Here is a 63,157-nt window from a genome sequence, read left to right on the forward strand (position 1 = left end):
AGTTAAGACAACCGAGGTATGCAACGACGCATACGCAGGTAAATTAGTAAGCACTCCACTGTCCCTGTACACTACATGCACATTCAACACATCTTAAAGATTTAACGCTCTGTGGTTCTGATCACTACCATCATCATCATCGTCATCATCATCGAGAGCAACAACGGGGGAAAGTACTAAGGACCCACTGCCGTACAAGCATCATAAATTATTTGTGGTGTGAAAAGAAAGGATAATAGGATAATATTAATAATAGGATAATATAACCTAGGGCTAGCCTACGGCATACACACAAGATTCCTGCGCATCCGAGACCAAGTCAGGGAATCTGGATAGAAGATGACAGCATGAAAGCCATTGGCATATTGATTCATTTCGCAGACGTATTGAGACGAAGGCGTTCAGAAGATGTACCAGCATGATAATCATGGTTATCGACATCAGCATCATTATCATCATCAGCATCATCATCATCAACATCATCACTGTCAACATCCGTATTAAACATTGACCCTCCCCTGCGTACATTCAATATCCATTCAAAGCCCTACAAAGAAGAAAGGAAACAAAATATATTGGAGAAATACTTGATGTTGGCCTACAACAACCATTCCTGTGCGCCATAGCTCCGGAAAATTAAACAGGCGATCTGAACGGAAAATGATAACCAGAACTCCAATAACATCGATTCAGGGACAGTCACAGTGCGAATCAGGCGGTTTTCATCGTAGAGTGTGAATTCCACTGACAGAACCCAGACTTCGGCAGGTCAATTTCACATCCCTCTGCAAGACCAGAGGCAAACATGATTGGGAGGTTAGTGAGAAATTTGGGACATGCAGTGCGTGAATTGCCATGAATGCACTTCATGATTGAAAGCAAAAATATAAATGGTTTTGAGAATCAAATGTACTACCACTGGTTGCTGAATATTACCGGATTACCCATCCACAACTGACAGGCTTATCTGCAACAGTTCTGTTAAAACTTACGAATTCCGAATCTAAAACCCAGGCATACGAGTATTCGTTCGCTAGACAAACATCGATTTCCTTGTCAAAACAAAAAATGCCGAAGGATTGTTCATTTTTCTTGGCTGACGTTGTCACGTAGACTGCAGGTTCAGGGGTTCAGACATCGGAACAGATAGTATGGGTCAACTTCAAAGATGTGTGAAACAGTGGGGTAAATTATCGACGAACGGATCCTGCGACTCACAGAAAAAATGAAGCTACAAGACGTCCAGAACTAACACATTACTCAGAAGGTCACAGACATTTCCTTGACAGAATATAATAGTTTTCATGCCTCTTGCGGCGAATCAGGTAGACGCAGTACTTGACTTTCGCGAAAACATAATTAAGACCTGAACCCCTTACTGGGCGGAACTTGCCAAACACTCTCGTAGACGAGACATTTATCTGGGATTGCCTGTCGCAGCCCGTCGAAAGCAAATAAGTGTGTGCATATATATTCTGTATTTTGGGATAAAATCATCTGAAAAAAGACCACTGAAGAGAACGGTCAAGGATTGATGCGCAAGAAGAATTAAACGTGTTTTTTGTGGGTTGAAGTGTACTTTTTACAAAAGAACCTCGATCCATTTAAAATTTACAATGAAGTTGGTGGTTGCTGCAATGGGACACCAAAACATCACAGGGGTTGTACCGGGTACACTATAATTTTCACCACCCATATAAAATGGTTCAGCACGCGGAATCTGTGAAGGCCAGATTTTGTGCTATCATCGGCTAAACGCTTATTGCGTAGAGTCATGGGCACTTTCCACACTAAAATCGCAAAGTGGACAATAAAGTACTAAGCTGGTTACCAAGCTTGATACCCAAGCTTTTTTCTACTTCACTGGTCAAAGCCGCTATTCCACAGGATCCATGAAACTATTTGCCAGAAATTTACGCTACTTACTTTCCATATTTGAAGGGGGAACATCTTCAAACATAGAGCCAAGTAGCTTGCATCAACATACAGAGCCAATTTGTTGAATATTTTTGTGAATGCATGTAGGCGAGGTTATTGTTCTACTACATCGCAAGAGAAAAAGAAATATTCACGTCAGCTCGAGATGAGTCAATCGATGAAACAGTCACCAGTGATGTGGATCACTTAGTTGACGAATGAACCACGTTATTGCGGATAAACCACACTGTGTTGGTCGCTCTTGGCCGATCGGATACTCGTTGCGTCTATCGAGCGCACCACCGATGATTCCGAAATGTGTGGAACAGTTGTACATTGCTTCTTGGCTTTTCATCACAGACTGGTTTCTCATACAGATATACGGATGCATGCTACTAAATATTCGCGCTGGCCATCTAGAAGCACAATGCTGCGTGTGGATCCCTTGAGTGGAGATTGGGTTGCGTTATGTTCTGGCTTAGTGCGCATAAATTAGGCTGTTGGTTGGTCGCCCGTGGCCGAACGGTTACACGTTCCATTTATCATGCGCACCACTGATGTTTTTCACTTAGGATGGAACAGTTGAACATTGCCTCTCGGCTTTTCATCACAGACTGGTTTCGCATACATAAATACAAATACTTCATACTATTAAAGTTTCGTGGTGTCTCTCTCTAAGCGAAAAGCAGTATGTTGTCTTGTCAGGAGAGATAAGTCTGACACGTTCTTCATCATCTACGCCTCATGAGTGACCGTACAGACCAGCTTCTCTGTTTATTTTTACCCATACGTTTTTACCCATATCATTGCACCAACATGTTTTCGGAAGCGTTTTCAATCCGTTCACTATTTAGCTTTCAATTAAAAAGCTACGTGCTAAAACCGTGGTTACCAAAATTAACTAAACTTACATATTCTTATAGGAAAGCAATCTAGGAAGTCCCACCATGGCCATGGTAGAAGATGAACACGTCGTCATTAGGACCGCCGTTAATGGGCAGAAAGATTTAGGGTGGTCTTGAAGAGTATCTCATTGGCTGGCGCTCCCGCAGATAGGAAAGCACATCAAACAACCCGCGGAAATGGAAGCATTGCGAACACGTAGTTCAGAATATTGTTCTGTACACGCTGCTGGATATAATCGGTAGCTGAATGAAATTCCACTAGTCTGCTCTTTGCTTGGCCACGTGAATACGGGGATGAACATTCGATTCTTCGGACATCTGTTTGTTGATTCCATGGCCTTCAATGCATAGAGATTGTTGGAAGCAGTTTTCCACTTTAGCTAGTCTTATCTTGTTGCCGTGGAAACGTCCACACTCAGCTCTTCGGAAAAGACGCTATTGTTAGGATGATTACATGTTTAATGAAATATGTACACAATATATACAGTACTGAGGAAGAACATTGTAACCAAGGTGATCCTGCATTTTGAACATGGATATTCCAAAATGCCCTATGTTTTATCTAAAACTGATCTGGAAATGTTCCGTCTGTTGGTCGTTGATCAAGAGGGTGTTCATCTGTTCTCTGACCGTAGTGACTAGCTTGCGAGTGAGTGGTTGGGCTGAAAGTTACTCCATACCTGTCTGATATTATACGGCTGTGACAGGCTGAGGAGAGCGTTCAATTCTCGGTGTCCAAATGGTCAATTTCGAACTGTGCTGCGTTGTGACTGGCATCCCATGTATTCGTTTGCTGCTTTAGGTATTTCCTGTCTGAAGACCTTTTGTTCCTGGCCTGATTGACCGGTCACCGATTTCTAATGCGTTCAATTCTGGCTTTCCATATTCCACGGGTTTGTGTAGTACAATTTGGTTTTGTTTTCTGAATTGCTGTTGTGCTGTAGCCTGAGTTTTGGCGTTTGGAGTTTGTTTTGGTGAATGCCCTTCCAGTTAATAAAAATTGTTTATTGTGCAGATGAGGTCATCTCCTTTGAGCAACTATTCTGTAGACCACCTTACTTTCGTTCTCTTTCTCATCTAACTACAGGCGGGATCGGAAAATTTGGATTTGTTCAATTTAGTAATGGAAATGCTTTTTACCAACTTACGTTTTATTTAGTTATTAAATCTGTTAACGAAAAGCCAACCAAATAAGATCAAGCTCACTTAAGATAAAGTTTTTTTCAACGCTTGACGAATTTCAAAATACAAACGTTTAGACTCACTTGGCTGGCGCTCCCGCAGATAGGAAAGCACATCAAACAACCCGCGGAAATGGAAGCATTGCGAACACGTAGTTCAGAATATTGTTCTGTACACGCTGCTGGATATAATCGGTAGCTGAATGAAATTCCACTAGTCTGCTCTTTGCTTGGCCACGTGAATACGGGGATGAACATTCGATTCTTCGGACATCTGTTTGTTGATTCCATGGCCTTCAATGCATAGAGATTGTTGGAAGCAGTTTTCCACTTTAGCTAGTCTTATCTTGTTGCCGTGGAAACGTCCACACTCAGCTCTTCTGAAAAGACTCTATTGTTAGGATGATTGCATGTTTAATGAAATATGTACACAATATATACAGTACTGAGGAAGAACATTATAACCAAGGTGATCCTGCATTTTGAACATGGATATTCCAAAATGCCCTATGTTTTATCTAAAACTGATCTGGAAATGTTCCGTCTGTTGGTCGTTGATCAAGAGGGTGTTCATCTGTTCTCTGACCGTAGTGACTAGCTTGCGAGTGAGTGGTTGGGCTGGAAGTTACTCCATACCTTTCTGATATTATACGGCTGTGACAGGCTGAGGAGAGCGTTCAATTCTCGGTGTCCAAATGGTCAATTTCGAACTGTGCTGCGTTGTGACTGGCATCCCATGTATTCGTTTGCTGCTTTAGGTATTTCCTGTCTGAAGACCTTTTGTTCCTGGCCTGATTGACCGGTCACCGATTTCTAATGCGTTCAATTCTGGCTTTCCATATTCCACGGGTTTGTGTAGTACAATTTGGTTTTGTTTTCTGAATTGCTGTTGTGCTGTAGCCTGAGTTTTGGCGTTTGGAGTTTGTTTTGGTGAATGCCCTTCCAGTTAATAAAAATTGTTTATTGTGCAGATGAGGTCATCTCCTTTGATCAACTATTCTATAGACCACCTTACTTTCGTTCTCTTTCTCAACTAACTACAGGCGGGATCGAAAATTTGGTTGCATTTGGTATTGGAAATGCTTTTTACCAACTTTCGTTTTATTTAGTTATTAAATCTGTTAACGAAAAGCCAACCAAATAAGATCAAGCTCACTTAAGATAAAGTTTTTTTCAACGCTTGACGAATTTCAAAATACAAACGTTTAGACTCACAATATGTCCAGTAACAAAAATATCTCTTTTAAATATGCTTAACAAAATGTTTTGTCTGAAAATGTAGTTTCGCAGAAAACTAGCTTGCTGCAACAGGAAATAATGTCCGCGACAGACCGCGGAAACTTCATACTCTAGGCCACAGCACATGAAGTGCTACAGGTCTGTTACCACTTAGCAGGTGAGTTCAGAAATTAGTATTTGTTAAACTGAGTGCTTCGCAAGGGTGAATGCTGGAACTCTCCACCCTAAGCTGTTGTGAGGACTGGCGAAACTTCAGAAAAATTCTATATGAACACCTACCAAACCACTGCCTTGGAATGGTGACCGAACAGACCACGAGGCACTATGTTCCCGGAAGCAACTCTGAATGACGGCAGAGTAGCAACTAACACGATGCTCTTGAAGAAGGCCCAACAATCAGTGTTCACAAAATCTTCTAAAGCAAGGGGGTTTTTGTCAAACTGCGAACGAAAGAGATCGGTTCACTAGAGCTGGGAATATGTACGGAAACGTCCATTGCAGGTCCCTGTACAAAAAAAACCGGTTATTGAGGAACCACGCACAAAGAGCGGGTGGTCACCGTTTAATCGCAATTGCAACTCCAATCTGTGTGTCATTTACCGGATGGGATACTTATGGTTTGCGGATGAATAACCATTGGCCCCGTTTTAATGGCTTGTCTCTGTATGCCGACGCTTCACATCTCGTCAAGTGCGGGTCAAGAAGGCGTGGGAGGAATTTCGTAAGAACCACTTTGACGCTACTAAACCACACTGAACCTAAGTTGAAACAGGTATTCTAAAAGCTGAGAATATCATCGGTGAATTTTTATACAGATTTGGGGGACAGCCATAAATCGAGATGGCTGCTAGTGGACGTGCATTTAGCTTATTCAACCGGCAGTGTTCATTTGCGTTGTTCAACACCGTGAGTTGAAAAAAACCTGAATCCGAGCAAACCAAATCGACCGCCCCAACGTTGTACAAGGCCAAGCAGATATTTGGCCACTCACAAATGCGCATATCTGAATATTTCCGAAACTTCTTAACAGCGGCGATTGATGCCTATGATTTAATAGGAACCAAAAGTCAGAAGTGGATAAACCGGGTTTCCCGTGGAGTGAAGCTTACTCGAACAGATTATGTACCAAGATACTTACGAGAATACAAAACACGCGTTTTGATAATCCGAACACGGTGACCTGCAAAACTAGTATTCTGGCTGTTATCAGCAAGTGCATCAAAAATATTCATTTCGGCACCAACTCAACCTTTCACCACCTTCTTCTTGTTGGCTTCAATTTTCCTATCGCCTTTGAGTACTTTCAAGAAGTTATCCCGTGTGACATTCTAAAACGGATGAACATGCGTGACCATCTATTCCAGTAACAATGGTGTTCCACACATTCACTCTTTTCAATGCAAACATCCACCTTCACCCCAAGAAATAATTCAAATCTAAGATCTCCCTCCATCTTCGTAGATCAAAATCTATGTAACGGTGTCATTTAAAGCAACTTGGCGATATCTATCCAACTTGAATTCCTGGGGATGCCAATCTTCAGAGTGACGTACGAACATCGTAGCTTGTTTTCCGTTTTCTGGTTGGTGTGTAGAACAGCTTGAATATGAACTCCATTTTATAGAGTATTACCGCTGTCATTGCACCAACATGTTTACGTAAGCTTTTTCAATCCATTCACTATTTAGCTTCCAACTAAAAAACTGCGTGCTGAAGCCGTGGTTACCTAAATTAACTAAAGTTACATATTCATTTAGGAAGGTAATAAAGGAAATCCCGCCAAGGCCAGAGTAGGAGATGAACACATTTTCATTAGGACCGCTATTAGTGGGCAGAAAGGTTAGGGTGGTCTTGAAGAGTAACTTATTGGCTGGCGCTCCCACACATAGGAGAGCACGACAAACATCACTAGGAAATGAAAGCATAGCAAACTCGCATTTCAGAATACACGCCACTGGATTAAATCCGTGGCCAAAGTAACTGTTGCGGGACCACGTGAATAAGTGGATGACAATACGATTATTGTACGTCTGTTGGTGGATTTTCGTATCACGGATTATTGCAGCCCCGATGGTTTCCAAAGCATGAAGATGGAAGCATTTTTTCACTTTAGCTAGTTTTATCATCATCGACACACTCAGCTCTTTCGAGAAGACTCTCTTGTTAGCATGATTACGTCTATCTAATGAAATACCTACATAATACATACACTACTCAAGAAAAATTTTATAACCAAGGTAATGCAATCCTACATTTGGTAACTTATTATTTGAGAAGCCACATGTTTTCGGTAAAACTAATCTGGAAATGTTCCTTTTGTTGGTCGTTGATCAAGAGGGTTTTCATGCGTTCTCAGATCTTAGTGATCAGTTTGCGATTGACCCATCATCAAACGAAGTGACATCATGTGTGAGTGGTTGACTTGGAAGTTACCCATACTTGTCTGATATTATACGGCTGTGACTGGCCGAACGGAGCATACACTTCTTGGGGACCAAATGGTCGATTTCGAACTGTGCTGCGTTGTGACTGGTAACTCCTGAATTCAATTGCTAATTTAAGTAGTTACTGTCTGAAAACCTTTTGTTCATTTTATGATTGATCGGTTGCCGACTTTTAATGTGTTGCATTCTGGCTTTTCACCTTTGATGGTCTCTCACTCCAACTTCTAGCTTCTGAACCACATTTTGATTGACAGCAGACCAACTAGAACGAAGCTCTTGAAGAAGGCCCAACAATCAGTGTTCGCAAAAACTTTTAAATCAAGGGGTTTCTTCCCAACTGCGAACGAAAAAGATCAGTTCACGAGAACTGGGATTATGTACGGATACATCCATCGCAGGCCTCTGTGCGAAACACCGGTTAATCAGAAAACGCGCAAAAAGTGTAAAATTGAACGGATCATATACTTAAATTTTGCGAGTGAATAAACATTTGCCTCGTTTCCTGGCTTGTCTCTGTATGTCGACGCATCCCATCTGGTCATGTGCGGATCAAGAAGGCGTGGGAGGAATTTCGAAAGAACAACTTTGACGTTACTAAATCACACAGAACATAAGTTGAAACAGGTATTCTAAAAGCTAAGGGATTTTCCTTGAATGGCGGTACAAGAAGAACTCCAAGACCGGCCGACTCAAAGTTGTACACGACCAAGCTGACATTTGAAACCACACGCGTATTGCAATATTTCCGAAACTTCTTAACAGTGGCGATTGGTGCCTATGATTTAATAATAACCAAAAGTCAGAAATGGATAAACCGGTTTTCCCGTGGAATGAATCTTACTCGAAAAGATTACGTGCCAAGTTACTTACGAGAATACTAAACACGCGTTTCGTAAATCCGAAGACGGTTACCTGCAAAACTAGAATTCCGGTTGTGATCAACAAATGCATAAACAATATCCATTTCCGCGCAAACTCAACTGTTCAGCACCTTCTTAGTGTTGGCTTCAACTTGCATATCGCCTTTCAATACTTCCAAGAAGTTATTTCGTGTGACATCCCAAAACGGATGGCCATATTTCCTGTGACAATGGCGTTCTTCACACTCACTCTATTCACAGCAACCATCGTTTGGCAATCTAACAAATAATTGAAATGTACGTTCTGCCCTCCGTCTTCACTATTATTTTATTCACGATGATCGATGTGTGCTGAAAACTGAATAATTCGATTGTCGCTCTGTTTATCAAACATGGCATTTGAATTTACTCCCCAAGCCTGGGTTTTCTAGTTGAGTTGAACACGGACAACCTGGAAGCACTAACAAGTAGCCCTCATCTACCTAAGTAGCTAAGAAATTCAGCAGACGTTAGAAATAGCCGTTATCTTGCAATGAGTATCACTCACCGGAACACGGACTTACTTTTCCAGGGTAGTCAATCATCACACCCTTGTAGACGCCCTCGTGCTAGCAGTCATGTGACACTGCATTCACACGGGTTTCTGAAATAAACGAGTGCAAGGTAGCGGGCAGTCTTGTGCCTCCCGAACACATAAGTCCAGGCTTGGGAAACCTGGCAGTATTTTAGACCTCGGGCATACTTCGTGTGTCATGGCAGCTAGGCACCTTAAAAATGCTACAGCCGAACGAACGATTGGGCAATGGAAGACATACGAGTGATACAGATTACACACAGGACCCAAATTTTAATGCTTTAGGAAGCTCTTTTCTCCTGTACGGCTGCATTAAATATTGTTTAGCCTACTAGATTCTCTGCTTACTCTTTGCTCCAAACCATCAGCCGGCTGATGCACTGAAACGACGTCCATATATCAATGTGTTATATTTCACGCTACGGAAACCAGTACTCAGAAGAATACATATCGGTATCATCCTCCTCCCCCTCATCATCATCATCAGGATGTGCCGCTTGCTTCAGGGTTCTATGGTGTCTACACGCAAGAAAAGGCCTCAACCGAAAGAAAATCTAATAAGACATCTGAAGAGACACATGAAACACCATGATTGTCTGCAACTCAAATTCCTCAATAATATACATGATAAATACGGAACAACAGTGTGACGTGTTGAGGCCAAGAAACGAAGTGCGTTTTCCATACTCTATTCATTAGCAGATGACAAAAATTGTACGCGACATTTATCGCAGGTGAAGATGATTATATTCTTCGCTGGAACTTTATGTTTGCGCACGACTTGATACGCGTGGTAAACGTTCGCATGAATGAGAAAATAAATGACACGTGAATAAAAGATAACAGGCAGATTGAGGCATCGAGACCAAGGCAATCATAATGTGTAAAATAATCCAATCTTGGTGGAGAATCAGTTATCCCAACAGTATTTGGATGGGTCATCCCAAGTACAGGAAGCATGATTCTACTCTGGTAGGGCTTCTGTGGAGCAAGTTCCACAATCAGTCAAATGTCGGAACAACGACGCGCTCACAGGAGCTGTGCAATCTCGATATCCCTTGACTTCGAAAACACATCCGAATGTGTCGTTCGCTTGTGTACTAGCTAAATAGTCACATTACGGCGAAACTTAGATGCAATAAATTATTACGCGCTGAATCTTAATAATGTATGCAGCCGCACTCATTAGATGCGGCTCTGTAAATAACATTTTTAATACGATAAACTAGCGGACGAACGAATTTGACCAAGTTGGATTTCTTTACGTTTATTCCAAATACAAGCTACTTGATCTCACTAAGTAGTCTTGATTCATCCGCTTACATTGCCATGCAATTCCGGTACTTTCGCCGTAACAACCAATGCTGTTGGTACGTCAGTGTTCTTTATTGAGGTTTCTGAGACCTCGTTTATACAACAAGTCACTGTAGGAGTCCGGGAGGGTTTCTCTAATATAATGGGTAAACAATGTCAGGTCAAATGATTAGTAGTGGCTGGGGAGCCATCGAATTTGTGTTTTATACAAAACCATACCTTTCAATCACAGGTAGTGATTTTTCGTAACATAACACAAAAATAAGTGATTATGGGTGACGAAATTCGGATTCAGATTAACGTGAATCAGACTATGCACATCAGTAACATCAGAGTTTATTAGGACCGTATAATCGACCCCACCCAAAACACAAGGAGCTACTGACGAAAACGAATACAAGCCACGAAAATATGCGTCCATTAGTGTGTCCGTTAGTGTGTCCATTAGTTGCGGCTTCTATCCACCGCCTATCCGAGGGACATATCACAGCCCCGGAGAAAACTATGTAGAACTCCACTGTTTGTGGACCATTATTGCAAACTTTCAAAACGATTTCTTATAGAATTTTGATGAACGTTGTAGTCCCAAACAAATAAAAAACCAACGGAAACCTACTTGATGTTCCCAGGTGTTGGGACCAGCGACCAGGACAACCGAGTACTTCGACGGATTATTGTTAAATAATGATGACAAACTGTGGACAACGACGGCCTCCAACCATGCAACGTGGTCGATGCAGAACAAGAACGCAATAAGGAGCGAACACCGAAGCATCATATTCGGGTTTATTTGAAGCTACATGTGCCTGGAGTTTTATACTGTGCTCCTCCTGTGAATCGAACTTTGCCCTACAAATGTATGGCAACAATGTAAAAAAAGGTATCCACCAGAAATCTAATGGGTCTGCGGTACAAAGTTTATGTTAATCAGGGTATGACCTAACATTTTGATCAGCTTGCTCAATGACTGACCATTTGCGCAAACCTTTATCAACGATGTGTGCTCATTGGTGATTTGTGGTGTTTTCTAGGAATTTGTTGAGCAATAATGCGCTACAGAGAGTACTAAGCAGCAACCTGTGTCTGCAAAATTGTCTACACGTATCTGCTGGCCTTATGAGTACCTTTACAAATTTTGGTCCGTGGGGATATTAATACGGCTTTTTGTATTAAAACGTCATAGTAAAAATATGTATCCCAATGTGAACTGTTCTAAACTCTTCATAAAATCAGTGACAGGATCGGGGCCCTCCCTGCATAGTAGTTTATTACAAAAAGCCCACTGACCCGTTATATGACTATTGGACAGGAAATCATTCCTCTCATTTGCGTCTTAATTACAAAAAATAAAATTTCATCTTCACTTGAACGCATCTTGCTGAACGCTCCGTGATATTCATTGAACGTTGCTCAAGTTCAAACAAATGGTAAAAATTGAGTAAACAACCTCCGCAAAGATCTCCCTTTCCCGTAGTATACTGCTCGTCCAAGAAACTGTTGTAGAAAACACTTTGAATTGAAAACAGCACATTCCTTGATGTTTGCCATTTTTTAGCATTGAGCTAAATTTTTCGTGACCCAATTATGACCCAGCGGTGTCACCGAACTTCGCGCGAGCTGTGTCTTGGCTTCATCTATTCGCAAATTAGCATCACCCCAGAGCTTGGATAACCGTCAAGATTGATTGCGCCCTACCCTGTCACCAGGGCGATCGGCCGGCGTGTCGAACTCCGCTCAAAGGACGCCCTTCGCGAAGGCCCAGTCCAGCTTCCAAAGATCTTTTCTTGCCGCATCCAGTGTCGCCGCTGATTAGGATATTCAGCGCCGCGAACTTACTCCGGTAGTTCTCCAGTCCGGCGGCCTCCGCGAACTCCTCAGCAACCTCCGGGGAGGTTCAAACATGCCCATCCTCAAAGGGTCATGACCACGAAAACTTTGATGCTTATCTTTTTCACGGCACCAACTAAAAGGAAGAATGCCTTCCCTGCGGAGTAACTTGTTGCTAAATGCCAACTGACCGGTTTAATACTATTGGGCAGGAAGGCGAACATCTCATACGCAACGTACTTAGAAATACTAAACATCCATCTCCACCTAAACGCGTCATGCTCATCGTTTCTGGATATGCATTGAGTGTTGCTCAAGTCCAAGCAAATAATTTAAAGCGAGTCCACAAATTCCGCAGAGATCTCCCTTTTCAAGCGAATTTACTGGAAGAGAACATATTACACTCATGGCTGCCCCATTTGTTGTTTCACCGTTACATCAGCAATCCATGAGTAAATCAGAGAAAGAATGGTTTGATAAGATGACTGAAACTTTCTTTTGATAAGTCGTCATCCGAGGAAACCGTCAACAAAATGTGAATATGTGTTTGCTTTTTGTGATGACGATTGGCGCTATATCCACTCCAACTGAGAGCCAATAGCACTACCGATCAGCAGTTCTTGGCCCAACGTTTACCCGGTTGTGTTGTGGGCGAGTTATGAAACGACAGCCAAACTGATCTGGTGGAGGTTTCCTCTAATAAAATGCGACAGATTATTCAAAAGAGCTGTGAAATTTTTCACACCCGTTCTAAGTATTGGGGCATAAAGGCATTCTTTGGAAGCTTCGAAACATCAGAATTCTCGGCATGCATAACGTCCCTGATTCGGTACACCATAATGTCGAGTATGAAATGGGTCTTGGAGTTCCCATCTTCCGGATTCCAACAGCCAGTTCACTTCGGGTATTTTCGGCATGTACCAGCATACTATGAGTTATACTAGTAAAAAATTGATCACCTCAATACCAACTCGGTTGGATTGCCTGAGCTGCCTGAATGTTTGTATATCTAAGTTTTACAGGGTAGATCACTTCGATACGTAACACATGTCGAAGGTGGGCCATTGGACCCGATGGTCAACGGTCGTACGACTAAGGGTTCACTCATCCACATGCGACGGCAACGACTGGGAAACTGCATTCTCCACGAGAAATCCAGACTCGTTGGCCTGATATTATGTCCAAAATCAGGTGGAATTATCACAGAACTGTGAATAAAAGAACCACTGAATATCTGGAACTCCAAGTTACGTATTGAGTGGCCACCGAAAATTCTTGCTAGTTCGTGCATCGTTGAATCTTTGGGCTTCCCGACGCGCCGCAAGGTCGAATTTCTATTTTAGCACCAGCAAAACTTGTGATTCCCTGGCTATTCTAGTGGCACGTCATGGTGTGGTCCACTAACATCGGTGAGGATTAAACCTTATTTCAGCGTTTACTCGCTGGATTTAGGTCAAACATAGTTCGCACTAGCAACCCAGTTCCGCGAATTAACGAATAACCAAACGTCGGTGACCACCTTCGAGGAACAGTACTCAATATAACCACCGTTCTGCAGAAACTCATAGCTTGTGCACAGTGCGCTTTGGATACGCCTAACCAAGGACCCAACGAAATGAAGAATGAGAAGATTGCTCTGTCTGACAGTTAGTTTAATGGCGTTTCACTGTCATCGCCTTAGAAAGGATCATCGCAGCGGAAGGCCAATACATACTGCAATCCAACATTTTGGCTTGCCTGAAAGATAAGGAACCAGAGGACCAAAAAATGTAAGGTCACACTAGTTGGCACTGTCTCCACATTCTTTCAGTGCTTGTACCGGTCAACCAAATGCATTTCACAGGTGACGTAGTGATATTTGTGCTCTGTCCAATTGCTTTGAAAAGTTTAATTTTGCGCAGCGTTATTCACTTAAGTTCACCTGCCTGATCCTCACAGCACTACAGTTGAACATAATCTGCTGAAAGTCAATGTGATGAAATAGGAGTTTTAACATTGCGAACATAATAATAACAGTAATACTTCAGCGGCAACACCGTTTTGGTGTGCAGCCGCAATAATGCCGGAGCGCAGCAGAAGGGCTGAGCAACCGCCGGGTAACCCAAGCCTGGACGTGACAAATCGGAAAGTCGAGGCTGGCTTCAAAACACGTTTAGTAAGTTATGGGCTTAAGCAGTGAATTATTCTGATCTCCTAAGCCAAGCTGAGCTTCCCGAAGCACGCTTCTACGGCGGAGAGAAAGTTTAACCTTGTTGTATGAGAGCGACTGAAAAGAGGATCACGAGTGACATCGGTTACCTACCATATATTGCAGCATCTACAACTTGGATTATTTTCAAAGAAGATTTGCAAAATTCTTTGACCGTTGCGAGAGATTTTGGGGCTACGATTTAATACAGTCAATTTTTGTTACTTTACGCCAAGGTTTTCTATGCTCATGAAATGCTGGATGTGTAACCACGGGTCGGTCGTGTTTATTGCTCACCTAGATATCGGCTCATTGTTAGTATTAATGCGTCTAATTTTGTCACCTTTCTAGAAGAGACTGTAGGTTAATATGAGAGAGCCTTGTCTCGTACGGGAATTTCATAAGAAGTTGTGTTTGTTGCGCGGAGCATCGAAACATCAAATAAATCATTGCAAATTACTCGCAATGCTTGAGCAGGTGAAACTTGGATGAATTCGGGTATTGAGTTTTGCATGTCATCTAGTTTTCGAAAATTTCCGTAACTGCGGCGAGGTAGCTCATCACAATGACATTTATGTGATAACATTTTTCTATAGCATTGGATTGGTACCGCACCCCTGAAGATGTGCTCCCGCTAACGTTTTTGTGGCAGTTAATTTGGAAAACATTATGCTGCAACGTTGCAACGTATCGAAAACAAGCTTACTTGTGAAACCACACTATTTATTCGTACGTCTAACTCCCCATAAATCGACGTCAGCTTTGCACAATTTGACGTCATCCTCTCTCCTACCCCATATATTATACAGTGCTTCGACACACACAGTGAAACGGTACAAAAAGTTCAGTGACTTTATAAACTTCGTTGATGAAGTGAATTACGAATCTTTGTGAATATGGACAAGTTTTTGTTTGCTGACATTACTTGTTGCAACCAAAATCCAGATTTATGCTACCTGTAAAAAACGGCATATTTGTCATTTTTGCTCCAACACTCACCCGCTTAGAAAATTCAAGATTGAAAAGCTTATCCATTAAACTATACTCAGTCATTTTTGCTCCAAAACACACCCGCTTAGAAAATTCAAGATTGAAAAGCTTATCCATTAAAACTATACTCAGTCAATCGATAATTAATTCATTTGTTTACTTCTCAGAAGACACTGCATTCTACGCTGAGATGGTATGAAACAGCACCAACGTTAACACTATCCGGGATAAGGAAGATCGTACACGTTTCGGAAGGGCTTGATAAACAATCAGTAGTTTTTAGTTTGACAACGTTTCGCCTTTGACAGAAAAGCTTCCTCAGGCCATGTGAGCAGGTCACCAAATCGGTCAAGTTATAAAACATGCGAAGAAACAATCAGTGAGCCCCCTTCTCATAGTCAAACTGGATTAGGGTTGAGTGTGAATAATAGCTAGTGCCGCTTACTGTGGTTTTCAAATTCTTAATTTGGTGGATTGGAAGAGTTTCAAATAAATTATAATCGGGTGTGTATCGTTAGTGTTCCACTTCAAGGTGCCACTGGCAGATTTTCTTTCGTTTTTGTAGGGTTGTGCGTGCTCCGAAATTTTAGTTTGAGCGGGTGCCTTGAGGTCAAGTGGAATTCAAACGATGACTTCTCTACCTTCTGGTGACCGCAAACCAATACGTATAAATTCGACCGATCCAAAAACGTTTGCCACATGCTTGCCAGTTCCACGCCTCTCTCTGTTGAAATTCTTCCATAAATATATTGTCAAAAACGGGGAGTATTTGAGATTTCATTGTTAAACCTTGTTCTTGAGTATAAACCACTTAGTCAAAAAACGAAGTAGATGAGATGCAGACATGCTTTATACCTTCCACTACTTCCTTAACCTTAAGCTGAGTCGGTTCGCTACTTTGATGACGACGTTGTGTGAATTCTAAATGTATGCACTAGATTTCCCGTTGAGGGGCTTTAGAACACCGGCCGAGAATCTGGCCAGTTCATGCGGTGAAGACGTTATTCCGTTTAATATCTGTCTCACCGGTAAATTTGGTTTATGGATTTTTGGAAGGCCAAAATGTCGGAAGAAGCTCAACCACTTCTTTCAATCACTCAATGGAGGAAGCCTCGATGATCGATGTGTGAATCGGCAGTACACTTTGACACTTTCATCCCATTTGCTACAACCCTGCATCTAGGTAAACCCACGGATTGCCAGATTCGGAGGAAGTTGCTTCTTACGAGGCGGTATCTAGTCATTTTCAAGCACACTGCATTACGGTCCCACTGGCTATTTCAATGGAATTTTAACCACGATATTGTCATAATGGTTCACAGTCATTCCCTTTAACATATTAGGGGATTTTGGACAGCTTTTCAAAAATCAGTCACACATGTAAAGCCGATGTAACGACCAATAGTAAACATTCGGTACGACTGGACCTGCGCGTTATGGGAGTATTTGTCATCGATCGAGCATCTAGGCAGCATTCGCCGAAATGCCGTTCGCTTGATCATTTTCAGGCAATCGGTCTATCATTTGACACAATCGATGTTGTTCTATACGGGCTACCTTATTGAATTTGGCTATAACATGATTAATCAATCAATTACATGATGAGAATTTCACCTCAGTATAGGTAAGCATCGGATTAAATTACCCAGAAATGCCCCAAATCAACGGGTTAGATGGTATTTCTATTCATATGAGGTGTTAAATTGCTCGCGTGTTCCACAACAAAACTAGAGAAAAGTTTAATCCCTGGGTGTTGATGGTGTAAAATATATTAGGAACTTTTTGTGAAGATTTCTTCGTGTAAGTGAACCCATTTTATGCCCATAAGCTGAGAAGTACCTTACTGGGAATCATCAGCAATACGCAACTTATGAAAATCCAGGTAGTTTCTAACTGAAACCTTGAAGGAAATCCAAACCGAAAATTTGACAATTACTGTAAGGCAGTTTCATTTTTATTTGGAACTCGACAACTAGTTTCGACGGGAGCCCAAAGAGGGCGAAACCTGTTATGGGATGACAAGCGTTTTTAGCAAATGTACCAGTAATATATGACGCCTAAACAACAGCGTATTGCGTACCTGGAATAGCCTACCAACTAGAATACTAAGGAGGCTTGTCTAATATATGACGCCTAAACAACAGCGTATTTCGTACCTGGAATATCCTACCAACTAGAGTACTAAGCAGGCTTGTCCACCACATTTGGTTGAAGCGGACCATCACAAACAGGGAATTAAACTGAAGTCATCTGAGTCTCCTGTCAAAACCGAATTAATGTGCAAATGAGCGAAGTTCTTAAAATCTGTCCAATTGCGGTTCAAGTAGAACATGGTGTAGATGGAAACTCGGGGACAGATAATGGAGAATGGCGAAACCGGTGGTGATCTTTCGAAGGATTTTCAGCGAACTTATAAGTAGTGTAACTTCCAGAATGAACATGGTCAACGTGCACGCCCCAACAGCCTAGCTGGTAACCCGTGAATCATCAAAAATAATTTTCTTAGCTTGACAGTTCACGTGAACTTGACCGAGGTGATCAACATCTGGCTCATTGATTTCGGAGTGACTGAACTTTCTACTCGGTAACTCCATTCCTCTGCTTTGGTCTGCCCCTGACCGAGGTGATCAACATCTGGCTCATTGATTTCGGAGTGACTGAACTTTCTACTCGGTAACTCCATTCCTCTGCTTTAGGTCTGCCCCGATACCGCTATCACTAGCGTTCGTCTCAAAAGTGAATATCTTTGCGACACTGGTCGGCTTGTGGGTTAGTTGCTGATCCAGTATCCGCGTTTCGACACGTTCGAAAGCCTCATCTGCTTACCTGATCTACTCGGATATCCGATTTTGTCCGAGTGGTACAGTGGAGCAGCTATCAAATGAAAATCCTTGACGAACCGGCTGTGGTATACTGCTCATCCGCGAAGATGCAATAGAGACGTTTTGGAACTAGGAAAAGCACAGTTCTTGAGCTTTACCAGCTCTTCCGGCACTGAACCAACCACCCGTGGCCCACGTTATGCTATATTAGTTTCACCGAACTCCAAGCGGGCTTTGGCTGAATGAACGGGTTGTAGCTGTTCCTTCGGTTGTTGAGATTTTTGATTCCCTCGAGCACTTCCGATATTTAACGGTGTTGGGCTTGGGTTGCCAATGCTGGAAACTATCCGGGAAGGCAGATGATCGGGAGAATACTGTGCTCATGGTTGAGGATTTCTTATAATAATTTAAACGCATGCGTTTGTTTTATCTGGGGCACGATTCACATTATATTTTGCCCAGATTATTGTGGTCAATAATTTTTCCCATCTTAGATCAACCACGGCTTCTGCGCTCTTGACAGAATGTGATCAGAGTATCGTGCTGCACAGACCTGTCACATTGACGCATTCAATGCTTTTACAATCCGTCGAATTTCAGTAGGAATCCACCGCTGCTCTCATGGCTAGCGCACATTGTGTGCATTCAGCATGGCTCCCATCGCGTGTCAGCGATACACCTTCAACTGTATCAATCAATCACAGCATCCTCTTCTTTCTATCTCGTTTTGTGTATGGTGGTCGGTGTCACTGCGCATATCGCAACTTACTCGGGAATAAAGCAGTAATACTATGTTCATTATATACAAGTGTTCGAATAGGAGGACATTGATTATTTCGATGACGAGGCATGCAATATTTGTAGCACCGGCCGGTTAGTGCATGCATATGTAACTCCGTCTTTATGGGTGCAAGCTAGTCGTCGAGTTATTCCACTTTGTCCTCCAGGTCTTCCACTGTTGAATCATCCCTGTTCTACTGCGAATGCAACGTGGTCACTGTTGCCTGAGCCGATCCCCATGCAAGATGCAGCATGTGTTCAGCACTCAACTGGCCAGTTGCCGTTGCTAACAGCTCGAACCGGCCCGTCTCTCCTGTTAGACACTGGAGATATCATCGATTCTTCCTCCTGTCGGCTTGTGCGTTACGGGGCATCAGAAGAAGGATGGGTTCCCGGGAGCGCCGGGATAATTGCAAATGTGACTGAGATAATGAAATGATGAAGGAGAACAAGTACCGGATGGCTTCATAGTGCTCTCAGTTGCCGTGTATCGCTTGAACCGGCCAACGCACTTAACACATCATGCAATTCAGCGCGAAGAAGAAGAGCGGAAAGAGTAAGTTGAAGGAAGGTAGCAAACAACCGTCAACCAGACCCAATTGGGGATATAAATTGACAAACCTTCGACCGAACCTGAACTTACCGTTATTAATATCAACATCTGAATATCCTTCTACGTTCAAGAAAGAGGATGGTGAGGGGAAAAGAGGACTCTGCTGACTGGGGTACTCTGATGAAATAGCCTTACCCAGGTCTACACAAAGGCGCTATAGAGCCAATTGCGGACTCTCATCCTCTGATGAACATGATTGATATATATTCATTGCTCTACTCATTATTCCCTTGTTTTAGTATTGGAGATGCTGTACACATTCGTCAGTTGGAAAACATTCGTGTTACTTGTTACGCTGTGCTGAACTGTGAATTTCTAGTTCGTCGGATTATACCGATATACCCGCTGAACATAGTTCTCACATTTTAGCACCGGTGTTCCAACAGTTCATCATGCCTTCCGAAACGGCAACCATTAAATGTTATTGAGCTGCGCGAAACGCAGACGATTACTCAGAACGGTTCGACATATGAAGCCTTAAGATTTCTCACCTCAACCACTGAGTTATCTCGAGCTCTCTAGAAAAAATGCCCTCGCTTCAATAGTGAGCATCTGCTAATTGTACCATGACTTTCGTTGTAAATCTAAAAACTTGGGAGGGGCTGGACGGAGGTGCGTGATTCGCTTCTGCCGTTTTCTTACAACGACCAGTCCATGCAAAACATGATACGATAATTTTCACGCGACGTGCTGAATCTTATGTGTTCAATTTTGTGAAGCAAAACACGTCATTTACGTTAGTAAACCTGCACCTGGGAACCCAAAATGCGATTTCAAATTTAGCTTGTCCTGAGAATTTCCATTGGGTCAAATATCATGCCCCTGCATACGGTGTTCTACTAAGCCTCGGGAGCGGCAACGATCAGGTGATTTATCCTTGTGACGCATATGATATCACGAACAATTCGCGCACCGAGATTAATGAACCAACTGATTTCGTCATTGAGCAAAATTCTGAAACCAAGTAAAGTTTACACTCCAGCTGAAATTGACCAGTAAATACGAAAGACTACTTTGGGTTCTGTTAAGTCTCCCGATGAGACGTACTTAATGTGAGAGTGAGAGTATTTTATCTCTCAGAGAGATCGGAATCCTGGAGTTAACTGTTACACGGTCGCCATGACTTTCGTTGTAAATCTAAAAACTTGGGAGGGGCTGGACGGAGGTGCGTGATTCGCTTCTGCCGTTTTCTTACAACGACCAGTCCATGCAAAACATGATACGATAATTTTCACGCGACGTGCTGAATCTTATGTGTTCAATTTTGTGAAGCAAAACACGTCATTTACGTTAGTAAACCTGCAGCCTGGGAACCAAAATGCGATTTCAAATTTAGCTTGTCCTGAGAATTTCCATTGGGTCAAATATCATGCCCCTGCATACGGTGTTCTACTAAGCCTCGGGAGCGGCAACGATCAGGTGATTTATCCTTGTGACGCATATGATATTACGAACAATTCGCGCACCGAGATTAATGAACCAACTGATTTCGTCATTGAGCAAAATTCTGAAACCAAGTAAAGTTTACACTCCAGCTGAAATTGACCAGTAAATACGAAAGACTACTTTGGGTTCTGTTAAGTCTCCCGATGAGACGTAGTTAATGTGCGAGTGAGAGTATTTTATCTATCAGAGAGATCGGAATCCTGGAGTTAACTGTTATACGGTCGGAATCTACTGAGGCCCAAAATATCCACCAAAATTTGAATAGGGAAGCCGGCATGCATCCAGCCAAGTCAATCATTCAATCAATTTAGCAAAAACCGACGAGCGTTTATGCACGCCACAGAAGGACGACCAATTGTGTTTAGCGTTAAGGCATCCCTTGGAAACACGATCGTTAATGGGTGTACATTGAACGCCTATCAGACTGCCTGCATTAATGCCAGAAAACGCTCTTGATATAACGCGGAGCCGTTGTAACTTTTCCGCTGGCACGCACTCGCTTGTTTGGAATAAAGCTGTTGTGTACCCATTCTGGCACTCGGCACAGGAGGGGGAAAAGCAGTAACAGTAACATTCCTTTTATTTTACTCTGAAATTTATCCAAAGACGAGGTGTAGCTGAAGAGTTCCAAAATTTGGCGGCAAAAACCTGCTTTAATCAATAGCCAAATTCTGCGTGTAACCGATTTAACACGATTGCCGTCTGAGTTGGTGTTTTGGCTCGATGCCAGCCTCCGATGTTTTGCGTGCCGTAGGGCACCAGTACGTTTGTCCCAGGATGGATTTCCGTGGAACCGCGATACTGCGCATCCGGTGTAACTTGGGAATGATTCTAGACTAGACACCTCTGGCTTGGAGTTGATCCCTTCACGTCCCATGCGCATGAACATCAACCAGTTGATGAATCTGACACAACATCATGAGGTTTAAATTGTATTAAGAGAAAAACCGCCCAAAACAGAAAACTCCAGAAGACTCCTTACCAGGAGTTTAGACTAACTAAGGCCTTGCCAACGACCTTGCTTGTCTAAATGTACGATTGAGTTTCAAAGAGTTGTATGACAGCATGTTCAAAGTCGAAGGGGCCTAGTTTCAGGATGTGTCCCTATCACGGCTAAAGTGATCACGAGGAACATTGAAATTTGAGCAGTGTTTTTGAGTCGACAGACGACACAAAACTGTTCTACCTACGTTGGCCGACTGGCCTATTTATGTTCGTCCTGTGCGCCTATCATGCACTGGTGCGCCAGATATGTGGTGGCCTCTTGACGAGTACAGAAGGCCTGAGAATCCCGACGGTATTACCTAAATGCTTTTGGGTTTTACCGAACGCACGTTGGACGGCTGGCTTGATTGAAAACACAACCCATGTTTCGCGACGATGGCAAAACACGGTAATCAACAGCTGCAATTCATTTTATTTTGGCAAAATCAGGCAACAAGCGGTGGGTCCGTTAGGAGCAGATGTTGTGGACACAGTCGATGAGGGCTTCGACCTCGTATCCGGCTTTGCACAGCTCCATTAAATGGGATGTTTGCTGGGCTACCTCAAGGATCTGAAGACAGATAGATAACAAGTTCTCAGCTAGTAAATCAGTCCAATCATGAAAGCGAATGATTTGCCGCGCATGAGAAAGACTTAGGAACCGACATTTTGGGCATAAGTTTGTACTAGTGACTAAGAATGCTTTCAAACGAGCAGCAAGGTGTTTTCACACAATATTCGTCCTAACGTCCACCAACGGGCATCAGCATTCTCGTAAACACTGAAAATAATTCTAAACAGTGGGATGTTTCTTTGTGAGGCACTATGAATTTCAAGCGAATATTGGGTCCGCGATTAAAACTAGTATTTGCGAGAGGATATTTCGAAGCGTTACGATATAAATCCGCGCGAAGTAAACTCTAAATTTTTCAGCTACGTAGCAGATGAGCGAAACTGTAGGAACACTACGAAACAAAACACAAAGCAAAACAATGTCCAGTTTCGCCCTTTTAGAGGATCATCAAATGGTCGCAGTCCACGAGTTTCCGTACAACGGCATATTTTACTTGAACCCGGCAGATTTTCTCAAATGATCCCGCTTGTAAACAAATTTGGTTTCGATAGGGGGCACAAGTGCACCGCAAATTTCGGTTAGCTTCCACTGAATGACCATCTAGAACACGCGATTGATGGGAGCCTACCTGAGCCTACATGGTGGGCCCAAAAAAGGCAAATCAGGTGGTCAGCTGTCCAGTTTATGTAGCTAATCCTGCTGTGCCAATAATGAGGTATTTGAAAAGGTAACAAATGTCCATTATAAGATAGGATTCTGGTTGCAATGTCCAACGATCATGAATCTGGAGCAAGATAAACCGATCGAGACTGTTTTAGGAATTTTGAAATCAGTCAGGCAACACGGTACGTTGATAATCCACCGAAGATATATAAGTTAGGCATCCGTACAGGGAAGGTTCTTGGTTGTTTTTGGTTAACCATTCTCCGCCGTTACATCAAATCGTATGAAAACAGATGAACCAGTAGAAGGCCTGTGCTTATCTTTGGACTTCCTCTGTACAGATCGGTTTTGTGGGTTCCAGAAATATTGGAGGATTCTTGGAATCAACAGTGGTATGCTATGCTTTTCGGACAGATGTGACACTGATGAGGCGTTTGTGCGTGTTGGTCCTTGATCAATTCTGGAGAGTAAAATTACTTGCATAGTTTCTCCTCAACGGAAACAGTGTTGAAGTGCAGAGTACGAATAGTCCAAAAGGTTGAGCAATAGCGAGTCACTCGGCGCAATATCTGGGCAACCGTCGCCTTTCAATCAAATACTTGCAGGTAGAATCGATGGAATTTTGGGAAAAAGGACTGGTTTCGTTGATCAAAAAGAGGGATATACACCACCCTATAACGGATAACCAGAGGTTCAATCGACAGAGGTTTGAAAGTGGTTGTCAAAACATTGAACCCAAGGTACACGCTCAGAGTAGACAGAGGTTTTCATACAAACTGACCCGAGTTCACTAGTCATGGTTATCATCTTGGGCTTGTCGTTCTACAGCTTTATCGCACCAATTGTTCCAGCTTTCTGTCGGTTGGACATCGACTTGTTTGGTAAATTTTCCTCGAAATTGTGCGTTATTGTATAACAAACCTAACGATTCCAGCCAGATTTGCTGGCGAGATCATCCGTCACTCTATTTCTTCGCAGATTTGAACACAGGGACGATTTGTAAACAGAGGAACACCGTCAACGCAGTCCCGTATCGCGTCCGACATCAATCTGTCACCCTGTCGTGATGGTCGGATTATGCCGGCTGGAATTCAGTTCCCAGGGATTTTATGCATGCCAGCATTGGCAAGGTTGCAGCTCAAAAGTTTGAAAAACTGAACTCAGTTGAACTGAACTGAACTGAACTGGAATGAACTGAAATGAACTCAACTGGGCTGAAATGAACTGAACTCAACTCAACCGAAATCTACCGAACTTAACTGAATTGTATTAAGCCAGCTTCATCCAGCTAATGCCAATCTTGGTATTTCCATATGCTCATACAATGACCCTTTGCATTGTTTAAAATTCCGCTTTATCTACATCACCTTCCACTTCAGATCGGTCGCTCTAGTGGTAACGGGTTATGGGAGAAATAGCTTGCAACACGTGGAACTGATGAACGTCATGTTGAACGTCCAATTTTAGGAAAAGAACTAAGGTGCTAGTGATGTGGGTCCCAGATTTCGCCCTAAAGTTGATTTGCTGGACGGTTAACTCACAGTAATTTTTAGCCTGTGGCGTTTTTGAATAACAAACCTAACGATTCCAGCCTGATTTTCTGGTCAACTCATGCTTCGGTATATTTCTTTGCAGTCTTGAACACAGGGACCACTTACAAACAATGGACTTTCTCTCCATGACTGTCCTCTGTCATTTCTAACATCAATCCATCAACATTTCATGGTGGTTGTATTTTGCTGGTTAGAACTCAGTTCACAATGGTTTCAAAGTTATCAAAACTAAGCTAAACTAAAGTGAAATTGAACTGACGGGAACTGAACTAAAGTGAAGTGAACTGAATTGAACACCGGTCGCTTCATCCAGAGGCTCTCAGCCTTACAATTCCCATGTACCTACACCATAACACTTCAGATTGTTTAAAATTCCGATTTACCTACAGCACATTCCACCTTCCATCACTCGCTTCGTGATTAAACTAAAGTGAAATTGAACTGACGGGAACTGAACTAAAGTGAAGTGAACTGAATTGAACACCGGTCGCTTCATCCAGAGGCTCTCAGCCTTATAATTCCCATGTACCTACACCATAACACTTCAGATTGTTTAAAATTCCGATTTACCTACAGCACATTCCACCTTCCATCACTCGGCTTCGTGATGACGGGTTATGATGGAAAATATTTACCAAGATGTTGGACCAATGAACACATTGTTGCGGGATGAACGTCTAATTTAAGGAAAAGAACGAAGGTGATATTTAGGTGAACACCACATTGCCCCGAAAGTTCATTTGCTGCAAGTTGAACTAAGAGAAATTTTGAGACTGAGGCTCGCCTTACGTGACGCCGTGAGTGAATGCATTGGCTAGCAATGTATGAGGTTTTTTTGCACACCCTCGTTTCCGAGCATCACGAGTTCAACTTGCCTGCTGAATTGTGAAGCATGACTTCCGGAATTGATCGAATACTGCCTTGAAACACATGAGTTCATCCCTCTTGGACAAGCCGTTTACCGTTGGCTTACGGTGGGTTGTCACATCCATGACGATGTCACGAAAGGTTTCCTTGACGATGTGGCTAAGCTGGGAGGATCGAAAAGAATAGATGTGTGAGGTTATAGATAGACTATAAAAGATTTGTCGCACATCTCAATTAATCCCGTTAGATATTTAGGTAGCTTCAAGAAACGCCCGTCAAAATATTGGACTCATGGCGTTTACCAGCTCCCATGCATCCTCAAAACCTATTCCCGACACACAAATAGACTGTTACTTAAGACCATTTTTCATCGTGCACTCAGTTTCTTTGTTGAGATCACTTGGATAAGAAAAATGAAAATACAAACCTGAAGAGCACGGTAAAGCCTGTGCCAAGCGATTTCATGTGCTTCCTCTCTTGCGGCCTCAAACAACCGTCGGGACTTTGTAAACAAATGCGCCTGGCAAGAGGGCTTTCTATCTGCAGCATTCCGCTGGAACCAAGAAAACATTTGAGCAACACTTATTGTTAACAGGGGCTCTGTCAATAGTGATTGAAAGAATTGACTTCCTAGACAACTCGGTCGTCTGGGTCACGTCGATTACTGACAAAATTCCTTCCTCTGCACATGAGTTTCGAGTACGTAGAACATCACTAAACGTTTCACGGGTTTTGATGAACATCTGAAACGGGGCTTTAACTCTCATGTGTAGTTTCATGACATGAACACATCCAACAAAACTCGTTGAAGCAACAACCATCGTGTTGCAGAATTAGTTAGCACCGTGAGTTTACCAGGTTATACTTTCTCTGCTCTTTTCATGGTCAGTGGTAAACACCGTGTTCCGTCTGATGGTTTAACATGAAATCGACGAATATTTGCAATCGGTGAAATGCTAGTCAGTTGGACTGATAGGTTTTCGACTACGATTAGTTCGGTCTGCTTTGATAATGTAGATTGTTCGCTATTCATCTAAAAGCGTGCCTATCACTATGTCCTCCTGTCTCGGTCTGCCTCTCTGTCTGATTGCCTGCCTGTTGGGTTTAACATGAAATCGACGAATATTTGCAATCGGTGAAATGCTAGTCAGTTGGACTGATAGGTTTTCGACTACGATTAGTTCGGTCTGCTTTGATAATGTAGATTGTTCGCTATTCATCTAAAAGCGTGCCTATCACTATGTCCTCATCTATCTATCTATCTATCTATCTATTGGTCTGTTTATCTTCTTAGAGATTTGAATCAAACCACAGGGAATGGTTTATCGGATTAACTATTGTTTCCATCAAAAATATTTTAATTGAGATCATTGAGTCAGCTATTATTGGCAGACTTCGTCGATATTAACTGGGTTGTTAAGTGTTTCTGCCACTGAAGTGACAGGCACTCTCATTGCTAGGTGTACTACTCACTTGATTCCTTGTATAGATATTTGCGTAGGAAATAAGTGTTCCAATAGGCTGTTCAAAATATCGAATATTGCACTGAACACATACTGCTAGAGCTCCATCGTTTCGGTGCATCGGTAGATCATACTGACCCTGGAGTTTTCCAACTGGGAGACTGCCCATCGCCTGAATTATATAATAAACAGACACCTGTCAGTTCAGTGTCAACCAAGATAGCGTCTTCTTCCATAAAATGAAGAGGCGGCTCACCATGTGACCGTAATTGTTCACCTTAATACTCACGTGTTGGTGTTGAAAAATACGATTGGTCTATGAATATCATTCCCGAAGCCGCCTCCCAAACATCAGTGCATAGCACTTGTATTATCACATGAGTTTGCTCGTTCAGGTTCAAGGCACTCATCGCACCAACACAGAAAAACACTTCAAGTGGCCATCAATTGACCGGGTCCTCGAGTGTCAACTAATCAGATGGAAGTTTCCGTCCTCTGAATTACTTGTAAATGATTCATATAGAATTGACCTCCTTTTGTACCGTGGCACAGAAATGTATGAAGTATAAGGTACCCAAAGCCATTGCTTGGTTATCCGGAAAGCGACACTCGAAAGGCTCGGATATCTACATGCTTGGACTGTCAACCTTGCTGATCTCGGGCTATGGAACATGCAGTTCCTAATCAAGTATTTGCACCATTGACCGTCACCTATCACACGTAACCAAACACATCTGTCATATCGATAAATACACTCATTTTCATAACAGTTTGACTTTTCACAAGTGACCAAATGAGTCTCTCCATATCATTTTGTGACTTACCATTTCGCCGTATTTCATCACGTGACTAAACACTGTACACCTTTTCACCTCCTCGTATTGTTCATCCAGTGTACGCGTTTTTATGTCTTTCTGCGTGCACGCGGAAGATAATGAAAAAGGGGAGCTATGTGAAGCAGACAAATTAGCTAAGGCAATTTTAAGACGAATCCGCTTTAGGCAAAACGTTGAAACTTTCACAAGGGTAAAACAACCGAGGTATGCATAGACACATATTGCTGATAAATTTGTGAGCACTCCACCTTACATGCACACAAAACATATCCTAAGTATATGGTGCTCTATCTGCTCACCTCCACCAACATCACCACAGTCATCTTCATCATGGAGATGAGCAACAGAGGAAACTACTGATGATTTACTGCCGTACAAGAATTCCAAATTATTTGTGGTGGGAAAGAAAGGATACTGGAACAGGAAGGAAAATCTAGGGCTAGCCTACTGCCTACACCCAGATATCCACACATTCGAGATCCAGTCAGACAATCTAGAAAGAAACTGACAGCATGGACGCCATTGCCATATTGATACATTTCGTCAGATGTATTGAGACAAAGGCGTTCAGAAGATGCACCAGCATCATAATCATCGTTATCATCAACGGCATTGCTATCATCATCAACATCAACTTCATCATTGTGAACATCAGTATTCAACATTGACGCTTCCATGCGTGAACTCAATATCCATTCGAAGCCCTATTCAAAACAAAAGAATCACAACGGATTAGCAAATTATTTGGTGCTGTCTTACCACAATTATTCCGATGCGCCTAAAGCTCCAGACAATTACTCAGGCGATATGAACCGAAAATAATAACAAGAACTTCAATAACATCGATTCAAGCACAGTCACGGTGGGAATCAGGCGGTCTCCATCGTAGATTGCGAATTACACTGATAGCACCCAAACGTTTCCTAGCCTCTTTCACATCCCTGTGCGAGATCAGAGGCAAGCCTGCCTAGGTGGATAGTGAGAAATTTCGGACATACAACCAATGGTTTGATTATTTTGGTGCCACCGGACTGCCGTGATTTGTTTTGAGGATCAAATGAACTACCACTGGCTGCTGAGTACCAACGGATTACCCATCTAAACCTGACAGGGTTATCTGCAAAACAGCTGTGTAAACTTACGTATTCCGAATCTAAAAGCCATTCATACGAGTATTCGTCCGCTAGACAAACATCGATGTCCTTGTCAGAACAAAACAAAGCCGAGGAATCTTCATCTTCGTTGGCTGCTGTTGTCACGTAGACTGCGGGTTTAGGGTTTCAGACAAGAGATAGTATAAGTCAAAATCAAAGATGTGTGAAAGAGTGAGGTAAATTATCGACGAAAAGATCCTGTGACTCAGAGAAATAACCAAGCTGCAAGACGTATAATACTAACACACTAGTCAGAAGGTCGCTGACGTTTCATTGACAGAACATAGTGGTTTTCCTGCTACTTGCGTCGAATCAGGTAGACGCAGTCCTCGAATTTCTCTAAGAATTAATCAAGACATGAACGCAGACTGAGTGAAACTTCCCAAACACTCTCATTAACGAGACATTTTCCGGGTGTGTTTTGGTCTGTCCGTCAAAATCAAATAAGTATGCGAATGCATAATAAGGTTTTTTAAGGTAAAACCCCTGGAAAAAGACCACTGACGGGAGCGGCCAAGGTAGACACGTCACTAGCATTAGACCTTATTTCTTGGTTTGAAATGTACTTTTTGGGAAAGATGTCAATCCATTTGGTGCCATCATCGCCTAAACGCTTGTGGCGTAGAGTATTGGGTTTCTTTCATACAATTATCGCGATGTGAACAAGAAAAAACCAAGCTCGGAACAAAGACTGGTTCTCAGGCTTTGTCCTGTTTTACCGGGGAACGACGCTTTTAAACCATATGTGATTGACATTATAAACACCATTTCACAGGATCCATGCAATAAGCAGCCAGAAATTTAATCTACTTACTTCCCATATTTGAAGGAAGAACATCGTGAAACATTGAGCCAGCGTTGCAAGCCTCTACATACAGCACCAATTTGTTGAACATTTTTTTTGAACGCATGTATGCAAGGGTATCGTTCAACTCCATGGCAAGCAGCTGTCGGAATGCAAGAAGAAAATTTCTCTTGAGCTCAAGATGAGCCACTCGATGGGTCAGTCACCAGTGATGCGGATCCCTTGATTGGAGCATGGGTGGCGTTATGTCCTGATTTAGTGCGGATAAACCAGGCTGCTGGTTGGTTGCTCGTGGCCGATAGGTTACACTTTGCATTTATCAAGCGCAACACTGATGATTCTCAAGACGTATGGAACAGTTGTACATTGCTTCTTGGCTTTTCATCACAGAATGTTTTCTCATAAACACAAAAACTGCATACTATTGAAGATTCGTGCTGTCGCGCTAGAAGCGAGAAGCAGTATGTTGTCTTGTCAGGGCAGATCCGGCTGACGCGTTCTTCGTATATGTACGCCTCACTGGTGACCGTGTACTACCAGCTTTCTTGTTTATGGTATCTCCGTTTGCTCAGCAGTCTGAATGGGCCGACCACAAAATCATGTGAGTCGAACGACCTTAAACTTCGTAAATAAACTATGTGACGTTGTCATCTAAAGCACCTTGACGACACCTATTGTGGCGTTTTGTAAATTTANTTTGTAAATTTATTTTACCTCCATTATAACACTACGTATTTCATCAATTGCATAATCGTTTTTTGTTTCAATACGAAAAACTACAAAAACGCGCACTTGTACAATTTCACGTAATACAAGCGTGGTCACGTGCTTCGACTCTCTCTTCTGATTTCGCCCGCGCTTGCAGCGGTCATTCGGGAGTCTCAGTTACTACCGCTGGCACCAAAATATTTCAGAAATCCTCGGAATTTATTATACGTGGGGACTGTTCAGTAGAAGACCTCTGGACCAACATAATTGTATTATGGTATATTCGCTGATCCGGGCCAAGGAAGAACTATTTTAAAGAGAGTGTGTTCCATCTGATCTCTTTATTATTGTATAACCACCCTAGCGTAATTATTTTTATTTCTTTGCCACACACTCCTGGTAAGCTAACGCATTGGGTAGCCTGACCCCCACAAATTTGGTGAACCCGAGTATTTCGAGATATTTTTTGAAAGCTTTTTTTCCAGTTCGTCGTATTTTTGTTTCTTTTGCCCGGTTAGTACTAAGGAACACTTTGATTCAGCGGATTTGTTCGAGAATGCGAATAGCAAACATTTACCAGATTGCATTCCACGCAAACCCATGGTGTGGTTTCGCCGTTTTTCTACGCGAAGCATCACTTCCCAAGACTCGGTATTCCTGTGTTGTCCAGCGTCTTCCTTGTGACGTAGCAACAGAAGCTAATGATCTCTTAGGAGATATTCCTAAGGAAAATCCGTATGACGCCCTTCGAGCGGTCGTCATAAGTAGGACGGGGAAATCTGAAAAAAATGCTGCGAGATATATTCACCACTGTCAAACCTGGGGACAGATCGCCATCACAAATTCTTCGCCACATGTGCAGTCTCCTCTGCGGTGGTAAGCTAGCGGTGGAAATCATGGCCCAACTATGGCTCGACAAACCCCCACCCTCCATATCCCACGTCATCAGCGCTTTCGTGCTTCTGTGTCACAACTACAAGCCAAATCTGATGCTTTGACTGACCGCCTACAACGGTTGGACATCAACAAGCATCGAACACGTTCACGATCCAGATCGTTATCTCGTGCCCGCCACTCTTGCTGCTGGTATCACCAATCTTATGGCCGAAAAGCACGCAAGTGTCAACCATCTTGGTCCTTCAAGCCGCGTTCCAAAACCCCTTTAAACACCACGGCAAGTAAGTAACAGATACGACTGTCTGTGGCCCTCCTCACACTAGTCGCCTGTTTCACATCACCGATCATTCAAGTGGTCTACTTTTCCTTGTAGATACGGGAGCTGAAATTGGTGTGCTAGCACATAAGAATCCACTTCCCGATTCTGCTTCTTTCTCGTTACAAGCCGCAAACATTACCCGCATCGCTACATACGGCGAACGTTCCCTTACCCTTGATCCCGGATTGCGACGAACGTTCAAGTGGATCTTCCTTTTGGCCGACGCCCAAACCCAGATCATCTGTGCAGATTTCCTGACCCATTACAACCCATCTGTAGACGTGCGACCCAAACGTCTCTCAGGCACGCTTACTTTTCTCTCAATCAACGGAATTAGTGCCCCAAATTCATCCACACGTATCCGCGTTATCTTACCGGGTTAACATTTTGCTGACATACATAGGGATTCTGCAACCCTTACTCATTCATGCCAGTACACTCAACCGGTCAATCATTCCGCCGTCCACCGTATTCAGATGAGAGGTCCACCTGTCCATGCCAACCCACGCAAACGTCATCAGGATAAGCAACAACTCGCAAAACACGAGTTCGAACACACGCCCGAACTCGACATTATCCGCCCTTCATCGAGTCATTGGTAATCACCCCCACATATGGTTCCTAAGAAATCTAAAGTTGAGTGGAGACCATGTGGTGATTACCGTTCTCTCAACAACGCTACTATCCCAGACAAGTATCCCATCCCACATATCCACGATTTCGTAATTACCCTATGCCACATCTCCGAAATCGATCTCGTACCAGCATACTATCACATACCCGTAGCCCCGGACGACATTCCTAAAACAGCCATCACAACACCGTTTGTCCTTTTCGAACTCACGCGTACGCCCCTTGGTCTTCGAAATGCAGCCCAAACGTTTCAACTTTTCATGGACGAGGTTTTACGTGGCTTACCGTTAGTGTATATCTAACTTGGCGAAGTTTTATTCGCTAGCATCTCCCCCAGATGAACATGCAGCTCATCTCAGACCAGTGTCTGAACGTCTTTCCACTTACAACATACTTGAGAACATTGACAAATGCTTATTCGGTGTTACTAGCCTGGATTTTCTTGGCCAACACATTGACGCCACAGGTGTTTCACCATTGGCCAGTCGCATTTCAGCCACCACTCTCAACCAAATTCGCCGTTTCATGGGTATCATCAGCTACTACCGGTGATTCATCCCTCACTGTGAAATTATTTTAAGCCACTGACCGATTTACTTGGGTCCAAAGGGAAATCTGTTACTTTGCCCCCGCCGCCATTGCCGCTTTCGAAAGAGCCAAACGAGCCATTGCTCAGGCCACAAAGTTATCTCTACTCGATACTCGCGAGAGCACAAATCTGATTTTGACAACTGGGATGTCGCTCTTGAGAGTGCTGCAGGATCAGCTTGATTATAATCTCCCTTTTGTAAAGCATTACTCATGTACTTGCACCAACATGATTACGTAAGCCTTTACAATCCGTTCACTATTTAGCTCCTAATTAAAAAGGTGCGTGCTAAAACCATGGTTACCGAAATTAACTAAACTTACTTCTTCTCCTGGGAAGACAATAACGGAACTGGCACCATGGCCGGAGAAGAAGATGAATACGTTGTCATTGGGACCGCTGTTGTTGGGTAGAAAGATTAAGGCGGTCTTGAAGAGTAGCTTATTGCCGGCGCTAGCATAGATGGGAAAACACAAGAAAATACCCGTGGAAATGGAAGCATAGCAAACACGTAGTTCAGAATATTGTTTTGTACACGCTGATGGATATATCAGTAGCGGAATTAACTTCCACTAGTCTGCTATTTGCATGGCCACGTGAATATGTGGATGAACCTTCGATTCTTTGGACGTCTGTTGGTTGATTCTTATGGTTTTCAATGTATGAAATTGGCTGGAAGCTGTGTTCCACTTTAGCAGGTCTTATTCTCTTGGCGTCGGAACGGTCACACTTAGCTGTTTTGAAAAGACGCTCTTGTGAGCATGATTAAATCTGTTTAATGGAATGTCTACATGATATGTACACTACTCAGGGAAATATTGTAACCCAAATGAGGCGATCCTACATTTTGAACAAGGCTGTCCAAGAAGCCATATGTTCTTATCTAAATGCGATCTAAAAATGTTCTGTTTCCGGGTCGTTGATCAGGATGGTCTTCATCAGTTCTCTGATCCTAGTGATAAGCTTACGAATGTTTCATCACCATCCGAAGTGACATCATGAGTGAGCGGTTGGGTTGGAATTTACTCCATACTTGTCTGATATTAAACGGATATGACTGGCTGAGGGGACCATTCACTTCTCGGGGTCCAAATGGTCGAATTCGAACTGCACTGCGTTGTGGCAGGCACCCCCCTGAATTCGATTGCTGCTTTAAGTAGTTTCTGTATGAGAATCTTTTGTTCATGGTTTGATTCATCAGTTACCAACTTCTACTGTGTTGCATTCTGGCTTTCCACATTCGATTATCTCTCTCGCCGGCTTCTTGTTTCCGCAGTATATTTTGATTGTTTTTTTCTGAATTGCTGTTGTGCTGTAGCCTGAGATTTCGGAGTTTGTTTTCACGAATGCTCTTCCAGTTAATAAAACTTGTTTATTGTGCGGATGAGATTATCACCGTTGAACACCTATTCTATAAGCCATCTCTCATTCCGTCTCTATCCCAACTAACTGTAGGCGGCATCGTAAAAGCTGTTCTGTTCATTTCCATATTACATGTGTTAACTTATCTGCTTAAAGCATAATATCGAACCAGAAGTGCAAAATTTGGCGGAAAAATATAACGTCGAGCTCAACTAAGATATATTTTTGTAGAACGTCAGCCAAATTTCAAAATGCAAACGATTAGGCTCACAATATGTCAAGTAACAAAAAATATTCCTTTCAAATATGCCCAACGAAATATTTTGTCTGAAAATGAAGTTTTGCAGAAAACTAGCTTGCTGAAACAGGATATAATGTACGTGACGGGCAGTGGAATCTTCATTCTGTAGGCGACAGCAAATAAAGTGCCACAGGTCTATTACCACTTGGCGGGGGATTTCAAAAATGAGCGTTTGTCAAACACAGTGCTTTGGAAGGGTGAATACGGGAACTTCCCACTCCAAGTTATTGTGAGGACTGGCGAAACCTCAGAATAAAGCCTATATGAACAGCTAGCAGGCCACCACCTTCGAATGGCGACAGAACAGACCACGAGGCACTACGTTCGCAGTTGCAAACCTGATTGTCAGCAGACCAAATAGCACGAAGCTGTTGAAGTAGGCCAAACAATCGGTGTTCACAAAACTTTTAAATCAAGGGGATTTTTCCAACTGCAAGCGAAATATATTGGTTCACGAAAGCTGGGAATATGTACGGAAACATTCACCGCCGGTCCCTGTACGAAACAACGGTTTATTAGATAACACGCACAAAGAGCGGCTAACTACATAGTTCGCCACAATTGCAAACACAAAGTGTGCCTAGATGGCTGGATGAGAGACCTATGCTTTGCGAGTGAACAAATATTTGCCTCGCTTCCTCGCTTGCTTCTGTAAGCCGGCGCTACCCATCTCGTCATGCGGGTCAACACGGCGGGAATGGAAGTTCGAAAGAACAAGTGTGACATTAGCAACACACATAGGCACGACAGGTTTTCTAAAAGGTGAGAGTATGATGGGTAAACGTCGAAACAAATTTGAGGGACCACCATAAACGCACAGGGCCGACAGTGGACTTGGTGCTCGATCATCCAAACTACAGTGTTAATTTACGTTTTTCAACAAGATGAGTTAAAACAACTCCTGAATTCGAGCAAACCAACATTGACCGACCCAACGATGCACAAAACCAAGCATACATTTGGCTACTCCCAACTGCGCATATCTGAATATTTCTGAAACCTTTTACCAGCGGCAATTGATGCCTATGATTTAATAAGAGCCAAAAGTCAGAAATGGATAAACCGGTTTTCCCGTGGAGTGAATCTTACTCGAATAGATTACGTCCCAAGTTACTTACGGGAATACTAAACACGCATTTCGTAAATACGAAGACGGTGACCTGCAAAATTAGAATTCTGGTTGTGATCAACAAGTGTATAAACAGTGTCCACTTCCGCGCAAACTCACCTTTTGAGCACCTTCTTCTTGTTGGCTTCAAGTTTATCATCGCCTTTTAACACCATCATGAAGTTATCCGGTGTGACATCCTAAAACGGATTTACATGCATGCCCAATTATTCCAGTGACAATGGTGTTCCGTACACTCACTCTCTTCCCAGTCACCATCCATTTTCACCCTAAAAAAATAATTCAAATCTAGGATCTACCCTCCATCTTCATTAATATTTTATTCACGATAATCGATGTGTGCTGAAAACTGAATGAATCGATTGTTGGTCCGTTTATCAAACATGGCATTTGGATTTACTCCCCAAGCCTAGTGTTGGTAGTTGAGTTGAACACGGACTACCTGGAAGCACTACCAAATGGCCCTCACCTACCTCAGCAACTAAGGAATGCAACATACGTGAGAACTAGCCGCTATCTTAAAACGAGTATCACTCATCAGTACTCAAATGAATTACAGATTAGTATTTCGTATATATGATATTCTTTAGCTGAATGTGCTGTCCTGGACACGCTGCTTGGTTTGGTTGGTGCTTCAATCGGGATATCAAAGGATATTTCCCCGGAGAATCTATTCGACACTGTTGGTCTTCGTGCACATTTTGCGGTTCTTTTGACAAGAACGCTAACCTACTTGATAGACCAAAGTCGGACGGTTGAACTCGGTCACGGAATGCCTGAGATTTCTCTATTACCTTATGACTAATGTTCGTCCAAGTGGATTGAGCATTCTGTGCTATGGTAAAACTGATTAACCTGCCCTACGTTTTGTATTGTATTTTGATCCACAGTGTCATTTTAATTGCACCTTGTGTTACGCGGTAAACTGATACAGAAATTTACTTAATTGCTGCGCACGGAACACGGACTTACTCTTCCACGGTAATCAATTACCACCCCATTGTATACATCTTTGTGCTCGTAATCTTGGAACACTTTACCTTTAAACGGATTTCTGGAATAAAGAAAATGAAAATGGCGATATGTCTCCCGGGAGAACTCAGCACGTAGGTCGATTAGAAAGAAATTCAGTTCGAACTGGGCTCGCTGGCTTCCGAAATAATTTTTTCAAGACGATGAGTGCACCATTTTAACACATAAAAATATTTTACGCCCAAGGAATTGAGGTAACCTTCAATGATCCCCGTTGAGAGCACAACAAAGATAATTACAAATTTGGTGCTAAAATGTAATTCCTTGGGTAAATTTACACCAGCAGTCTATTTTATGAGCATATCCATATTTCGTGCCCGTGAATGTAATTCGAGTGGACAGGAGGCGATATGGCTCAAGTGGATAAGGCGCAAATATACTGACCGGAAATTCCGTGATTCCAGCCCTACGTCTGACTCCCGAGCTCTTCTGTCAAGGTTTGGGAAACATGGCAGTAATCTAAACCTCGTGCAACCTTCGTGTGTCATGGCAGCCAGGCACATTTAAGTTGCTACAGCTGAAAGAACGACTGGGCAATAAACGACTTACGATTGTTACCGTCTCCACGCATGAATCAGATTTTGATGTTTTTAGGAGGTCTTTTCTTCTCTCTGGATGCACTACGGCCGGCTGATGCACTAAAATGACATCTAGATATCAACGGAAACGAGTACTCAAACGAGTGCACATCAGTTTCATCGTTATCGTCATCATCTTCGTCATCATCATCAGAAGGTGCTACTCGCATCAGGGTTCTATGGCGTCTAAAGTCAGGAAGAGGCATCAACCAACAGAAAATCTGATAAAACATCTGAAGTGACATATGAAACCCCATAGTTGCCTGCAACTCAAATTCAACAATACACGAGAAATACGGAACAACAATGAGACGTGTTAAATCAAAATAAAAAGCACCTTACTACATTCTAATTTTTACCATGTGGCGAAAACTGTACGCGATATTTACTTGCGATTTTTTGCAATATCGTCGTAGGCGAAAGTGATTATATTCTCCGCTGGAACTTTGTTTTTACGCACCAAATGATACGCGTGAAAAACGTCCGACTGAATGAAAACACAAATGACAAGTGAATTTAGGATAACAGGTAGAGTGATTAATGAAATCCAAAGTAGGCAGGCAGTGTGTGTGTAGGATAATCCATACTTCGTGGAGCACCAGTTACCACAACAGCGTGTGGATGTATTATCCCAAAAACAGGAAGCATGATTCTACTCTGGAAGGGCTTTGGTTAACCAAAGTTCTACATTCATTCGTGTAAGAACAACGACCTGCTCACCGAATCTGTACGATCTTGGTATCCCTTGACATCGAAAATACAGCCGGATCTGTCGTTAGCCTGTGTTCTAGAGAAATAGTCACATTGCGTGGAAAATCATGTGGAAATAAATTATTACCCACTGACTCATAAGAATGGATACATACGCACTAATAAAGTGTAACATTTTGAATACCATTCTCATATAACTCTATGCAAATTATAGACGACCGGACGAACGATTTTGAGGAAGATGGATTTCTATATGCTTATTCCAAATGCATGCTACTTGATCTCACGAAGTATTATAGATTCGTTCGCTCACGTTGCCTAGCCATTCCGGTTCTTTCGCCGTAGCAACCAACGTTGTTGGTACGTCAGTGGACTTTGTTGAGTTTTCTGAGTCCATTTCATACAACAAGTCATTCTAGGCTGCCCGGGAAAGTTACTCTAATATAATGAAGCTACAAGTCAGGACAGATTATTAGTGGTGGCTAGAAAAACCTCGAATTCCTGTTTTATACCACATTATACCTTGTAACATAACGGAACGGTAAAAACCTATGGGCGGCGAAAGTCGGATTCCGATTATCGTGAATCAGACTATGCACATCCGTAACGGTTGAGTACGTTAGGAGCGTAGTATCGACCCCACACAAAACATAATATCGTTTTATGACAATGAACTACTGAGGGAGAGGAATACAGGCGACGAAATGTTTCCATTAGGGTGTTCATTATTGTGTTCATTCGATAAGGCTTTCCGAGTGTTTCGACTGAAATATCACAACCATGGAGAAACCCATGATAGACATAACTGTTTGTGGACCATTATCGCAACATTCTACTTTGAATACCCTTTCTTACAAAATTTAAATGAACTTTTGAGCCTCAAGCCAATAAAAACTTAACAGAAACTTGCTTGATGTCGATAATTGACCCAGGTATTTGAACCAGCGACTAGGACAACCCAGTTCTTCGACGGATTATTGTTAAATATGGTTGACCAATTGTGGACACCGATGGCTCCCAAACGTACAACGTGGTCGATGCAGAACAAGAACGCAATTAGAAGGGAACAAGGACGCATCATATTGAGGCTTACTTGAAGCATCATGTGCCTGGAATTTTATACTCTGCGTCTCCTGTGAATCGAACTTTGCCCTACTAATTTATAGCAATGCGTCTCCTGTGAATCGAACTTTGCCTCAAAAATATATGGCAATAATGTGAAAAAAGGTATCCACCAAAAAATCAAATAGTTCTGCGGTACAAAGTTTATGATAATCGGTATACGGTGGATCATTTTCATCAGCTTGCTCAATGACTGGTTATTTGTGCAAACATATTCCAACAGGATGTGCACACTGGTGATCTGTAGTGTTTTCTAGGAATTTGCTGAGCACTCATGCGCTTCAGGCAGAAATGAGCAGCACCCTGAGTCTACAAACTTGTTTTCACGTATCTGCTGGCTTGATGAGCAACTTTAATAATCCTTTTCTACACGGGGATATTAATGCAAATTTTCGTATCAAAACGTCATAGTGAAAACTTGTTTCCTAGTTGGAACTGTCCGAACCTCTTCAAGCTATCAGTGACAGGAAGTAGGCTTGCTGAGGAGTAATTTATCATTAAATGCCAACTGACCGGTGGCAGACTATTGGGCAGGAAGGCACAACTCTCACATCCATCGTAATTACAAAAACTGAACATCGATCTTCACTTAAGCGCGTCTTACTGAACTTTCCTGGATATTCATTACGTGTTGCTAAATTCCAACTAAATTGTACAAAGCGAGTCCATGAATTTCGCAAAGATTTTCCTTTTCAAGCGAATTTACAAGAAGAGAACATAGTACTCTAATGCCTGTCCCATTCGTAGTCTCACCGTTACGCACATCCATTCTTTAAAGATCGATCGCTTACCATCGCTTCTCATTTAACTCCGTCAGGGCGGGTACGGCAACATATCTAGGCGGCCCCATTATCGGTGTGTGCATTATGCATCCTATAGATGTTCCCCAGGTCGTTGGCAACGACAACTGGACCCAGTCATTGACTGCCTAGCTTCCGCGACCCCAGTCCACTACTTCCAGGATTCTGATGTCCCTTCTATTTGAATTTCGTTCCTATGGAGAATGTTCACGCCTTTCTACTTGACGTTTTCTGCCTATTTTCCAGAACGGCGGTAAAGTACTTTTGAGCTCTCTTTTCTTCTTCCTCTAGCTGCACTGGAGACAAGCGTATTGCCGGCGACAAGCCAATTTCAGTAGCATCATCGTTACACACTTTCACCCTCCAAAAGTCGTTCGCAGGCCACTGATTTCCATTTACCTCGGTTAGGACAGCTTCTGCAGCGGTGTCACCGGAAAAGGACCGTTGAGTTCCGCGGACCGCAATTCGCCGCTTTCTGGGAAAGCCATATTTTCCTTGGAATAGAATACCCTTGTCGTGTCACATTCCATTATTTGGCATCGCTTACAGGAACCCGAATAATCCATCACCTTGCTCCTCAAACCGGGACAGCAGGCAGTCTGCCAAAGTATATGCCATCCCATGGCATTCGACGATAAGCTTCCGTCTCAAAACGCTAGGTTTCACGGGTAGCACAACATCCAAATCGCGGGCGTTGCAGTAAAATATGCTAGCTTCCTTCGGACTCACCCAGTCAAAGTGATTCTGGAGCGTTTCCACTTCCTTGACTCCCCCTTCTTTCTCAATGCTCCTTTCATCTAACAAAGCGGTTGCAACCATTTGTAGAACAGGATCGTGCCGCTGGAGTTGGGCCAACCTTCCTGGATACAGTTCGACGACAAGAGCATTGGCTCCGATCATGATCCTGAGGACCTCGTCTTCAAACTCTGGTCTTGAAAGGCAATCATAAAAATTGTTCTCCTTCCCTGGCACGTGCTGCATTGTGAGGTGCGCGCATGCAGTCGGACTGACAATGTTTCTTGTCAGTGGGCTAACCTCTCCGTGACCCACTTTGTGACCCAGAGGTGTCACAGACCTTCGCGCAAGCTGTGACTTGGCTTCCTTTATCCACAAACCAGCCTCACGTTAGCGCTTGTATAACCGTCAAGCTTGATTGCGCCTTAACTTTTCACCAGGGCGGTCAGCCGGCTTGTTGAACTCCGGTGCAACGAATTCCCTCGCGGAGGCCCAGTACACCTTCCAAGAATCTCTTCCGGTAGCATATAGTGTCGCCTTCGTCCGATCCCATGAGGAGGATCTCCAGCGTCGCGAACTCACTCCAGTGGGTCTCCAGTTCGGCGGCCTCAGCGACCTCATCAAAATCCTGCAGGAAGGTTTGAAAATCCCCATCCTCAAAAGGTAGTGGCCACGGAAACTTGATCCTTATCTTGGTCAAGTCACCAACTTAAAGGAAGAATGCCTTCCCTGCGGAGTTATTTATTACACAAATGCCAACTAACCAGTTAGTGACTATTGGGCAGGCAGGCAAAACTCTCATACGCAACCTACTTAGAAAAGATGAACATCCATCTTCACGAAAAAGCGTCATGCTGAACGTTTCTGGATATTCATTGAGTCTTTCGCAACTTCAAGCAAATGGAACAAAGCGAGTCCCCAAATTCCGCAGAGTCGTCACTCGAGTAACCTGTCAGCATTATGTGACTATGTGATTTGGTTTTTGTGATTGAATGATGAATCGCGGTATATCCTGTCTAACTGAGAGCTAATCACCCTACTGATCAGCAGTTCTCGGCCCAAAGTTTACCTCGTTTTTCGGTAGGCTAATTAAGGAACCAAAACCAGACTGATGTAGTTGAGGGTTTCCTCTAATAAAATGCAACAGATTATTTAAATTACAGCTTTGAAATTTTTCGCATCCGTACTAATGTGTGGGCAAAATAGGTTCCTTTGAAAGCTTCAGCATATCAGAACTCTCGGCATGCATTACATCCCCCGATTCGATACACCACATCGTCGAGTATGAACTTGGTCTTCCGGATTCCAACAACAGGTTCACTTCGGGCATTTTCAAGAATGAACCAGCATAGTACGCGTTATATTAGAGAAAAAAGTCGACCACCACGTTATACCCAGCGCAACCACTGACTCGTTAGCTGGATTTTATGTCAAAAGCGGAGGAAATTATCGCAGAAAAGTAGTTACAATTACCACCAAATGACGTATTGATTTGCCACAAGAAATTCCAGGTAGGAGTTTGTGCCTTGTTGAGTCTGTGGGCACCCAGATGCGCCGTAAGTTGGAGTTCCATTTTTAGCCTCAGGAAATCCTGTGATTCCCTTGCTGCTCAGCTGGATTGTCCTAGTGTTGTTCACAAACATCTGTCAGGAGTAAACCCTATTTTTACTGTTTGCTCGATGTATTTAGGTCGAAAATGGTTCGCACTTGCAACTCAGACCCGCACATGAACCCTTCTCAATATAAGCCCTTGTATTCCGAAGCTACTGGGTCCCTAATTTGGACGCACCTATCCAAACACCCAATGAAATGAAGAACGACAGGATCGCTCAGCCTGACATTTAGTGTACCGTCTTTTCACCTTCATCGGCATAGGGAGCATAACCACCGCGGAAGGCGAATATTTAATGAAAACTTTGCAGTTCAACTTTTTGGCTTGATTGCCAGATCAGCAACTAGATGACCAATAACATGTAATGTCACACGTGTTGTCACTGTCTCGACATTTTTTCAGTGCTTGTACCGGTCAAACCAAACCCATTCCACAGGTGCCCTGTCCAATTGCTTTCATAAGCTTCAATTTGCGCACCGGTATTCAGTTAAGTTCACCTGTCCGACCCTCACAGAGCTACAGTTGAACAAAATATGCTGATATTCAAAGTCGCAAAGTAGCAGTTTCAATATTCGGAACATAATATTTCAGCGGCAGCACCGTTTTGGTACGCAGCCGTCATATTGCCCGAGGGAAGCAAGAGTGCTGAGCAATCGCCGGGCAGCCCAAGCCAGGACAGGACTAGTCGAGATGCCGAGGCTGGATTCGAAACACGGTAAGCAAATTCTGGACATAAGCACTGAACTATCGTGAGATCCCAAGCCAAAGTAAAGGAAGAATGTTTCTGCGGCGGAGCTGTAGATTACCTTTTCGTTTCAGAGAGCGTGATAAAAAGCACGCGAGTTACATCGGTTACAAACCATATCTTGAAGCGTTTTAAACTAGGGTTATTCTCGAACATGAATTAAAAACATCTATAACAGTTGCGAGAAGTTCAGGGTTCCAGAAAAAACACTGTCAATGTTCATCACTTTACACAAAAGTTTTCTATGTTCAAACCAAGGTCTCATGAAATCTCGGATGTGTGACTACGGGTCGGCGTGGTTAATGTCGGGTCTTTGATAGTATTTATTCGTCTAATTTTTGCCACTTTGCTGGAAGAGACTGCAAGTTTATACAAGGAAGCCTTGACTCTGTACATAGACTTATCCTTCTGAGAAGTTGATATGAATCTGTGTTTGTTTTGCGGGGCATCGAAACATCAAATGAATCATTGTCAACCACCTAGAATAATAGAGTAAGTAAATAAGTGGAGCAATTTGGGTATTCAGTTTCGCATGTCATCCAGTTTCCGAAAATTTCCGTAACTACATCAGTAACTGCGCCGAGATAAGTTATCGCAACGCCTTTTATGCGATAACTTTTTTCATGTAGCATTGAGTCAGTAACGCGCCGCTGAATACGTGCTACCGCTATCGCTTTTGTGGCGGTTACGTTTGGAAAACATTATGCTGCAACGTGGCAACGCAATAAAAACAAGCTTACTTGTGAAAACCCACTGTTCAATCGTACGCGTGACTTCCCTTAAAGTGGCGTGAGCTTTGCACAATTTGACGTCATCCCCTCTCCTGCCCCATACATTATACAGTGCTTCGTCAGTAAAACAACAGACAAAGTTCAGTGTCATGGTAAACTTCGGTGATGAGACGAATTACGAAACTCTGTGAATATGGACAGGACTTTTTTCAACCAGTCTCAACATTTATGCTACCTGTAAAATCCGCGCATAACCATTTTTTCTCCATTCCCCCATATGCTTAAAAAATTCAAGATAGAAAAGCTTATCCTTCAAAACTTTACTCAGTCAATTGATAAGTTAATTATTTGTTTACTTCTCAGAAGATTCTTCTTTCTACGCTGAGATCGTATGAAACATCATGAACGTGGACACATTCCAGGATAAGCGAAATCATACACGTTTCAGAAGGGCTTGGTAAAAAATCGGTAGTTTTTAGTTGGGCAACGTTTCGCTTTTGGCACAAAGCTTCATCAGGAAAAGTGAGCAGGCCACCAAATCGGTCAGGTTATAAGACATGGGGGGAACCAATCAGGGAGGCACCTTCAGGCAGTTACAATGCATCATTGTTGAGTGTGAATTAAGGCTCTTGTCGGTTATTCTGGTTTTCAAAATCTTACTTTGGTTGATTGGAGGGTTTCAGATAAATTCGGATTGGGCTTGATTCGTTAATCTTTCACTTCCGGTTTCTACAACTAATGAGTCACTTTGACTGCCACTGGTAGATTTTCCTTGGTCTTTGTCGGGTTATCAGTGTTCTGACAAAATATTTGGAGCGGGGTTGAGGTCAAGTGGAATTCAGAGGATGACTATTATTTCCTCTGATGACCTCACTTCAACAGGCGTCAGCTGTTCGAAAACAGTCCCCCACACGCTTGCCAGTTCCGCGCTACTGATTTTGTTAACACGGATGCTTGGCAATTTCTACGTCTTCGACTATCAGTCTCAGAACCGAGGGCCGAGGTCCCCACCTTAAAACCTCAACATTTTCTAAATGTATTTTGTGTCCCGTATCCAGTGCGTGCTCCGAAATTGCGGACACTTTCAGTAGCGCCCAATAATCATCTACGTTTCTCGGCGGCCTGTTTAATTTTCTACCAGGCTCTCCGATTCCTCTGTGTAGTTCCAAGCCATCACTCTTTGGTTCAGTCATCACATTTGGTTTTGTAGACACAATCTCTGGTTCTGTTTGCCGGGATGCAGTCGTTCAACTCCACCAGTCCAGAGCGCATAGTGTTCCCTCTATGGAAAGCTACTCTTACGTGAGCCGTTTTTGGAATTCTTCCAACGACCAGGGATGTCCATGTTGCGTACCAACACCCTTCTTTATAGATGCTCGATCCAGCCAGCTAGATACCCAATACCCCAAAGTTTGTTATTTACTTCAAATTTATCCGCTGTCCGATCAGCTTATTCTGTGCCCAGAGCCCTTACACGGTCAAACGCTGATGAGGCAATGCTAGCGGATCATCACAAACAGGCGATTCTAATCGATTCCTCTGAGTCTCCTGTCAGAACCGAATTCGTGTGCAAATGAGCGAAGTTTTCAAAATCTCTCCAAGTTCGGTTCACTTAGAATATGTGGTAGCTGGAAACTCGGGGACCGATAATGAAGAATGACCGAACACATGGTGAGCTGTTGAAGGGTTTTCAGCAGGCTTATGAGTAGTGTGACTTCCAGACTGAAGACAGTCGACACGCACACCCACAGAGCCTAGCTACTTGCTGATGATACGTCAAACATGATTCCGTTAGCATAATGGTGATGAACATCTAGCTCATTGATTCCGGAGGAATCGACGTTCTACTTACTAGTATCCAGCGACATGTATACGAAATATCTGCAAGAGCCAGGTTGTAATTTTTGTACCAGTGAATGTATGGAAGCCCTCCGTCTCGCAGATGCTCAGCGCGAAACACCAACTGCACTTTTGCAGACAATTCAACAGGAAACTGAAACATTTTCATGCACCTTATTCAAAATGAACTATTATTATTAAAAGTAGTGTTATTCTCAAACGCATCTTCTCGAGATTCTCTGGAAATTCAGAGACTATCTAGCAAATGTAACTGGGTGGTACCCGCCGTAACCAAATTTTCTGATGTCGAACGTACGTCACCATGAAGAGGTACTTAGTCTTGGTTGACTGTATGGAAGCACGATAAGCTGGCAGCTACGTTGGCACCAGTCGCCTCATTCGGTTACCTGGAAATCTTTGATCGTTTGATCAGGTTATTCGTTTGTGGTGATATGTTGCAGTCCGTATCCGTCTGGGTCCCAACTTCTCTAAGCAACTCCGCAAAAGAGTCTATATTCGCTAATTTCCTGCAATTTGGTTTCAAGTAGAACCTTAGATTGACGGAAACTCGGGGATTACGCCTACCCGATGAGCCACAAGTAGAGCGAAACCGGTCGCAGAATGTCGACGGATTTTCAGCAACCGTATGAGTAGGGCACTGCAAATATACATGTTTCGCGATATCTGGAATATCGTAGCAACTTGGAAATGGGGCGTCCTGGTGCAGCACATTCCGTTTATTGGAAACATCACGAACGTGAGAATAAACTGGGTTTTTCGATGAACCAAACATCGCAGATTATTTTGCAAATGTGTGTATATTCTGCAACCCTTGAGCTGTTTGCTCTCAAAGCAAGGCACTGAACAATTACGATCATTTTCGGCACCATGCGGTTGGCCACGATGTGATGCGTAACAACTACGCTGATTGTCGTCGCCGGTTAGTTTTACAAGGATGCCGCCTCGATTGATTGCTTCAGGCGTTCTGTCATAATCACGATAGTTTGATTTCTGACGGTCGCCACTGGAGGAAGGAAGATGGCATCAACGGTACCAAATATGCGATTTCCGAGACAGGTTTAGGTTCCATGGGATGGTGTATCCTGTGTGTGCCATCTCGCGGCACTTCACTATCAGCTTCCGTCTCAAGATGCGTGGTATCACGGGCAGCACAACATTGCAACCGCGGTGTTACGGGAAATTATGCCAGATTCACTAAGACCCAACCGATCGGAGTGACTCTGGAACCATTTCCAATTACTTGTTTATCTCTCAGCTCCTAATATGCCTTCCATTTAACTAGGTGGAAGAAAGCTTCCGTAATAAAGGACCCTACCGTTTCAGTTGCACTGACCTTCCGGGATCCACGTGAACGACGATATTGCTTGCAGCGATCATGTTCATGAGGGCCTCCACTTCCGCCTCTGGTCTTGACATTCAGTCATCCGGGTGGCACGTATCGGATATTACAGTCATAATCTTGCAACCGGAGTGACCAGCGCACCAGGTTTTTGCGAAGCTCCCTGGTGGTCCTGATCCATTCTACAGGCTTGTGATCGGTTTTGACATGAGGTCTTTGTCCAAGCAGGTATGACGCCAAGTGATATATAGCCCGGACAATCGCTTAACGTAATTTCTCAATCGTCGAATACTTCTGCTCTGCGTTGGCCGGGAAAAGACCGGCTTATACAGTAACTCCGTGTCTCGGCTTTAGGTCTACCCCGATACGGCGATCAATAGCGTTCTTTGCAACAGGGAACATCTGTTGGACACCGGTCGGTATTTGATCCCGTATCCGCGCTTAAACACTTACAAAAACCACATGTGCTTCCCTGATCCACTCGGACTTCCGATTTTGTCCGAGCAAGTCGTACAGTGGAGCAGCAATCGAATGGAACTTCTCGACTAACCGATTGTAGTATACTGCTCGCCTAGGAAGCTGCCGTAGACACCGGTTGGAATTGGGAACAGCCGGTTAGTCCATGTCTCTGTGCCTCCGTCTTTATGGGTGCAAGCCGTCATTCGAGTTAGTCCACTTTGTTCTTCAGGTTCTCCACTGTTGAGTCATTGCTGTTCTCCTGCGACTACAACGTGGACTGTGCTGCCTGAGCCGACCCCCGTTCCAGATCCAACATGTGTTCCACACTCAACTGGCCAGTTGCTTTTGCCAACCACTCGAAATTGCTCGTCCTTGCTCTTAAACACTGGAGATATCATCGATTATTCCGCCCGTGGTCTCGTCTGTCAGGGGTGCATCAAAAGAATGACGGCCTTTCGGGAGCGCCTGGATAATTGCAAAGGTGACTGAGATAATGAAATTATGAAGGAAAACAGGTACCAGGCAGCTTCATAGTGGTTCAGACGCGCTTGATACCGTACGTTCTCAAGTCCCTTGTAACGCTTGAACGGGCCAACGCACTTAACACATCATGACATTCAGCGCGGAGGAGGAAATCGGAGAGAGAGTTTAAGAAGGGTAGCAAACGACTGTCAAACGGACTCAATGTGAGATGCGAAACGGAAACAATAAATGTTTATTCAGCTTCGACAGTTGGTGTCTTACAAAATCTGATGTGAGTGGTAAGGTACTGGCGACGAATTTTCTAAGTTTTGCTGGAAAGTGAGGGTAGGTAATGATAAGCAATTATTACATTCCGATTCTTCAATCGATACTTCCTGCGATGCACCAAAAAACACGTTTTGCAGCCCCTCAAATCGACTTCCTTCGTAGAAGCCGAAAGATATAGGTTAAATATGTTGACGGTATGAGTTAGTGAATCAAGCAACGGAGACTGATGCAGCATTGTTGTTTAATTACTCTGAGGGAAATAATCCTAAGATGCAAATGACAAAAATTTCATACCTTGTGCCCCAAACCAACCGGTACGTCACATCACAGATCCTAACTCAAATCCAGTGGTTCAAAATTTGGGATGCGTGAACCGTGTGGATGAAAACGCTCTAGATATTCATGCCCTCAGACAAGCGAAGTGTTTTATCTCCGGTAAAACGGTACAAATTCAACTTGTCTGTAAGTCCAAAATGTGTGTCACCCAAGTTTCGCCAATAAGCCTGACGGTATTACTCCGAGAATTTGTGAAAAATACCGACAAACGCAAATTACGCGGTCACTACAATGTACACACACTGCAGACGAAACCGAAAACGTACTGTACAGATAATCAGGTTCATGTGTGTTCTCAAAAATCGATCTAAGGAATGCCCAGCTTCAAGCACCACTAGAGCTGGTCAACTAGAGCAGGTCTTATGCCGTTGGAACGGTCACACTCAGCGCTTTCGAAAAGAAAATTTTGTTAGCATCTTTACATGTTTAATGAAATATCTGCTCACTATACATATATATATATATATATCATCAGAATGTGCTGCTTGCATCAGGGTTCTCTGGTGTCTACAGTATTCATATAAAGGCATCGCCCAAAAGAAAGTCTGATATGACATCCGAAGCGACGCACGTAAACTCATAATTATCTGGAACTCATATTCAACAATTATATATATGAGGAATGCGGCAAAAGTATCAGACTTATTAAGGCCAAACAACGAACCTGTTTTCGTACAATCTACTTGCTATCATATAGCGAAAATTATACGCAAAATTTACTTGGGATTGTTTGCAATATCGTCGTAGGCGAAGGTAGTTGTATTCTCCAATGCAACTTTGTTTTCACGCACGACTCGATTCGCGTGATAAACGTCCGTCTGAATGAGGACACAAATGACGGATGAGTTTAGAATAACAGGCAGAGTGAGGCATAGAGACCACATAAGGCAAGCGGAGCGTGTAGAGTAATCCAGACTTGGTGGAGTATCAGTAATCCCAACAGAATTTGGATGCATTATCCGAAAAATGGTAGGCATGATTCTACTCTGGAAGAGCTTGTGTGGAACACAGTTCAACATTCAGTCAAATGTCAGAACACTGAACTGCTCACTGAAGCTGTGCAATCTTGGTATCCCTTGACTTCGAGAATACATCCGAATCTGCCGTTCGCTTCTGTCCTAGTTAAATAATCACATTGTGGCGAAACTCAGTGGCAATGTATTTTTACCCACTGAGTCTTAAGAAAGGATACACACGTACTGATTATGCGTAACATTTTCAATACGATTCTCGTATAACCCGATGCAAGTGATAGACGAGCGGAAGAACGAATTTGACCATCATAGATTTGTATACGTTTATTCCAAATACCTGATCTCACCAAGTAGTATAGATTTATCCGCTCACATTGCCTAACAATTCCGGTGCATTCGCAGTGACAGACAATGTTGTTTTGGTACGTCAGTGGTTTTTGTTGAGATTCCTGAGACCTGGCTTATACAGCATGTCACTCTAGGTTACGGTCCAGCGGGGCCCGTGAGCCTTCCTCTGATATGATGAAGCTATAATAACAGGTCAGATGATTGGTGGTGGAAGGGAACCGTCGAATTCGTGTTTTATACACCACCATACCTCCCAATGACGGGCTGTCATTTCACCTAACATAACGCACCTTAAATCACTTGTGGGTGACGATGTCGGGTTCCGATTAACGTGAATCACACTATGCACCTCCGTAAAATCTGTGTTCATTAGGACCGCAGAATCGACCCCACCCAATACACAATATCGTTTTACGACAGGGAAATACTGGCGAAAACGTACACAGCCCACGAAATGTGCGTCCATTTGTATGTCTATTAGTTGTGGATTCTATACATTGTCGTTTCCAGTGAGATATAACAGCCACGGAGACAACTAGGGGACACAAGTGTATTGGGGTCCATTTTCGCGAACCTCCACTTTGCATACCCTTTCTTACGGGATTTAGATAAACTTTTGAGCCGAAAACCAAAAACAACCAACGGAACTTTACGTGATGTCGATAATTCTCCCAGATTTTGGTACCGGCAACAAGAACAACCCAGTACTTTGATGGATTATTTTTAAATATGGATGACCAAGTGTGGACACCGACGGCTTCCCACCATGCGACGTGGTCGAAGTAGAACAACAACGCAATAGGAAGCAAACAAGGACGTGTCACATTCAGGCTTACTTGAGGCATCATGTGCCTGAAGTTTATAAGGTCTCGTGTGAATCAAACCATGCCTTATAAGTGTATGGAGGTAATATGAATTAAGGTATCCATCAAAAATCGATTAATTCTGCGGTACAATATTTATGCTAATCAGGGTATCTTCGACCATTTTGATCAGCTTGTTCAATGACTAATCATTTGCTTTTTTGCGCAAATTATTGATTGTTGTGTTTTTAGGATTTGATTGGGCGCCCATGCGCTTCAGGCAGTTCTGAGCAGCAAACTGAGCCTACGAATTTTTTTCACTTACATGCTCCTGTGTATCGAGCTTTGCTTTACAAATGTATGGGAATAATGTGAACAAAGTTATCCACCAAAAATCTAATTGGTCTGCGGTACAAGGATTATGTTGATCAGGGTATGAACTTCCATTTTGATTATTTTGATCAGCTTGTTCAATGACTGATCATTTTTGCAAACTTGTTCCAACAATATGTGTACATTGGGGATTTGTGGTGTTTTCTAGGAATTTGTTGAGTATTCATGCGCTTCAGGCAGTACTGAGCAGCATACCGAGTCTACACAATTTTTTCACATATCTGCTGCCTTAATGAGCACCTTTAAAAATACTTTGGTGCACGGGGACAATAATGCGGATTTTTGTATCAAAACGTCATAGTGAAAACGTGTTTCCCAGTTAGAAGTGTCCCAACCTCTTCATAATACCAGGGACAGGAAGCAGGCTTGCTGCGGAGTAATTTATTACAAAATGCCAACTGACCAGTTACAGAATATTTTGCAGGATGCACAAATGTCATATCCATCTTAATTACAAAAACTGAGCATCCACCTTCACCTGACCGCGTCTTGCTGAACGTTCCTTGACATTCATTGTGTGCTGCTCAAGTCCAAACAAACGGTACAAAGCGAGTTGACAAATTCCGCAAAGATCTCTCTTTTCAAGCAAATTTACCAGGAGAGAACTTCCAACTCACACGCTTCACCATCGGTAGTATCACCGTTACACATATTCACCAATTAAAGCTATTTCGCATGCCATCGCTTTTCGTTTACATCCGTCAGGTCGGGTTCTGCAGTATGTCTAGTCGGCCTTCTTTTTCTTGTATCATACGGCTTACGGATCTGCGTCTCGTTTACTCTTTTCGATCCCAGGCCATCTTGCATCGTATAAAAGTTCCCCATTGATTGCCTAGCTTCCGCGACCCCAGTCCACTCTTTTCAGGATTCTAGTGATCCTTCTAATTGAACTACGTTCATATGCGGAAGTCCACGAACCATAACTCGCCGAATTCTGGGACAGCAATGTGCTCCATTGGGTGGATTGCCCCTGTCGTGTCCCCATCCATCATTTGGCATCGCTAACAAAAACCCGAATGATCCATCACCTTGCTTCTCAAACCGGGACAGTAGGCAGTCGGCCAAAGTATAATGTCCGTCTCAAAACGCTGGGTTTCACGGGTAGCACAACATCCGAATCAGCAGCGATCCAGTAAATTATGCCAGGTCCATTGGGACCCAACCAGTCAAAGTGACTCTGGAGCGTTTCCAATTCCTTGTCTCATGCTTCTTTCTCAATGCTCCTTCCATCTAACAAAGCGGTTGCAACCATTCGTAACGCAGGATCGTGCCGTTGAAGTTGCGCCAACCTTTCGGAATCCAGCTTGACGACGATGCCATTTGCTTCAATTATGATCCTGAGGACCTCATCTTCAAACTGGTCTTGAGAGCCAATCATCCAACTTGTTCGCTTTCCCTGACACATTGTGATGTTTTCTTCTTGCAGTCGGAGTGCGCAGCGCGCGATCCGTTGTCGAGAATCTCTGGTGATCCTCATCCACTCTAGTAGGATGTGATTGGTTTCGACATGAAATCTTTGCCTATTTGCCTCCATTTATGCAGGAGATGGCTAAACTTTTTTTCTCAATGGCCGAGTACTTCTGTTCAGCGTCAGTCAGGGCATACATGGCATATTCGACAACTCCGTTCCTTTGCTTTGGGACTTCGCCCATACCGAGATCACTAGCGCACGTTGAAACATTGAATATCTCTGCGACATTGGCAGTTTGACGGTCAGTTGTTTGTCCAACATCCGCGCTGTGACACGCTCAAAAGCTTCCCTGGTCCATTAATAATTTCCAATTTTGCCCGAGGAAGTCGTACAATTTTAGGAATAGTGCTAAAATCTTCAACGAACCGGTTGTAGTATGCTGCTCGTCCAAGAAACTGCCGTAGAGACCTATTTGAATTAAAAACACCACAATCCTTGATCTTCGCTAATTTTATGCATTGGGCTAACTTCTCCGTGTCTCAGTTGATGACCCAGAGGTGTCACCGTCTTGGCTTCATTTATCCACAAACCAGCCTCACGACAGCGCTTGGATAACCGTCAAGCTTGATTGCGCCATACCCTGTCACCAGGGTGGTCGGTCGGCGTGTCAAACTGCGCTGCAACAAGTCACTTCTCGTAGGCCCAATCGATCTTCCAAGAACATGTTCTGGCCTCATACATTGTCGCCTGTGTCCAGCCTCTGAGAAGGATCTTCAGCATCGCTAAGTTACCCGTTCCGGTCTCCAGTCCGGCGGCCGCCGCGACCTCCTCAAAGTCCTCTAGGGAGGTTCGAACATCCCCCCACGGAATCTTGATCCTTATCTTAGTCACGGCACCAACTAATAGGAAGAATGAATTCCCTGTGGATTAATTTATTTCAAACTACCAACTGACCAGATACAGACAATTGGACACGAAAGCAAGCCTCTCTTATGCAACTTACTTATAAAAATTAGCATGCATCCTCACCTAAACGCGTCATGCTGAATGTTTCTGGACACTCATCGAGTGTTGCTCAAGTTCAAGCAAATGGTACAAAGCGATTTCACAAATTCCGCAAAGATATCCCTTTTCAAGCGAATCAACAGGAAGAGAACAAATTACTCTGATGCCTGCCCTAATTGTAATGTCAACGTCACATCAGCAATCTATGAGTAGATGGGAGGAAGAATGGCTTTATATGATGACTGAAAATTTCATTTGAGAATTTGTCAATCGAGGAACCTGTCAAAAATATGTGACTTTGTGATTTGGTTTCTGTGATTGAAAGATGATTGACGCTATATACATTTTAACTGAGGACTAATCGCACTTGTGTAATAAAATGCAACGGATTATTCCTCGGCATCCCTTCTGAGAAAATGGGCATGAAAATGTTCCTTTCAGCACGTCCAGAGACACGGCATGCATCACATCCACTGATTCGATTCACCGTACCGTCGAGTAAGAACTGTCTCGTAGTTTCCATCGTCCGGATTCAAACAGCCAGTTGTCCTCGGGCATTTTTTGGCATGTACTAGCATACTACGAGTTATATTGGTAAAGAGAAGTCGATCACTACAATACCAACTCAGTGGGTCTGTCTGATCTGCCTGAATGTTTAGACGTTTAAGTTTCTGCGAAGTAGATAACTTCAGTACGTAACACATGTCGAAGTTGGGCTATTGAACCCAATGGTCAGCGGTCGCTCGTCTAAAGGCTCACTCGTCCACATCCGCCGGCAACGACAGGGAAATTGCATTCTTCACGGGAAATCCAGCGCCCCCTTGGTTCTTTGGTCGGATATTAAGTCAAAAGCGGAGGCAATTATCACAGAGTAATGGTTAAAAGAACCACTGAATATTTGAGACTCCAAATTACGTCTCAAATGGCCACCAGAATTTCTAGCAAGGGTTCGTGCATTGTTGATTCTTTGGGCATCCGGACGCGCCAAATTGGAATTCCATTTTTAGCCCTGGCAGGCATCCGGATTTCCTTGATGCTCAGCTGGCCTTTCCTGATTTTTTTGACAGGATTAACCTTTATTTCAGTGTTTACTCGATGGATTTTGGTGGAACGCAGTTCGCACTTGTACTCTAGTTACGAAAATGAACAAATAGCCAAACGCCCACGACCTCGTTGTGGGAACCGTAATCAATATAAGCTCCCATCTGCCCGACGTCATAGATAGTGCGTCGCACAATTTGGACGCGCTTATCCACGGATCCAAGGAAATGAAGTATAACAGGATTGCTGAGCCTGACAGTTAGTTCGCAGCCGTTTCACCGCCATCGGCATAGGAAGCATTATCACCGCAAAAGGCCATTATTTACTGAAAACTTTGCAATCCAACTTTTTGGCTTGACTGACCGATCAGCAACTAGATGACCAATAACCTGTAAATTCACCCGAGTTGGCACCGTCTCGACATTATTTCAGTGATGTACCGGTCAAACAAAATGCATTCCACCGATGCACGTACCGATATTTGTGCTTTGTCTAATTGTTTGTGGAAGCTTCAATTTGCGCTTCAATTTACTTTTCTGACCCTCACAGCATTACAGTTAAACATAATCTGCTTAACCTCAAAGTGGCAAAATAGCAGTTTTAAAATTGGAAACATAATAATAATAGTAATAATCAGCTGCAGAACCGTTTTAGCTGGTAGCCCCCACATTGCCCGAGGGAAGCACGTGGGCTGAGCAATCGCACATTAGCCCAAGCCTGGACAGGACATATCGAGATGCCGACGCTTGATTCGAAACACGGTCAGTAATTTCGACCCTTAATGTCCCAACCGCCCTGAGCTTCTAAGCAATATTGAACTTCCGTTAGCAGCTTTTTACGGCGGAGCTGAAGTTTGACCTTGTTCCTGGAGAGAGACTGACAACAAAAATGCGAGTAACGTCGGTCATCAACCATATCTTGCAGAAGAGGACGGAAAAAATACGTGACAGTTGCGATAGGTTTCAGGGCTTCGAATAAATGCAGTCAATTTTTATCACTTTACACAAAAGTGTTCTATGTTCAAACCAGGGTCCCATGAAATCTTGGACGTGTACCTACGGGTCGGTCTTGGTTACTGCGCGCCCAGATGTCGTTTAATTTCGGCCATATTTCTGAAAGGGACTGCAAGCTTATACCAGAGGGCTCTGAATCTGTACGTGGTTTTCTCTTTCTGTGATTTTAAAAAGAGCCTGTGTTTGTCGCAATGAGGACTGAAACATCAACTGAATCACTGCAAACGTCTTACAATGCATGAGTATTTGAATAATTGGATCCATCCGTGTATTCAATTTCGCAAGTCGTCCAGCTTCCGAAAATTTCCGTAACTAAAACGGTGACTGTGGCGAGATAAATTATCGCCATGCCTTTAAAGTGCTGAATTTTTTATGCGGCATTGGTCAGTTATCGCACCGCTGTAGAGCTGCTCCAGTCATCGCTTTTGGGGCAGGTTTTTTTGGAACACATCATGTTGCAACGTGGCAACGCAAACAAACAAGCTTATGAAGGAAACTCATAAAGTTGCTGAAAACTCTCCGGCAGCCCACTACCGGGTCCCCTATTCTTGGCGCTCGTCAGGTGGGCGCAGTCGCCGATTTTCTGTCAAAATTATGTTCTACTTGAACCCGAATTGGACCGTTTTCGAGAACTTCAATCATTTGCAAGACAATTTTGTTTTTACCAGAGACTCAATCGAATCTATCGTTCATGAGAGTAACTGAAACATAAGGCGAACTGTGTGCATGACGTTCTTTTGTAGACTTTCATAACCGAGGTTCACCTGAGCCTCTCATAAAAAAACAAATTGATATGCAAATGAGTGTATTTCTAAAAAACAAGCTTCCTTGTGACATCACACTTTTATTCGTTCATCATACTACCCTTAATTTGACGTGAGCTTTTCACGGTTTGACGTCATCGTCTCTCCTGCCGCACATGCTACACAGTGCTTCGGCAGATAGACAAAGCTCAGTGACTTGATAAACTGCGGTGATGAGGTGGATTACGAACCCATGTGAATGCGGACAAGATTTTTGTTTGGTGACAGGACTAGTTACAACGAAAGTCCACATTCACGGGAAAGGTCATATTCGCTTCAGGACCCCATCCGCTTTTAAAACTCAAGAATATTCAAAGCTTATCCTTCAAAACTATACTCAGGAAATTGATAATTTAATCATTTGTTTACTTTTCGGAATACATTGCGTTCCAAGCAATGAACGTGAACATATTCCCGGATAAGTTGGATCGTATGTGTTATATGGGGCTTGGTAAACAATCGGTAATTTTTTGGGCAACGTTTCGATTTTGACAGAAAAGGCTTATCAGGCCAAGTGAGCAGGTCACCAGATCGGTCAGGTTATTAGAGAGGCGGGGAAAAATCAGTGAGCCCCCTTCATATAGACACACTGCATCATTGTTGAGTGTTAATTAAGGCTCATGTCGGTATTGAGAAGGTTCAAATAAATTCTGATTGGGCTTGGTTCGTTAATCTTTCATTTCAGGGTGCTACAACTGATGCGCCATCTTGTTTCCCACAGTAGATTTTCATTGGTCTTTGTGGGCTTGTGAGTGCTTCGACAAATTATTATGAGCGGGTGGGTTGAGGTTAAACAGAATTCAGACGCTGACTGCTCTTTACTCAAATGACCGCACTTCAACACGCGTCAGCTCGGCTGATCAAAAACCGTCCACCACGCGCTTGGCAGTTCCACGCTTTCGATTATGTTAACACTGGGAGGCTTGGCGATTTCTACGTCTCCGGCTATCAGTCTCTGTAACGTGGGTCGTGGTCCCCGCTTCAAAACCTCAACATTTTCCAAATATATTTTGCGTCCCGTATCCAGTGCGTGCTCCGCAATTGCCGAGTATTTCAGTAACGCCTGATATTCCTCTGCGTTTCTCGGCGGCCTGTTTATTTTTCTATTATGCTCTCCGATTATGCTGTGTAGTTCTCAGCCATCTCTCCTTGGAGCGGTCTTTACATTTGGTTTTGTAGACACACTCTCTGTTTCGGTTTGCCGGTATGCAGGCGTTCAACTTCACCAGTCCTCTCTGGAAATTTACTCTTACATAAGCCGTGTTTGGAGTTCTCCGAACGACCTCGAATGTCCCTGGTTTATATGGAACAAAAACAGTCTCGATTCTTCCCCCATTGCGTAAAAACACTGGTACCAAAACCCTTCGCAAAGGACGCCCAATCAAGCTAGCTAGATATCCAATATCCCGAAGTTTGTTATTCATTTCAAATTTGGCCGCTGCCCGATCAGCTTCTTCTGTGAACAGAGCCCACGCACGCTCGAACACTGATGAGGCAATGCTAGTGTATACCGATTTCGTATGGGAAGACTAATAGTTCAAAACTGCCCCATTGTTGGTTGAGTTCTCTTCTTTAGTTTCTCCTCGACCTTATGTGTTAAGCAGTTGAATCTGTCTCGATACTTACTTTCATCTGTGGGCGCAGTTCATTCAGATATTTGTGAAACTCACTACGTTCTTCTCTTTCCATCATGACGAAAGTGTCATCTGCCTACAACAAGAATGTCTTAGGCGGGTGTGGAAATCCGGCTCAATCTCTCTTTTCAAATTATTCCGTAAGTATATTTGCCAAAACCGCGAGTATTTGAGATTTCATTGTTAAACCTTGTTCCTGAATACAAACCAGTTAGTCAAAAAACGAGCCTCCGTAACACAGGAACGTACCGTTTCAGTTGCACTAACCTACCGGGATCCATTTCAACGACGATATTATTGGCGTCGATCATGATCATGGGGGCCTCTTCTTCAGCCTTGTTATTGACAGCCAATCAGCCGGGTGGCACGTATCGGATATTGAAGTCATAATCTTGCAACCGGAGTGACCAGCGGTCTAGGTTTCCGCGAGGATCTCCGCTGGTCCTGATCCACTCTACAGGTTTTTGATCGGTTACGATTTGAGAACTTCGTCAAACCAGATGTAACCAGATGTCATTGGCCCGAACAATCGCTTAACATACTTTCTCAATCGTCGAATCCTTCTGCTCTCCGTTAGTGGGAAACGACCAGCTTATTCGGTTATTGCATTCCTGTGCTTTAGGTCTGTCCCGAAACTAGCGTTCGTTGCAACAGTGAACATACGTTCGACACTGGTCGGTTGCTGATCCAGTATCCGCGCTTTGACACGATCCAAAGACTCATGTGCTTCCCTGATCCACTCGGATTTCCGGTTTTGTCCGAGAAAGTCCCGACAGTGGAGCAATCGAATGGAAATCCTTGACAAACCGACTCTAATATACTGCTCATTCAGGAAGCTGCCGCACAGACGAGGTGCAATGGGGAACAGCACAGTTCTTGAGCTTTGCCAGCTCTTCTGGCCGTGAACCAAACACCGGTGGCCCACTTTACGCATAATGAGTATCAACAAACACCAAACAAGCTATGGTTGAATAAACGGACAGTAAATCTGGTTGTAGACGTCTCTTCGGTTGCTAAGATTTTCGATTACATCAAGAACACCCCATATTTCTCGGTGTTGGGCTTGCGTTCCGAATGCTGGCAACTATCGGTCAAGGCGGAATGCCGGGAGAATACGACGATCACGGTTCAGAATATCCTATGATAATTTGATAGAATGCCGTTTGTTTTGTCTGAGGCACGATCCACATTATCCCAGGATTAGGTGATCGATACCAGTAATTTTTCCCATATTAGGGCAACCACGGATTATGCGTACTTGAGAGAATATGCTCCCAAGGTTGTCTGCTTTATGTCTGGGCCGATCAGAGGATCGTGCTGCACGGATCTGTTGAATTGGCGCATTCAGTGTATTGACAATCTGTCGAATTTCAATCGGTATCCCCCGCTGCTCTCACGGCTAGCGCACACTGTTTTGTATTGAGCATCGCTCCCTCACCGTCTCAGCGATACGCCTGCACCTGTATCATTGAGTCACAACTTTCTCTTCCTGTCTATCTCGATGTATGCATGGTGTTCTGTGTCACTGTGCTTATCGCATTTTACTCGGGAATAAAGCAGCAATCGAATGTTTATTTTATACAAGTGGTCCAGTACGAGGACATTGATTCATTCAGTGGCGAGGCATGCAACATTGTTAGCATCGTCCGGTTTGTGCACGCCTCTGTAACTCCGCCTTTATGCGTGCAAGCTGTTCGTCAAGTTGGTCGACTTTGTTCTTCCGGTCAGCCCACTTTTGAATAATCCCTATTCTACTGCGAATGCAACGTGGCCAGTGTTGCCTCAGCCGATTCCCGTACCAGATGCACCATGTGTACCACACCCAACTGGCCAGTTGCTGTTGATAACCGCTCGAATGAGTCGTCCCTACTGTTGGGCACTGAAAATATCATCGCTTCTTCCTCTAGAGGGCTTGTTCGTTAGCGGTGCATCAAAAGAAGAATGGCTTTCCGGGAGGGCCGAGATACTTGCAGTGGTGACTGAGATAATGAAATGATGAAGGAGAACAAGTACCAGACAGCTTCACAGTGGTCCAGACGTGCTTGCTACCGTACGATCTCAGGTTACGCGTGATGCTTTAACCGGCCAACAAACAACCCATCATGACATTCAGCGCAAAGAAGTGGAGCGTAAAGAGATGAAATGGTCTAACCCTGTTTTGTACAAAGGAACTATAGAGCCAGTTGCGAAATCACCGTATGATGAACATGATTGATATCTATTCATTCCTGCACCCATTATTCCCTTGTTTTAATATTTCAGATGCTGTACACACACGTCAGTTCAAATACATTCGTGTTACTTGCTACGCTGTGCTGAATTCTGAATTTCTGGTTCGTCTGGTTATACCGATATACGTTCGGAACATGGATCCCACATTTTGGCGTCGGGATTCCAACAGTTCCTCGTGTCTGCCGAAGGGAAACCAGTGAATGTTAATTCAGCTGCGCGAAACGGAGGCAATTATTCGGAACCGTTCGACAATTGAAGCCTCAAAATTTCGCGCTGTCTAGAGAAAATGACCTCATTCCAATAGGGAGCATCTGCTATTTGTACCATGATTTTCCTTGTAAATGTAAATCGTTGGAGGGTGGGATGGACTTAGTTGTTCACTTCTGGTTTTCGTAGCCCGACGAGTCCGGGCAAAACATGATATGTTAAATGTAATGCGACTTGCTCAATCTTGTGTCTCCTATTGTGGGAAGCAAAGCACATCATTTACGTTAGATATCCCGCAGCCTAGGGATACTTAATACCAATTCAATTTAGTTTGTCCCGGGAATTTCGATTGTATCAAATATCACATTCCTGCATACGGTGTTCTAGACATCCTCGGGGGTGGCAAAGCTTAGGTGATTTATCCTTGGGATACACATAATTTCAGGGGCAATATGCGCACCAAGAGAAATGAACCAACACATCATTGAAGAGAATTCTGAAACTTAGCATGATCTGAAGACATTCAATCTAATGTTCTACTTGAACCCGACAGATTTTGTCAAACGTTCTGCTTGTAAACGAATTTGATTTCGGCAGTTGACATAAGTGAACCGACAATGATGGTTTAAAATCAGTCAGGCAACAGGGTTTGTCGACAATGCACCAAATTTATATAAGTTAGTCATCCTTAGAGGAAAGTGTTTGGGTTATTTTCGGTTAAAACTCTGTGCAATTAGACCAAATTGTATGAAAACAGACGAACCAGTAGAAGGCCTGTACGTTCCATCGGACTTCATCTGTGCAGATCAGTTTTGTGGGTTCCATATTATTAGACGATTCTTGAAATCAACAATGGTATTGTATGCTTTTCGGACAGATGTGAAACTGATGGAGTGTCTTTGCGTGTTCGTCCTTGATCAATTCTAAGTAGCGAAGTTACTTGCAGAGTTTTTCTCCTCTACGGAAACGGTTTAGAAGAGAACCGTACCGGTAGTCCAGAGGGACGAAACCTAGTGAGTCACACGACACAATGGCTGGGCATCCGTCGCGTTTCAACCAAAGTAGTTGCAGGTAGAATCGAACGAGTTTTGTAAAAAATAGGGCTAGTCACGTTGGTCAGAAGGAGGGATATATACAATCCCATACAGAATAACCAGAGGTTAAGTCGTCAGAAATTAATAATGGTTGTCAAAACATTGAAACCACGATACACACTCAAAGTGAGACTGTGGTATACATATAAACTGACCCGAGTTCATTAGTCATGGGTATCATCTTGGGCTTGCCTTTTTACAGCTTCATCGCACCAATTGTTCCAGCTTTCTGTCGGTTATACATCGCTTTGTTCTGTAAATTTTCCTCAAAATTGTGCGTTTTTGAATAACAATCCTAACGATGTCAGCCAGATTTGCAGACCCGACCATGCTTCACTATATTCCTTAGCAGTGCTAAACACACAGACTATTCACCAACCAACGTAACCGATGCAGAACAGGAACGTAAAAATAAGCGAACAATGACACATCATATCCTGGCTTACTTGAAGATTCATGTGCCTAAATTTTATACTGTGCGTCTCCTGTGTGCCGAACTTTGCCTAACAAATATATGACGATGGTGTAAAAAAGCTATCCACCAAAAATCTAATAGGCCTGCGGTACTAAGTTTTTGCTAATCGGGGCATGATCAACCATTTTGATCAGCTTGTTCAATGACTGATCATTTGCACAAACTTATTGCAACAATGCGTGCACGTGGGTAATTTTTGGTCTTTTCTAGGACAAATGTGGATCTTTTCGTTGAGCGCCTGTGTTCTTCAAACAGTAGTGAGCAGCAAACTGAGTCTGCATATTGGTTTCACCTAGCGGCTGGCTTCTGGACATTTTTGCCCAGGGGCAACATCAATACGGTTTCTAGTATGAATAGGTCATAGTGTTATTGTGTATCCGGCAAATTGGTTTTTGCATTGCGTCAAGATAAGGCTTGACAAACCAATCGGGCTCAGATTGGAAAGTCCTCAAATGCTTGGTATCTATTAACTGCGTAAATCGTCGATTTCCAGACAATTCTGGCTGATCTTAGTGAGGAACACCGGAGGTCACGCAAAACGTTACACCGAAGAATTTTCCATTTCCAATGGTTTTAGTTTACATAAAAATACAAGTTCATGAAACTCATTGGATCGGCTCAAACCAGCAGAAGTTTGCCCTGCAATTTCATCACTTTCTGTGAACACTGTTCCTGATTTTCCCAATTGCGGGTGTGCGTAGCGAGATTTTCTTTTATATTTTTTTGATCAGGAATGGATGATCAACCCTTACAAGCCATATAAGCTGAAATTAATACTGATGCTCCAATTGTGGTGTTTGAATCGATGAAAACACACTTTAAATTTCGGAAGGCTCACCTGAATATGATAGCCTCTTTGGTTTGTGGGCGACTGGAAGTGAATCCAATCGATGTTTTTTCAACAACAATTTGATTTTTTTGGATTCGTGCAAAACGTGAACTTGTCAAAAACCGGGATGAATCCAGTGACTCTTTCC

At 43.2% G+C, this 63,157-nt stretch overlaps 1 protein-coding gene across 1 annotated transcript; it reads right to left on the bottom strand.

Annotated features, from left to right (window-relative positions):
• Nucleotides 1-22,553: 22,553 nt before the first annotated feature.
• T265_11000 (hypothetical protein) lies at nucleotides 22,554-38,655 on the bottom strand (the record flags this gene model as incomplete). The annotated part of the gene is made up of 10 exons (XM_009177535.1): nucleotides 22,554-22,655; nucleotides 26,169-26,294; nucleotides 28,029-28,118; nucleotides 29,183-29,304; nucleotides 30,009-30,141; nucleotides 33,469-33,544; nucleotides 36,037-36,116; nucleotides 36,910-36,991; nucleotides 37,937-38,034; nucleotides 38,572-38,655. 10 exons carry the CDS (start codon nucleotides 38,653-38,655, stop codon nucleotides 22,554-22,556), a joined length of 993 nt encoding a protein of 330 aa, XP_009175799.1.
• Between the last annotated feature and the right edge of the window lie 24,502 nt (nucleotides 38,656-63,157).

Source organism: Opisthorchis viverrini (genome assembly GCF_000715545.1).
Source record: "Opisthorchis viverrini unplaced genomic scaffold opera_v5_443, whole genome shotgun sequence".
NCBI classification, from domain to species: Eukaryota; Metazoa; Platyhelminthes; class Trematoda; order Opisthorchiida; family Opisthorchiidae; genus Opisthorchis; species Opisthorchis viverrini.